Genomic DNA, 72,089 nt, shown 5'->3' with positions numbered 1-72,089 from the left:
TGTTCACAAGTTGTCTTACTCTTCAGTTCCACCTCAAAATTTGTGACTGCATTTTCTTCACCTCTGTAAAACTCCCAAATCCTTTCCTTGAGCTAAAACTGAATTCTAAAACATCTTGCCATTTTTCCTCAACCTGTTTAAAACACAGTCAATACAGTTACATATCAGTTATCAGCAATATTAGACATATTTTAATTTACAGGTATCTATGGCTCAATTAAAGTTAATTATTAAAAACTTTAACCTTTTAGCAAATCTCAAATGCAATGTCCATTTTTCATACTGTACGTGGAGCAGAAATTTAGTTTTTTAGTTTTGTATTTACATTTATTTGATCAGATTTTACATTCGTATCGGACAGTATTTTAATTAGCAATGCATTTCTAAAATTATAAAGTCTAAAACCTCTGGTGTATTTTTCAGAGATAGATAAACAAAAAATAAGCTTCGCCCTAATGATGTTTATAATATTCAGTTTAACTGGTTTAATTACAACAAAGCCCCCCATTCAGATGTTTAGCAACTCCAGGTGTTTCTGTATGAAATAATGCATTTTCTTTTTTTTTTCTTTTTTTTTATCAAATGAATGTCATTTAATCATTTTGAAACATTCTTTGCAGATGCAACTTCTGGCTCTTCACGTGATTTTGCAAGATTCATAGGGATCCCATACTCCTTTGGGTTAGAGTTACGAGATAAAGAGAAGTACCACTTCATTCTACCCGAGAATCAAATCCAGCCCTCATGTGAAGAAGCGTATCAGGGAGCGATGTCCATCATAAACTACATCCATGATAAGAATTTCAAAAGTGCAGCGGTTAGTCAGACTGTGGACAACTGTGACTGTCTTATGGATCTTGAGTGCAAATGTGATGATTTTAAACCACTATATTAAAATGGATCATGGGCTCAAATAAGTACTGTCTAACAAAAACCATCTGGTTTGGTATTTTACTGTCTAATGCAATAAAATTATAGAAATATCATGAAACATTATATTGGTGTTTTTCAGGATTTCCTGTGATGTCTAAGATTGATTGCAGAGCTCTATTTGGCCAGCTGATGGCAGTATATACACAGATATCATTGAAGATGTTTGCAAGCTTGTATAACTGCTGTCAGCATCAGCAACCACAGATTTGATTATATTATGGTATATTAAGTAATGAAAAAGGGACACTGCTTGTGGGAAAGAACAGTCAAAGTGTCCTCAAGCACAGAAGTTGATCATATAAGAGAAATGAGGGATAAGATCTCCTTTGTGGCAGGCTTCTCCTGTACACACTAAGACCTGAAACCCTCCTCTATTTATTACTGACTAATTGCATGACAAAGAAAACAGAGATATGCCCTGTTTGTCATATTAACAATTCCCAGAGTAATCAAGAGTGTATACCTCTCTTCATTTCAACCGAAGGTTAGGGGTCAACACTTATTTTGTTTGGTTTATATACGTATATATTAACAGGTGCTGGTCATATAATTAGAATATCATCAAAAATATTATTTATTTCACTCCCACTTATTCCATTTAAAAAGTGAAAAGTGTATATTATATTAATTCATTACACACAGACTGATATATATATATATATATATATATATATATATATATATATATATATATATATATATATATATATATATATATATATATATATATATATATATATATATATATATATATACTTTTTTTTTTTTTCATCCACCATGCACTTTGGCCAGCAAACAGGGATACCATGAACACGGATATTATGGTCCTTAAACCAGGTACTGGTGCCAAGTCCTGTTGGAAAATGAAATCTGCATCTCCATAAAATTGGTCAGCACCAGGAAGCATGAAGTGCTCTAAAACTTCCTGGTATATGGCTGCGTTGACCTTGGACCTCAGAAAACACAGTGGACCAATACCAGCATATATATATATATATATATATATATATATATATATATATATATATATATATATATATATATATATATACATACATACAATAATGCAGACTTATGCAATGGTATTAGATGGTTTCTTAATTACATTTTATGGCTTAAAACTTAAAAAAAAAAAACAAAAAAAAAAAAACATTTTAAATAGGTTTTAAATAGTTATAGGTGCATCTACACACTTTTGACCAACAGGTGTCACCAGTGTATGGTGTTTTGAGTTCTTCGAAAAATGAACAAATAATGAGTTAACAAGGGGGCAGGGTTGCCAGTTCCCAGAAAATGTCTACCCCAAAGATGACTCAAAACCTTTTGAAATGAAAATTAGTCTAATTTATACAAATTATTTACAGGCATTTTAAAGTAACCCGCGGCTCTGTAATTTTTCCAGTGACAGTTTTCCCAAATAGCCCAATTTTCTGGAAAACCACAACCCTGGAAACACTGCTAGGGGCGGGGCCAATGCAAGAGAATGACAGAAGAGCACATGGCACACAAACAAACAAAAAGCCATGTGCAAAAAGCACATGGCAAACAAACATGACAGAAGACATGTGCTCACACAAGACAAGACAGAAAAGCATGTGATTTTCATCCACCATGCTCTCAAACAGAAAATACAACACGCAATGCTGACAAATGTACAGAACAAGTATAGACTGAAGACACCAACAGTGTAGCTATGATAAGTCCAGTGATACTAAAACCACACACATAAAACAGTGGTTCTTAATCCTGGGGCTGGAGACCTCTGCTCTGCACACTATGCCTTCCTTATTTAACACACCTGATTCAGATCATCAGTTTGTTAGGAGGAGAGAGATTCACAAAATTAACTGTGTAAGTGAGAGATATAAAAAAGTTCAGAGCAGGGGTCCTGATGACCAGGATTAAGAACTACTGGCATAAAGCATGTCTAATAATGATGCCAGGATCCCATCATCGATGATCCAGATAAAAAGCACAGCTAACACCACACAATGTGGAAAAAGATGTGTACTGCTATTGGCTAGTGTCCATTAGTTTAGTTTCTGTGTAGTGTTGGTTAGTGTTATTAAGTCTCATAAATTCCTTCTCCCAAAGTACAAATAGTGCCTTTGGCTGATTTTGTCATTGTGTAGCACGTTTTAGGCCTCGTGCTGCAGTTTGAACATGGTGTTGTTGGGAAGGATGACTAATAGAAAACTGTTTATGCACAAAAATATAGACAGGAAACCAAAAACATTTTAGCACTACTTGTGTAGAGAAAAGATAAAGGCTGAATACACAGTTTTAGCACGTGTTTTGGTCGATGTCTTGTCATGCGTTGTCATTAGTTGTTTGTTAAATCCACTCTTTGGGAGCACGCAGGAAGTGCCTTGGTACAAGCCGTTATTGGCAGTTTATTTTCAGTAATAATAGTTATTATTAAAGTTGCATGTGTTTGGAGTCATCATTCATACATGACTGAATTTGGTTTTAATATTGTGTAATTATTTTGTTGCATCCTCTGAGTGACATCATAATAATACACACCAATCCAGTCCATCAGTTTACATCTTCTAAAGTGAAAAGCTGCATGAAACAAATAATCCATTAAGGCATTTCAACTTTAATCCATTGCTTCAATCCATTGAGTCAATAATCCATAACTCTTCCTCCAGTAAGAACTGTTTGGTTTCTGTGCATATTTCTCTCCATTTCATGAATATATATATATATATATATATATATATATATATATATATATATATATATATATATATATATATATATATATATATATATATATATATATATATATATATATATATATATATATATATATATATATATGGACTGGAGTCATGTGCATTTACTTGTGGATTAGTGTGATGTTTTTTATCAGCTGTTTGAACTCTGACGGCACCCATTCACTGCGATGATGAATAGTTCGAGAGTCATTTTCTTTGATGGATGTCTTGGCATGTGTTGTCTTAAAGCTGCAGTCGGTAACTTTTGACGCTCTAGCGGTTAATAAACAGAACTGCTTGCGTCTTGCGGAAGAACATCGTAGCCGGAACTACTTCTCTCTGTTTATGTCTATGAAGAATCACAAAGGTACTGGGTTACTCCGCCACGGTACCCCTGAGGCAATCTAAAATAGTCCGAATACCGCGGCAGAATAACCCAGTACCGTTGTGATTCTTCATAGACATAAACAGAGAGAAGAAGCTCCGGCTACAATGTTCTTCCGCAAGACGCAAGCAGTTCTGTTTATAAGTGAAAGTGACGTGATATTCAGCCAAGTATGGTGACCCATACTCAGAATTCATGCTCTGCATTTAACCCATCCAAAGTGCACACACACAGAGCAGTGAACACACACACACACACACAACACACAACACACAACACAGCACTGGGCAGCCATTTATGCTGCGGCGCCCGGGGAGCAGTTGGGGGTTGAATGCCTTGCTCAAGGGCACCTAAGTCGTGGTATTGAAGGTGGAGAGAAAACTGTACATGCACTCCCCCCACCCACAATTCCTGCCGGCCCGAGACTCGGACTCACAACCTTTTGATCGGGAGTCCAACTCTCTAACCATTAGGCCACGACTTCCCTGGAGCATCAAAAGCTTTAAATAGTTATTATTTTGCTAAATCCAGAGGACAAAATGATTGACTCTTTGGGATCTCAAATGTCTTGGTACAAATTCTCAATCTGGCATAAACCGTCGATAATACTATAGTTATTATTACAGTTTTATACAGTCTACATAACAGTACATTACTGAATTTAGTGCCATGAGGAAAGCATATATTAGCTGGTATAATGTGTATTGTGTCATATAATTGAAAATAAAATAAAATTAAATAAAACTATTGATTAGAAAACAAAAAATATGTATATTTAGCATTTCTGCCATCATATTTCATATCATATTTCAAAGTCATATTGTCACAGGAATATGTATAATTAAATGTCATTGTATGTGAAATATTAATACGATGTCAAATGACGTTTTTAAAACTGAGTATCTGGTCAGTCTGTCTTTTCAGTTACTTTTTTTTGTTGCAGCAATTGCTCTTACACAAGCTGTGCATGGAAGTTATATCATGCCTGGTCAGCGTAATGTGTCTGGTATGTTGGGCAAAAGATCCACATTGCATCTAGACAAGAAACAGAGTCACTCCTGCTGTTTTACTGTGTATGAGAGCAGTTAACAAGCTTTGTTAATGAGTATAGCTTGTTTGAATAGTTATGTGTATTATGTCGTTTCCTCATTTTGTTGTTTTTTTGAAAAATAAAGTCGAAAGTATGTATTACCATAAAAATGACCACGAAAGAACCATGGATGTCCTTATGAAGGTATTTTTAGTAGGCTACTTCAGTACTTAGTAAATGTCCACGCTAGACATATAGATTCACTAATATAGGTTTTTAATATAATACAGCACAATATAATTGTTCAATGAAACGCATCAGATTAGGCATATCGAAATGATTGAAATCATCCAATTTAAAATCTGTATTAATGTGGGAATTATATTAGCTGATTCATGTTTCCAAAGATAGCATAGAGGTTTACAATATGTCAAATAACAGTGGTAAGATATCACATATGTCTTAATTCAAGCAAGCTCTCTTGCCTATTAACGTCTTAATGCTGTGTTGCCCCTATGCATTCATATAAAAAAGGAAGAACATTTGTCTATTATTGTTCCATTTGATATCTTTTATTTCAAAATTATTATTATTATTATTTTTTTACATTAACATTTAAAGCACTTACTGAAACAAATAGGTTGCAAAACAAGAGTCAAGAGTCAAGAGGCATTTATTTGTCATTTGCATAGTTAACACTGGGGAAAACTGGAGTACATAAGAAGTCCTAAAGTAGTATTATGATTACTGAGGTAGAACGGTGTCTAAAATGTCTTTGTAGTGTGACATAGAGCTACATGTAGGAAAATTAAAGTGGCAGTGCAGATGCAATAAATAAACTTAAGAGCAGCGCACATTCAGATGTATTCCTGAGTAGAGCAATGTCCAAAAGTCATTGTAGAGTGTCACAGAGAAACATTAAGGAGTATTTTTTTTTTAAAGTTGCAGTGCAAGGCAAGTACAATGAAGTAAACATAAGAGCAGCATGTATTCCGGTTTTTAGATGGAGGAAAGCTGATTGTTAAGTAGTCTTATTGCTTGAAGATAGAAGCTGTTCTTCAGTCTGGTTGTCCGTGAACAGATGGATCGGAAACGTCTGCCAGATGGCAGTGTGGCAAACAGGTGATGAGCAGGATGAGTGCGATCCTTGATGATGCTGCGAGACTTTCTCAAGCAGCAAATCTGATAGATGTCCTGTAAGGCTGGGAGTTTATGTCCAAACAGACTGGGTTTTGAGAGAGAGAATAAATGACAAGAGCATTTTCTTCACTGAGAGCCATTTGTGTGAAGAGCCTTAACCCATCAAACATTATTTACAATATGGGTGCCATTAGCCATCTGTGATCTCTAACAAACACAACTATTAATATTTGTGCAAATAGTTTCCTCTGGATTCTGATTGTCTATAGTGGACTTAATTCTGGTAGTATCTTTTACTCTTTGCAAATATAAGAAATACAACAACAACATCAAACAACAAAAAATTGTTCACCCCAAAATTGAAATGTACCCACCCTCAGACTATCCAAGAACAAAACAGATTTGGAGAAATGTAGCATCACGTTAACTGCATGTTTCATGTTGTATTTCTGGATAGGCATATTAAGGCCTCTCAAATTATCTGCTGCTAGCAACAGAGAAACTCTTATCAGTCAGGTTGTTTTCAGACTGTTGAGACTATGAATATGTTTTTTCCCATCACCACTTCAAAAACAGTCTAACCACAGCCCAACTGTCTATGTCATTCTTGGAAGATAATAAAGGATATTTTGGAATTATGTTAGCTGTATTTCTCTCCTTGAAAAACTGCATGAATGGAAAAGTTGCAGGATTTGTGGATATGATCCTATCAGCTTTTAAAGTATTTCAAAATCTTCATGTTTGAAGAATAGATACAAGTTTCATTTCATTTCAAGTTTCAAAAGGTTTTTGTAAAATTCCTTGTACAGAAATGAGACAATTGTTGACATACAGTTAGAGTATCAAGCTCATTTTAAACCAGACCTTTTAGTAAAATAAGCAGAAGACCTCAGTGTTCCTGTAAAAATGTCTTTGTTTTCTTATCAACATCTTGAGTCATAAATCTCGACGGCGATCTCAAGCCCTGAGGAACAGGCGGTTCTCTGTGCAGATGCTTTCTTGAACATGGCTGGACTGGAACAACACAGCTGCTGATTGTCAGACATAACTGAGAAAGTTGGACACAGAGGAAACTTCAACAGCTCAGCCGTCTGTGAATGTTATCAATCATGGCTGATCTATCAGCTTTGTTTATAGATGTTTTTGTCTGACACAAAGTGCTCACATACAGAGTACATAGAAAATTGGATGGAAGAAAATATATCCAACTCCTTTTTGGATGAGTAATGTGAGTTTGGTTAGTTCATTTGGTGGAACCCTCCTAAAAATATGGAGAGCTTGGAGAAACGTTCTCTTAAAAAGACCTTATTTTTGCCCTTGTAAGTACTTAAGAAGTCAAAGCCCACCTCTGACATCCATGTACTGTGTTGTCATGGGTCATCTGTCTCTTTACAAATTGAGGCCTGTAACTTTCAACCATGATTAAAGGATGAAAAACTCTTGTGGCTGCACCGGGATTTTTCGTTTCTACACTCATTACATCATTGTGGTGTTCAAGGGTCTTCTTACAGACCTGAAGACAGTCATTTTAAAAGTTTACAGAAACAGCCTTCCAGATCTGTGGAGATTACATCATAGATTTAGTCATCAAATAATCTGTTATTTCATTTATAAAGAAAAGGACAGAATACACATATAACATCTATCTATCTAGTAGTGTAAAAAGTAGTGCTGCTAGCTTGTTAAACATTTGAGAAATATGGTTTAAGAAATATTACTGTTTACAGATTAGAAAGGTGGCAAGCTGTTTAATAAATGCAATATATGCAGACGGCTTCACATGACACTTGATGTTTAGTCTACAATCACTCTGTTGGTATCCAAACACTGTGATAATGTGCCATCATGCATTCCATAAACGTTCCCTTAAATATTCCTACACAAACGAGTGTGTGAATGAACAAGAAGAATTTAACACTGAATCGGTCTCGGATGTTTTTCCTAGAATTCTTTTGGAGGAGTAAAATAGTCACAAAGGAGACGTTCAATGGTTAAATGTTCTGCTGCATGGTAACTTTACTGCACAGATCTGCGATGAAGTCACACTTTCTGGAAATCTCGTGGCACTTCCCGTGTCCTGCCCTGAGTTTGGTCGGGGAAACAAACTGTACCTCACATAACCACATTAAAGAGCAGGCTTATTTGGTCTGCCTTGTCCTGCCAGCTTACAGTCTTAGCCAGTGTTGCCGCAGTCTGAGGTTTGACCATCGCTCACCGTACGCACACACACTGTATGCTTTAAAGAACCATGAAGAGACGGAAAGTATTTATTTCCTCCCTTGGCTCTCGTCTAACAAAACCAGACTTGTTTGCACTCAGTCTGCTTAGCTTATGTAAGACTCACTTCCTTTAGAAAGCAGGAGTGATACACAGAACACAGCACCTGTGGGCTCTATATTAAGGAGTGAACATAAACCAACACTTTTCATTATTACCGCATCCATTCCAGAATGAACTGGAGATGAATACTGATTAATGTATATTCAAGATAAAATATTGTTCATTGATTTGGGAATATTTGTTTCTCGAACTAAAACAAAGTCAGAAAACAGCGTAGGCGTTCCAGGATGAATCACTGTTTCTGAACAAAACAGTTCAAAGATTGATTCAGTGAGTTGCTCATAATGACTGTCACTTGTTTTTGTATGAATTACTGTTTTTGAACAAATTGGTTCAATGATTTCATGTCTCGCTAATAAAGACACTCACACTTGAAGACACTTGAATAATTCCTGGGACAATCAGTGTTTTTAATGGTTCGGTTACAGTAAATTAATTATTTAATGACTCATTCACAAATGATAGCCTGACAGTCGTCAGTTTTCATCCTAAACAAATCTGTATTTTTAAAAGAAGTTGATTCAGTGATTTATGACTCGATGTATAAACAGACACTTGATGTATATATAAAATGTTGGGTTGCACTTATTTTAAACAATAATTTTGACAAACAGAGCTGGGTAGATTACTTACCAATTGTTATCCATTACTGATTCCACATTACATGACAAAAATTGTAGTTAGTAACGTAATCAATTACATTACACATTTTAATCTAATCAGACTACTTGCTTTTAGATTACTTTTAGATGGATTTGTAGATTTTGGACTTACTCATTTATCACACTGATCATAGTGATATAAATATATAATTATTATTATTATTATTATTATTATTTTTCTGCTGTAATTACCAACGTGAATTGCATTACACATTACATATTATGTCAAGGTTTCCTAAATTGGGGTTATTAAGGAGCTGCGTTTGTGAGTTCAATAAAAAGCTAATAATTAATTAGATCATAAAAAGTATCTAAAATTAATCATTTTAGAATAACATTGTAACAATATAACCTTTGTAATCATCGGGAAGAAGGAGGCGGGAACCGGCGCACAATCAAAACATAATTTTAATATTCAAAATAAACACAATACAGCGCACCAGCCCCTCGCAGACGACTGGTGCGCGCAAATAAAAAGCAAACACATAAAATAATGTCCCAGGCCTGGTCCTCTCTCCTCCTTCACGGTCGTCGCTCCAGTTTTATATCCTTCCATCTCCTACGTGGGACTCGATACCGGCGGTGGGGCGCAGGTGCAGCTCATCTTCAATCACTACACCTGGCCTCACTCCTCGTTCCCACGCCTCTCGGCCCCGCCCCACTCGCCACAAACATTAATTAAAATACAAATTAGCATTATTTTATTTGTTCACCTTCATGTCAAGTGACCACGCAAGGTCAGACAACAACATGCAAATATAATACTATTACAATATTTATTTTAAAATCTCAGGCGTACTTCAAGTAAATATATTAGGTGAAAGAGGTTCAGATGGAAAAAAAATTAAAATAAAAAAACCTTTGATCGTACGAGCAAGCCGAGAACAAATCTGTCAGGTTACCTTTTTGTTTTTCCTTAACATTTATTACAAAAATACTACACAGAGTTTTTGAACAGTTTTATGAAGATATAAAATACCATTGAGCATCCAGCTATGGAAAAATTCTGGCAATATGCTCATGCAAAAAGCCAAACAAGTCCCCGCAGTTATTCCCTCCCAAAACAGGAGGTATGGTTGCTGGGAAATACCTTAATTAGCACCGAGTCTACGCCTCCAACAGGCAGACAAAGTCTGAGTCATGTGGAGGACAGCAGAAATGACTCGGATCCAAACGAGAGAAAGTTTCACCCCACAGTTAGAGTCCAACAGAAGCCAGTGTGCTGACCGTGTTTGCACTTCACCTTTTTAGTCCTTCTGGAGTTCCTGTGTTAAAAGGAGAGTCCAGGGTGCGGTTAATAACTGTCTTCAATTTTGAAGTGTGCGAATATACTGCATCTGAACAGCTTAGAGTCCTAAAATACTGTGATGAAGCTATGGTGAGATCTTGAACCCAGCTGAACCCAGCAGACAGGTCCATGTTAAATACTGTGTCCTGTGTAAAAAGCTTTGTTTTCAACATGCTGGTGACTCTCATGAGATGCAGTTATCACTCAGTGCAAATATACTCTGCAACAAAAGCCTACTATATTTGAAATTCCAAGGCATTCATACTCATAGAGTGACCTGTGAGAGAAAATGGAACTGGAATGTGCATTTGACATTCTCCAAAACTAGTCTGGCACCAGGGAGCAAACCAGTGCCAAGCAGAGTATTTGAGTCTAGGTTTTGTAAGAAAAAGTGCAACACTACTGAAATGCCATTTTTGGACATAAACCATGGTTTTTGGACATGCACAATGGAATACCTTGTAATGCACGGACATGGTTCTCATTCAGTACCATGTTAAATAATGTGACACTGTGGTAAAACCGTCTCATTCAATCTAGCCTACTGATGCAAGGTTTTATATGAGAATAACAACAGCTGCAAAAGTCTAAAATACATGATTCATCATCAGTGAATTAATGGCAATGTCTTGTTGCTATTGTTCCAGGTACTGTATAATGCAATGTCTGTGACATTTTGTTAAAAAGAAAAAAGAAAAAAAAAGTTTAAAAGTAGTTTAAAAAGAAATAAATAGTCTTGTTATGTAACGCAAGTAAACCTTGAAACAAAATTTCTCAAGCATGCAGATACAATAAAAAGTTTGGGGGTCAGTAAGATTTTTCAAATATGTTTTTGAAAGATTTATCATATCCTCACCAAGACTGCATTTATTTGATAACAGTAAAATGTTAAATGGAAAAATTGTATTCCTCTGAAGCAAAGCTGAATTTTCAGCAGCCATTATGACAGTATTCAGTGTCCTATCATCCTTTTGAAATCATTGATTTATTGTCAATGTTGAAAACAGTTGTGGTGCTTAATGTCTTTGTAGAAACAAATATATTTCTTTCAGGATCCTTTTAGAACATTTAAAAGAACAGCATTTATTTGAAACATAACTTTTGAAACATTATAAATATCTGTACTTTCACTTTTGTTCAACTCAATGTTTCCTCACTGAATAATTTCAATCAATCAATAGCTATTACTTTACCCCAATATTTTGAATGATAGACAAGAAAGAAACTATTTACAATGAGAAATATCCTCTCAGCAATGATGATAGTAAAACATATCTCTTGAATGCACTTGTTTAGGATCAAAAATCTAAATGCATTTTTTTTGTTGTTGTTGTTGTTGTTGTTAAATTAAAGACAAAGCAATATTCATAGCAAATAGCCACTTGAGTATTACAAAGAAGCATGCACCCAGTTCTCGATCGGGCCCAGATGTTTTCATGTTTGGGTGCTGGTTGCCCAAGAGTTAAAAGTTGTAAGCTGTTGTTAACACAAAGATTACAGCTGTGAGTGACCTGTGACTTTAAAGAGCTACAGAGAGAGCCACTGAACCCTTGAGAAAGCAACTCTATGGAGACTCTCCTTTAAGGTGGTGTGCTGTAAGTATCTGCTTTCACTATTAGATGAATCACAGCCGAACATGTGTCTGGTGCAGACTGATTCTTGTTTTTGGCTAGAAGAGATTCGGATGTCTAAACCTTACTTTCAAGCATTTTGTGTGGTCTGTAAGTTAATATTTGCTCATTTCAAATTATGCTTTTACGAAGACTGGCTGTTTATCAGAGAAAATTTTTGAAGGTTTACTTCAAGGAGCAAGTGTTTCATTTCCACCGGAGTCTTGGACTGTTTCGGTGCTCTTGCATTAGGTCTAAATAAAGGTTTACTATCCTTTGAATTTTGTTCTCTAGATAAACACACTGAAGTTTTTGTGAACAGGATGGAGCTGGTTATCTTTCAGACGGTCTGAAAGCTGAAATACCAGGGCATCAACAACACATACAGCTGTTGGCTTACGTCACCTTCAGATAATGCAGAAAGAAAATCTCTGGCTCATTTGTTTTGGCTGACCGGATCTTATAATTTCTTTATAATCATAATCTTACAGTATGTAGAGTATGGAAGGCCTAATATGTTTTAATTTATAGCATTTAACTTTAAAACAGGTTGAGATGAAAGCACTAATACAACTTCAACCAGATGACATGATAAAGCAAGAAAACAGCAGAACGACTGCATTTATTAACTAGGCTTTGGTTGAATGAAATGACTCAGAACATTTTTGCTCTCGGCTTGTAGAGAAAACACTTGCCCATTTTAGGCTTGTCTCTTTCAACCCAACTTTGTGTGTGTGTGTGTGTGTGTGTGTCTGTACATTTAGGGAACAGAGAGGCTATTACTTGGTCTGGTGATACTATCAACGGCCATTAAATCAACACACTCATTTGCCTGGTTTGGGCAAAAGGACCTGGATGTCTGGATGTTGCCAAATAGAGAGATAGTCATCAGAAAGGACATCAAGGATTCATAGTATTCACACAGGATATTCAGAAGATATAATGATGAAATTAATGTTGCACTGGATTAGTTTTCTATTGTAAATTAAAATGAGGGCGTATGAAATATTTGAAAAATGTGTGTGGGAGGTCTTGAATACATGAGTCAAAACGTGAAGGGACAAACATAGACATTTCTAAAATATATAATGGTTGCTACGCCCCTGAAATGAGTATATATAGATTTTGTTAATTGCTTAATAACACAGTGGCCCTCAAAAAAAAAAAAAAAAAAAAAAAGTGGATGCATGAACTGCACGTACATACCAAAGCCATTGCATCAGAAACAAAATGGAATTTGCAATTAGCATTTTTTTCTTCACTATCTTCACTTTTTTGAATCACTATTGCAATGATTTTTAACCAAGTGGTCTCAGGGACTGCATCTGAAATCTCTTTTAACCCTACCATATGAGGAAAGAGTACAATGCCCAAATTAAAAGTATTAGCAAAACAGTAGACAAAAAGTGTGCAAATTACTTACTACATCCAGCGAGATTCTGATGTTGACTCATAATTGTAAATCCTTGGCATAATTGGGCTGAAAGTTTTATTTATCCTTATTGTATTATTTGAAAAATGTTTTTTTTCAGCTGGTGGTTCTTATTTGGCAACCAAACACAATACCAAACCTGTTTATCATAAAAAAAGCAAACAAAAATGTCTCAAAAATGCATTACCATGAACAGTATAGACCAAACAACGTGTATAAAATTATTACCAAAAAGATGCAATAATAAAAATAAAAAAACATTTTATAACTGTCTCACGGATTTTGATAATTTGATAAATGTTGTCACCCAGTAATCTACTTCATAAACCATATGATTTGACACAAATCTTGTTTTGAAGGATGTAAAGCAAATCCACCTTCCCATATTGCATAAACCTATATTCTAAAGACAAATGAATCCACAAACAGATTCATTATGAACCTATATCTGGAATGACTAAATTTGACATCAAAAAGATTAGGGAAACATTCTCTCCACCTTTATAAATGATGATAATGATTAGTGGTGTTTCATTATCTGCATTTAGATTATTCCTTCTATTGTGGGTACATCTAAAGCAGCATTTTTGCTAAGATGTGTGGTTAAGATATTGCATTTGTGTGCAAATACAGTATAAAGAGCATTTCACTGGGTTCAGAAAAAAAAAAAAATCCTGCTGTAGAACCACAGTGTCATTCAGACATTTTAGTGGACTCGTGAGATGGAAAAAGAAACCAGTCAGACACCTTAGCAAACAGCACCTCTTGGGTCTCGTAGAGGCAGCTGTTTCACTAGTTCTCTCACCCTGCACCTGCAGAGTGTGTGTGTTTGTGTGTGTGTGTGTGTGTGTGTGTGTGTGATCAAATCCCACCCTGCACTGCAGTTTCCAGACACTCTTTAGACTTCACTAAGGTGTGCTGGCTGAAATCTGAAGTCTTGCAAGCACCTTACAATGCAAACGTGTCGGACCTGAGTTCAAGCTATATCAGTGTGCAATGGTTGATTACATGATTTGTGGCTTTATTATATATAAATCTTCTCTTTTTACTTTTGCATAAGCAGAATATCTATAAGAATATGAATCTGAAGTATTTTCTACTGTGTTTGTGGAGACTGCGTCATTTTCTTCAATTATTACATTTCTTACAATTTCAGATAAAACTTGAACTGACAAAGCATGAAAAAAAACATTTGGTCACTTTCACATGTCGGTTAAACATTCATGATGATGACAAATAAGCTACAAAAGTGAAGAGACTTCATGCCGATAATAATTGAAAGTCTGGCTCTGTGTGACTAGCAGACCACAGGCCCACAGTCTAGATAGGAACAACTAAGCAACCCATCTGGTTATTTGGGATATTGAATGGAAATAAACTACTTCTAATGAGTGGCCTCACATAATCATTTGTAAAACTGCCTCAAATTGTTACAATCTAATCTTTTCTGTTTGTGTTTTGTGTTTTTTTTTTCTTCTCTTCTTCTATAGGACACAAAACGATAACACGATGGTACAGCTTAAGTGTAAATGCAGCACAGTGGATTTCCACATTCATTCACCATAGTATACCAAGCTATTTTAAAGAATACCACAGTACCATAAGCAAAACCATGGTGGATCTTTGCTACTTTTTTGACAAATTAAAATTCATCTAAGGAATTTTGTCTAATTAAAAAAAAAAAAAAAAAAAAAACTCTATTGAAATAATCTAGTTTCTTTGTGCAGATCTTGAGTATAAGTCTAGTATGACCAATCAAACACTTATTTTTCTTTGCTTTAATGACACGTTTTGATAATGCAAACTGAATGCTATTTATTAGTGAATTACAGATGACCTGAGTGACCCCTGTGAAAGGCTTCATTATTTATCCCAGACATCATAGGAACACAGCAAACAAGACACATCAACGAACCAACAGTCCGCAGACACAAGCACGGTCTAAAGACACGTCACAGACACTGCAGAGCGACTGAAACAACCATAGCTATTCACACTGTCAACACACACACACATCTACCTGTGCATCAACGATGAGTCACTGAGTATCCCTGAGGATAAGGGAGTCTCGCCGCCACTGGCCATTCACTAGCGTCCCGGAAAACAGAATCTGGTTCAGTGGAGCATCGTGTTTATGTGTAATCCAGCACGTTGTCAAACTCCATCAGCCGAACATGAGCTGGATGAGCTGAAGTGACGTTTCTTTGAGATTAGTATGCAGAAACCAGAATTCTGTGTGTGAATGTGAAGCACTTTTCACAAGAAGGTGAGGAGTGAGGAAGAGAGAAAGAATAAGTGTCAGACAGGAAGGAGAAGGGAGTTCATCAAGCCATTTTCAGCAGCCATTCCATTACGACAATTAAGCATGGTTTCACTACAAATAAAACCAAAAACCATGCTTAATATAGTTAAACCATAGTAATAAAACCATGCTATATTTCTGTAAGGGTTACATCTTTAATGTCACATGATCCTTCATAAAGCAGTCTAATATGCTGATTCACTGCTCAAGAAACATTTCTTATTATTGCCAATGTTGAAAACAGTTGTGCTGCTTTGTATTTGTTGTGAAAAACATGATACTGTTTTCAGGATTTTTTTTTAGGAAACAACAGCATTTATTTGGTATATTTTTGAAATCATTAATATCTTTACTGTCAATTTAATTAACCAATTGAATATGTCCTCTCTGGTTGTAACTAGTCATTGATTTATTTTTGAATCTGACTGACCCCAAACATTGTAAAATTCTAATCAGCATTAAATACAGATGTTGTGTCTTTTATTTTGAAGTGTTGGAAGTCTCTTGTGTTTTCTGTTTCCTCCTTTGCTTTTGTTTTTATTAAACTGAATATTGAGTTTATATTTTCTCACTTGGCTCCCTTTTATCACTTTAACCAGAAAATCATTCATTCCTATTGCACAATGTCATAAAGTTTGACGAAATTCTTTGTTAATCATAAACAGCCCACTTGCATGCACTTGTATACATCTAGATATTCAAATAAAAAAAGACCATCTACTTTAATAGAGAAATGACCCAAATATTCATGACTGTTTTTCAAGCTTATATCTGAAAAAAGTGTTGCAATTTCCCTAATTTATTTTTAACGAAATGGACAGACAGAACAGGATAAGATATGATTAAAAAGTATAGAAAATAGATGGATTATTATAGAAGAATAGTGCTTTTTGGACACATGGAAGAAGTTTTGTGTTTTTTGTATGCACTAATTAGTAACATCTGGCAATTGAACCATCCAATTTGTGACTCAGCAGTTTCTGGCTAAAGATTGTGTTTGTCAAGAGACAATAATAATATCTTATGTCTCTCAGGCTTTATCTCACTGACCGTAAATGTACTCCCACCTGGTCCTGAAAGAGAATGAGCTGAAAACATCTCAACCGCAAGTTGCTACAAATGAAATGCACAGACAGAAGAGGTTGAAATCACTTTTACAGTATATAACTGTTTCATATTATTAAAATAAAGGTGAATTTACTGTCCAGTGATTTAATGGTGAACAAATGGGTGAATGCTCCTTTGTCTGCCCAGGTGAGTGGATCTCTGTTCCTTCCTGCAAAAACATGAAAATCCCTCCACCTCACAGACACATGGGTGCCGGACATGATTAAACCTCACAAATCCAGTTCTGGATCGAAGCTCAAGCTGACCTAACCCATCATGCCTTCACATTTAATGAAAAGCATGCCGTTTGCATTCATAGATGAATGAAATGGATGCAATTTGAAGGAAAATTATTTTCCATATATATTATATTTGTGATATGTTTTGCTTTTCTCTTGTCTTGCATAGCCCAGCCATCATCATAATATCTGGTCTACTTTGCAGCTTCTTCTGACCAAGAATCACCAGCCTAAACAAGAAGAGACCATCTGACCGACATGTACACATTCAAAAGTCTAGGGTTGGTTAGATTATTATTATTATGTTTTTATGTAATAAAAAAGTAAAATATTGTGAAATATTATTACAATTTAGAATAACTGTTTTCTATTGTAATACGTGTTAAAATGTAATTTATTCCTGTGACGCAAAGCTGAATTTTCAGCATCATTACTCCAGTGTCACGTGATCTTTCAGAAATCATTCTAATATGCTGAATTGCTCTATACAATTACTATCAACTCCATGATTCTTTGACTTTGACAATATGTTGAAGACAATGCTGCCAAAAGGGGGCGATGACGCAGACACTGGCACTTTAGGGATGAACTCTGGGTGTTTGGGAGGAAATATTTCATCGTGGAACACTTGAGTTCTTGGGTTTGTACACTGCATTGACTATTATACTTAAGCACTCAGCCAACAAAATATGAAAAATGTGGAGACCAAAGCTTTTATGAAATGTTATGAGAATTTTTCAGATGACTTAGCAAATCTAACTGCAAAATGCTAGTTGTTATCTGCAGTATGCCATCTGTTTATGCTTTAGCTGAGAAATTATTTAAACAATGAGTTAATAATGCTCAAAGCAGTGAATGTGGAATAATGGTCAGTGTGGGATGGTCAGTCTCATAAAGTAGATAAAGACTGATTTAGAAAACGGCAGAAAACGGCTTACTATCAGTTAAAATCATATTTGTGAATTTTATCTTAGGTCAGGTGAAAGAGTAATTTGAGGGCGAGTGAAGATTTTGCACCGTCTGGGAGCCTTAGAGAATGTCAGGTCATTTATCAGCAAAGTGGTCTGGGATATATCTGTGCCTGTGCACTAACAGCACTGGAAGAAAGAGAAAAGATGGTGTTACTGGAACATTTAAAGAACTCAAATGTTTTATAGGAGATACAAACAGTACTTAATATAACTTTAAATCTTTACTATCTGCTCCAAAAATCTGAAACCAATATATGCATATTTTAATAAATACTTTGACAGCTTTGGACCTCTATAAAAGTGGTCTACACAAGAGTGCCAGGGCCAACTAGGGGCTTCAGGATGACTTACAATTATATATTAATAATAATAATAATTCATAAATCTAATAAATATAATATTGTTATGTAACATTTATTGATAGTTAAAATTAACAATAAATTAATTATTGTAATATCAACAATTTAATATAATTAAACATACAATTGATATAGTTAATATTATTTAATTAATATAATATTGCAATAAATTATTTACATAATTAACATGCATAATATTCATAATATGTATTTACCATGAATTAATATTTTTAAGTAATATCGTTTTTAATTATCTAACCTAATTAAAATGCTTATACATAAATAAATAAATAGATAAATAAAAAATAAATAAATAAATGTAAACTGTGTGTAATTATGGTTAAATATTTTAATTACAATAATTTTAATTAATTTATTGACTGTTTTTGTTATTTTTTTATTTTTTTATTAATTAATATATCCATTCTGTTTCTCTTGTTTTTGCATGAACTATTTTTTGCATAACAATTAATTTTTTGCACCCACAACAATGGAAACCTCTGTCAGTTTGTTTTCTGATCTCAAATTTTGATTTAAGTAGATGCAAAGGATTTTTTAAACTGATTGAACTCAGCGTATTGAGCATAAAATCACAAAATCTCCAAAGATGTCTACTGCAACATCTACTAAAGTTTGCATGAAAGAGAAGGCAAATGACTTTTTGCACTAACAGAAGTAGGGCTTGTAAACCTTTGGAGAATGCTAGGCGGTGCTGTCAGTGAAGTCCTGTTTTGCATCAGTTTTGAGGGGAAAAGTTCAGCAAAAGTGCTTTGGAGTGAATCACACTGACTTTATATTACACTTATCCTATACAGATCCACTCTGTTATGCAACTATATGGCTCTCTCAGTGACATGATATTTAAACAGCTAATCCTCTGTTGATTCTTCAGTGTGTGCATTTTAAAAAAAGAAAAATAAAATGTGATGAGACTGCAGTTTTACACAGAATGTAGTGGAAAAAAACAGCTGGAGGCAAAAACGTGTAGAGGCCGCATCTCAGTCTTGATGTGCTCACCTGTCTGTCGCTGAGTCACGGCCTGTTATGTCAGTTCACTGAATCATTTTTGAACTTGTCAGATGGTCAGTGTACTTTTGACTGCGGTGTTTGTGTGAGTGCTTGTTTGCTTCTGATTCAGAACTTGGTCTGTTACAACACTGCTGTACTGTAACTGGATATGAGGTGTGAGACGCCTTCATACAGAGAAGTTCTTTTGAATATGTGCCATATGCAGAGTTCAGAAAAAGTATTAAGACAGCTAACAAGCACAGTATTGTACAAATTGTAATATTTTAACTATCAAACCTGATTTTAGTTTGTTCTTTAAAATAATTCACACACAAGCTCATGTCACCTCTTACAAACTTCTTAACTTCTTCCCTGTATTGCAGGGAATGCAATACGTGGAAGATTACTTTGCCCACAGGGATTTTAATTGATTAATTTTATTATGCTGCTTAGTTGAATGCTTGCTTCTGATTGCTCAGTTATAGTGTGAAGTCATAATATTTCATTACATTCTATATACAATAGGAGACCTATTAGGAGAGTATATTGAAATATATAATTACAAACCATATCTAAAATATTAATTAAGCAATATTCTGAAGTAGATACCTATTTATTAATACATATATTCAATAATGTATTTTAATACAAAAAATATTTACAATAAATAAACTTGTATAGAATAAATATTTAATAAAAACAAAAACTTAGTCTGCTATGTGGGATGCTTGGTTCTGATTGGTCAATCGCGGCATTAAGTCATATATATATATATATATATATATATATATATATATATATATATATATATATATATATATATATATATATATATATATATATATCATATATTCTTAGTGAAAAGTGAAAAGAACTGAAAAATATATGGGAATTTATGAATGTTTTGGTCTTGTACTACTTGGTTTGGACTCTTTTGCTTTACTGACAGCAAGCTTACATGATCCTCTCAAATGATGACTAAAAATCTTTCGATGTGTTCCACAGATGTGAAAAGGAAAGAGTTGGATGACAGAACTGAGCAAAATTGCAGCAGTAGACTGCTGACATTGTGTGCAATGAGGTTTTGTACTGAGTCACATGCCTAGACATGGACACCAGGTACTGGACATCAGTTCCTGTAAGTGTTTGTTTGTGTGCTTAAGAGAACTAAATCATTCTTTTTTCTTCTTTTTTCTACTCAGTGCCTTCCATAATCACTCAGGCTAGACATAAACATGCACCAGAGACACTGCATCTTTTCCACCCATGAAAAAGAACACAAGGCATGATGGGTAAGCAGCGTGCCCAGAATCGTTCTGCTCGCTTTCCACTTTATACAGCATGGAGGATACATCTAAAGTGAAGCAAATCAAAAACATAAAGACTTAGAGAAAAGATAGCACATTTGTTACATGTGAATTTTGAGAAATACATTTAAGACAAACCTTATACAAATGACCGTCCATGGAGCAATATTTCAGTTTTACTTTCTAAATTTACCACAATTTCATCATGTCATGAGTTATTCGGATCAAAGTCTTTTTGGTTCTAAAACTGTTAATTATTAAAATAAAGTACATGAATGTAAATAAATAAATAAATTAATAATATTATCATTTTTAAAATCCTTTTTTATTTATTTTTACATTTCTTTAATTAGTAACAATTAGTAAACATTTCATATATTTTCATATATACATACTTTAATCTAGTAATAATGTACTTTCCTGAAGTTTTAATTTTTTTTAGCATGTATAAAGAGTATGTTATTCTAACTGAACAAATATGAATTTAATAATATATTTGAGATAAATAATTTATTTACTGATGAATAAATATTTAAAGCATTATATTATATATTTTATGTCACATTCATATTTAATCTTATTAAATATTAATATGTTGCTAATATTTAATAATATGAATATTTCATTATTTCCATTATTGCATTAGTTAAACCTTATTTAGAGGCCTATTTTAAAATATGTAAGTATACTCTCTCTCTCTCTCTCTCTCTCTCTCTCTCTCTATATATATATATATATATATGGTTAGATCATTCCAAATATATCTAATGTTAACAGAACTTGTTTAACTCTGAACAGCTGTGAACTCTGACAGTTACCTGCGGGTTCATGACTGCGCAGGTGATGCTTGCATTGTGCCAGATTTCCCGACACTGACGCAGAGACTGGAGAGGGTGAGATCCCTCCCCTCAAGCCCCCAAACACACACACGCGCGCGCGCTCCCTCTCTCTCTACATAAAATCCCCCTTTAAAAGAGCAGTCGTCCCACATCAGCTGGACGGCGGAGGTTCATTACAGTCAGGGGAAGGCAGTTGAAATACAACCGTGTGCAAAGGCAATCAACCCCCGCGAACCTCTCCGCGCCTTCATCTTTAGTGCGCAACAGAAAACACTGCACATTGACACAGTTGTTCTCCGTAGCGGGTGAAAATGACCCGTATCTCAGTAAAGAGGCTTCTGCTCCTGCTGTGCATCGGGGGATCTGTCCACTGTATGCCAAAATCTGCAGGAAAAAGTAAAAGACAATCGCAGCAACAAATCAGTCTGGACAATGTCTACGAGGAAGCCAGGAGTTTAGCGATCCATCAAAGTAAGTTCAGTTTATTTATTTGGGGCGTAAAAATTGCATACATAATTTTAAGATCCAATTATCACTTTGAACTAACTAACTATTAACTTTTGCCTCAGTAAACCCATAATTTGCTGCTCATCAATAGTTAGTAAGCTAGTTGTTAAATTTATGTATGGGGTACGATTATGGGATGTAGAATAAGGCCATGCAGAATAAGGCATTAGTATGTGCTTTGTAAGTACTAATAAACGGATAAAATGCTAGTAATGCATGTTAGTTAATAGGGAAAAAAGATATTTAAAATAGAGTGTGACCAAAACTTTATATCTATATATTTAGATTATAAATAAGACCACTGTACACGGAAGAGATAGAAAGAAGGTGTGTTAAAAAGTGTATTGTTTTTAATTTAGCTGGCTGCAACGAAAACGGTAGATTTTATAAAATGAACGATCAATGGGAGCGTCAGTACATGGACAGCACTCTCATCTGCACTTGTGAGGGGGCTTCAGGGATCAAGTGTGAATCCAAACCTTCAGGTAAGCGTTTTTATCATTCAGATCTTTTTATTCTGAGCTTCTGAGATTATGTTTAAGTTAGCATTTATGATTTACTTTGAGGGCGCAATAATGGGCAATTACGCACGTAGCCTACTGTATGCGCGCCTAACGAGTTGTTTGGTCAATATCTGTAATTAATTTGAAGCTTCATTTAGGTGATGCATTTGCAGTATGACATAGGTGAAGATATATATGGTTAATCTGCATGTTTTGTAACCTGTAGCCGAGGAGACTTGTTATGACAAATTCAATGCGCGCTCCTACCGAGTCGGAGAGACGTACGAGCGACCGAAGGATGGCATGAAATGGGACTGTACCTGCATTGGCTCCGGCAGAGGCAAAATTAGCTGCACCATCGCAAGTAAGTAAACGAAAGGAGGAAAAGAAGCAAGAAAAGAAGAACTGTACATTAAAAAAAATACAAAATAATAATCCAATATTAAACTATCCGCTTTTTCTTGTTTCTAGATCGTTGCCATGAAGGAGGAAATTCATATAGAATCGGAGACACCTGGACCCGACCACACGACACTGGAGACTACATGCTTGAATGCGTGTGCCTTGGCAATGGAAAGGGAGAGTGGACTTGTAAACCAGTTGGTGAGTCAGTGTTTACTCGCACTGTACATTTGTCTTTGCAAACTAATGGCTATTCCTGTAAATCTGTATAAATAGGCTAGTCAAGTTTCGCAAGCAGTTACAGAGCAGATATTATTATTATTATTATTTTTTTTACAATTTAAAAATTGCATTAAATCTGAATTTCTTTGAAATGTTATCCACATTCTTTATGAATGTATGTATGTATTTATTTAAAAGCCCTGTCATTTGTTTGTTGTTTGGTTGGTTATGTGTATATGCACACTGAGATGAAACTACATGTGAAGCTTTTTGGAAATTTGACATGCCACACCCAAGTGGAAAGAACAAGATGCTAAGTTTACTGTATCTTCACAGCGGAGCGCTGCTATGATGAATCGCTGGGATCTTCGTACGTGGTTGGTCAGACATGGCAGAAACCCTACCAAACCTGGATGATAGTAGACTGCACTTGTTTGGGAGAGGGCAACGGACGCATCACCTGCACCTCGAGAAGTAAAAGTTCATTTTCAATATTGCATGGACTCAGCATCAGTAGAAGCACCTTTTTGTTGTGTTTGTTGCTCAGTAGACGCCTATTTATTTCTAAGGTCCTGCTTTTTTCTCCAAAGCACAGCAGTTTTCCATGTCTTCTTTCATGACTTCATAGTTATTTGTGTGGCACACCCTTATTACATAATTAACAATGAGCTCTGCAGAAATGCAAACTCAGTCCGTGTAGCTGGATGGGAGCACTCACAAGGAAAATTACAGTGCACACTTTCCAGGCCTATTGAAGTTAAAGTCTTGTAATGAAAGGAAGTGGTGGGGGTGAACAAACAGTATTACGATCTTGACTTCCTTCACCTTCTCTGCTTGGAAAGTGTCGGAAAACACTTCATCATGGTCATAAATAAAGACAACCTACTGAAGTGTGACGGTGTGGAGGTGTTTCCTAAACAAGCTTGTGCCAAGCAAAAGTGGGGAAAAAAGGGTTGAATGAATAAATGTGAATGTATCTTAGTAAATAGGATTTTCCATGTTTGCTATGTGCCATTTGTCACCTTAACTTATTTCATTGTCGTTTCCAGATCGCTGTAATGACCAGGATACTAGAACCTCATACCGTATTGGTGAGACCTGGACCAAAACTGACTCCAATGGAAACAATCTGCAGTGTCTTTGCACAGGCAATGGTCGTGGAGAATGGAAGTGTGAGAGACATGCCTCTTCCCATGCAACAACTGCCATTGGTACGTGTACAAAATATGCTGTCAGATAGATGGAAATGTGTTATTGCATTATTAAATTCCAATTCTCCATGCTTTTGTGAGTTAGTGCTCACATGATCACACTGAAACCAATGAAAGGTGCAACATTTGTTACATTTTAGGCCAAATTTGCCTAGATAATCTGTAGCATAAGTGTGTAGGAGCCCCGATGTTCATTACATAAACCAAAGGAGACCAATTGGAAGATCTATCTAAACAACAACAACAACAACATCAAAATCTAAAAGGATCCAAATGGAAATTCCAATGAATGAAAAATAATATAAAACAAAATCTAGATCCTAAAGCAAATATATCCCAAGTGACCAATAAGTTGCTTAATAATCTTTTGAACATATAGTCAAAATAAGTCATTTTTGTAGGGTCATGTATCTCATGATCCCAATGTGACTGGTCCTGAATTTGATAAAAAAAAAAATCCAAAAGGAAGTCTTTGGAATATTAATTCCTAAAGGGGATTTTTTGCTATAGCTTCAAAGCTTGTCTCTGTTGTCCTTGTGACTAGGTTCTGGCTCTTCTGCGACTCAAAGGGTTTCACAAGTGATAAACCAAGTCAATGTCCTGACTGAACTTCTTGAGGAGGGCAACTGTAAAACTGATTCTGGTGTGTACTATTCCAATGGCATGAGCTGGATCCGAAGTCAGGGCAGCAAGGAAATGCTTTGCACTTGTGTTGGAGGAGGAATCAGCTGCGAAGAGCAAGGTGACCTTTACCTATTTCAATTGCATTTAGGGCTTCAGGAAAATGTTGTACACTTGTTATGTAATCAGTTCTCGGAAACCTTGAAGGACATGCAACCAATGTAGGTTTAAGTAGTTTCTCACCCATTTGTTGTATTTTTTCCACTGCTTTTGTTCATAAAAAGGACTTTACTTTATGCATTTGGTAGATGCTTGATCCAAAGCAAATTACATTTTATGGAATAAAAATTTTACCAGTTAATGCATTTCCTGGGAATCAAATCAGTTTTGCCATGCTCTACTGTTTGAGCTACAGGAAAAAGTCCTAAAACAAACTGTTTTGGTGCAAAGTGGATATCTCCGAAATGAGTATACAAGTTTAAATGTTTTGATTATTCGAAACACCCCAGTGCCATTATTAAAGTTGTCCTCTCCTTGATTTATGCAGATGGACAGTCCTTTGTTTACGGTGGCAACTCCGGTGGGCAGCCATGTGTGTTCCCATTTGTTTTTAGTGGGAACACCCACTACTCTTGCATCTCTGAGGGCCGAACAGATGGGCAGTTATGGTGTAGTGCTACATCTGACTATGATAGTGACGGCTTGTACTCATTCTGTACCCGAAAGAACCGTAAGTGCATCTCAGAGCCTCTTTCTTTATAAATCCTGAAGACTTTGACTTAAATCAGCAAACTACATAGTTTTTGTTGGTTTCGACCAGCTTAGTCACACTATATGGTCTTCTTGGTAAAACTGGTTGACCAAGTGGGCAAAGCCTTGTTGAAACCAGCATACAATAGATTTTCAGTAGGGTGCAGATTAATGTGATGATTCAAGATTTCACTTTTGGTTTGTCTGGTTCCTTTTTTGGTCTTTCAGAGCTTGTGACGACTCGTGGAGGAAACTCTAATGGTGCTCTGTGCCAGTTTCCCTTCAAGTATAATGGACGCAACTACACAGACTGCACATCTGACGGCCGCCGTGACAGCATGAAGTGGTGTGGTACCACTACTGACTATGATTCAGATCGGAAATACGGATTCTGTCCCATGGCTGGTGAGCATGTTTAATCGTTTTCGGTAAATGTACGGACGCTGAAGTGCAGGCACATGTAGCAAATGTTGCACTGCCAGTTATCATTGGAGATTCTTGGTCCTCCTTTCCGTTCTTTCAATCGTTTTACGTATACGTTGACATTCCATGTTCATTATTGTGAAACCCGCGAGACACAACAAAAACACAGCTCCGATCACAGCATCCTCCATCCTCCTGTTGTTAACATTGTTCTTTTTTTGTTAACGTTGTTGATTAATGCCGTGCACAAATTACATTGCTGTCAATCGGCATATGTCACATCCTAGTACACACTGTCTGTGCGAATGCAACCCTTTAAATGGCACTAGGAAATAGTTTGCGCAAAATTGTCCCAGTACTTTAGTACTATACATTAAGTTCTGGAACTAAAGCGGTGCGAAAGGCCCTTATTTCCTCAAAGGATAGTAGAGGAAATGTTTCCTGTAATAATTGTGCTGTGAAGTGATTCATTGCGACCAATCACATCCAAAATTTAATTTTTAGTTTACATAATATATGTGTGTGTGTACTGTGTATATTTATTATGTATATATAAACACACACACATGCTTTTATATATTTAAGAAAATATAAAATATAAATATAAAAAATATATAAAAAATGTGTATGTATTTATATATACATAATAAATATATACTGTAAACATACATATATTATGTAAACAAAAACTGTTATATTGGATGTGATTAATCATAATCGTTTGACAGCACCAATTAATAGGTTAAAAAACATATTTTATACATTAAAACTTTATTTAAATTTGAGTACACTGTAAAAACTGAAAGATTTCAGCACATTTTTGCATAAAAGTCACTTTTATACAGTCACAATATAGTTTTCATGTACTCACTTTGTCACTATGCATTGTTATATGTTTCAATTATTGGTTCTTTTTAATACATTCAGCTGAAGTCACATTTTATAGACATTAATAGCTTTATTGGCCTTAACTGGTCATTTATGTGCCCAGACCATGACACTTAGTGGCCTGCAAATGAGTTCTCGAGATGTATTTAAAAGCTATTAAGGGAGCTGGAGTTTTTAAGGCCATGTAATGGGGTACTGATTTGTGGCTCCACTGACTGGATCTATGGGTTCCGCCCTGGTCAGGGTTTTAATCCTGGCTCTGGTCCAGACCAGACAAAGTTCCTGGCTGAGTACCAGGGAGAATGAGATCAGAATGAACATGAATCATTGTGTGCATTCAGAATAGATGTGCTTGTTGTAAGTTTTTGGATGGATTTTATGCAATCATAAATTCCCTTTCTTCATTTTAACCCAGCTCATGAGGAAGTCTGCACCGTTAATGATGTCATGTACCGTGTGGGTGATGAGTGGGACAAACGCCATGAAACTCTTGGTCACATGATGCGCTGCACTTGCCAGGGCAACGGACGCGGAGAGTGGAACTGCATTTCCCACACTCAACTCAGAGGTCATTAAACACAATTATCTTACAAATATACTACTGATATTTCAAAAAGTAGTTCTGGACAAGACATTAGATTATGCCATGACATTGTGTAATATAGTTAATAAAAAAATACATGGAATATATATTCTTATATATATTTTATCATTTTATTTACAATGATATTTATGCTCATCAAGACTGCATTTATTTGTCAAAAATGGTAAAAATATTATTACAGTTTAAAATAGTTGTTTTCTACCTAGATATATATATAAAAAAAGTAATTTATCTCTCTGGCAAAGCTGAATTCTCAATGTCATTACTCCAGTCTTCAGTGTGACATGATCCTTCAGAAATCATTCTAATATGCTGATTTTATACATTTCTGTTTGCTATCAATGTTGAAAAAGTGTGCTCAATTGTGCTGCTTAACACTAACAGATTGATATATATATATATATATATATATATATATATATATATATATATATATATATATATATATATATATATATATATATATATATATATATATATATATATATATATATGTACTTTTTTATTGTTTTATTAGAGTTAACAATATAAAGGTCTTTACCTTTCTTTAGATAGTGTCCAAAACTATGTTCAGGTTCTACCTACAGATTAAAATTGGAGTATAAAGGGTGCAGATCTCCCAAATTGCTTCCAGATTTCCCTTTTTGTCACTCACAGCCATCGTAAAGTTACTAAAAAAAATAAAAATAAATCTTCTCTATTTCAGACCAGTGCGTTGTGAATGGACAGACATATGATGTTAACGAGACCTTTGATAAGCGTCATGACCAGGGCTACATGATGAACTGCACATGCTTTGGCCAAGGCCGCGGTCGCTGGAAATGTGATGCCATCGGTAAGCTGACACTCTCTCATTTTGCTGCTATGTTCAGTGTTTTGTTCAGTTTTCTTTTTCTAACCTTTTCTTCAAAATGTCAGAACTTCCTTTTATATGTTGACAGTATTTTACTCCATGAATAGCCCATGTTTCCTTCAATTCAAATCGAACAGACCCGATTTAAACAATAGTTTTTGTTAACATAGAGTAAGAAAGGTTACTTTTGCTTTGTTTACAAAAAACATTTAATATTTTCCTTTAGACCAGTGCCAGGACCAAGAGACCAAGGTTTTTTATCAGATTGGTGAGACATGGAACAAGGTCATCCAGAGCATCTCTTATAGATGTTCCTGCTATGGTAACGGCATTGGAGAACTGTCCTGTGAGCCTCTGCAGTCTACCGGTAAGAGATCTCACTACAAAAAAAAAAAAAAAACACACAAAAATTTTTTTTTAAAAAAAGGACCAGGCTAACATAACTAAGAATGACTGTGAATTCAAAGGCAAGAAACAGGACATCTGTAGTTGCCAACAGTAACTTTCTCGCAATTACCCTCCTTTACAAACAGTTGATTATGCATTTTTCTTTTTCTTTTAAAAGTCTCAAATGGTCCCACTGAAGGATTTCTCGTCTGTCATTTACAATCAACAATCTCTATGAAATTCAGCAGATATAGCAGATGTCAACCTCCTTCTAATGTCTTTACAGGGGGAACATTAACCAGTTGAAGTTAGCCAGATGGGACAGGTGTTTATGTATGTTTTATTTTCATCCATGGAACATGGATTTAGCAGAACATCTAAGCTGGCCTTTTATTTATAATAAAAGTATATAAAGTAGGGTTGTCAAGCTTCAGAAAGTACCATTAAGTATAGCCGAATGATATCGTGGTGTGAGAAATAATTGTTTTCCATTGACAATCATGCCTTTGAGCACCATTGTGTTAGAGCTCTTACAAGGTTTTATTTTTGTCTGTAGTTATGGTACAATTGTGCAAAATATCAAATGTGATTCTCAAATACCATCTATAGCGTTTAATACCATGGTCTACTTTTAATTTGCAGTTCTGTGCAACCAAAAGGTCTGTAGTAATGTTAGACAGGTTGCCGTTTGTTAGCTTTTGGCCTTTTTTGAGGAAAGTGTGAGTTGTATTTTTACAACCTTCACAGAACCAAAAAAAAAAAAAAAAAAGAACAGCCGCATCTCAAACCTTTACATGATTGTCTTTAGCACTGTATATTGAAGGTTGTACTTTTGAAGGGCCACTGTGAATTTGTATCTTGGTGACCATCTTACTGTTTTGTGTAATTTTGGTTTGACACCACAAAGGAAGATATATTTTCTGCCGGAGGTGAAGAGGACAGAAGAATTGTTCAAAATGACCTCACTGCCTTGAATTGCATGCAGCTGTTAACCAAACTCTGTGAAGGCCTGGGGATAATAAAGGCTAAAGTGGGTGTGGAATGTTATGGCCGGGTGTGATTTTTAACACCGCACCCCTGCAATCATCCTCCAGACTATTTAACACCCCTCACTTGACAAACTGGGGTAATTTTGCTCCATTTTCAGATGTGGCCATAGATTCAACCAGCAGATTCAACTGTCTTATCCAATTTTTTTTTTTTTTTTTTTTTTTTTTTCAGTTTTCAAAGACTTTTCTCCTTTCTTTGATTTCCTTTCTGAGTTTATCATCCATTTTGTCTCATATTCTCTATTAAATACAGTTGCAGAGAACATGCCCTATACAATATGAAACTATCTAATCAGTTAACAATCATTAATGTTTATTCTCCTCCTCAAAAGCTCCTGTTCGGGTCATCATCACAGAAGCTGGAAATCAGCCAAATTCCCATCCCATCCAATGGAACGCTCCCTCGTCTGCCCACATTACACAATATATCCTCAAGTGGAGAGTTGTAAGTCTTTGTGTTTTGCAGTCTCACGTTATGAAGATTTTCAGAGCTGAATTTTTATGGAGATAGTTTTATGTCGATAAGGTAGAGTACAAAAGCATCGACTGTAACCCAGATTCCTGGAACGAGAGACATTTTGTCCCTTCATTGAATGTTTGTGTAACTCTGACTGCAAGGGATGATCGCCTATGCTAAAAGCACAGGATGAGATTTCATCATACACAAACAAGCTACTGTCCTTGAACTTAAAAACACACATTTACTCTTCAGTCTGAAACGATGAAACATTGACTTCAGTGGAAAGTTGCAAAATTGTGCATTTAACTAAAATAAAGAGGCTTTTCAGAATTGTATTTATTTTTTTTCTGCCAGGGCATTTTTAAGTGCAATTTGTCTGAAGCTCTGTTTGAACAATATTTAATTTTTGCAAGCCAATGTACATTCAAAAATATCTCTGGAATGTACTTTCAATTTACTTGATTCTGAATACCAAGAGACTTTTAAGAAACTGGCAAGTAAGTAAAGTAAACTGGCAAGTAAAATAGCCGCTCTTTGTTACTCTGCAAGCTATTTCAAAGGCGTAAATGAAGCAGAATTGTTTAACATGAAAAGGCAAAACAAAAATATTCATGCTAGTTTTACCACAGATTCACCTTTTTGAACAAGATTTTTTAGCTTCTATATTTTTCAGTGTGTAACCTTTTCATTTCCCAGAAAAACACACGGACACCCTGGAAAGAGGTAACCATTCCTGGGAACATCAACTCACACACTATTTCAGGGCTTAAACCAGGTTTGACCTATGAAGGTCAGCTGATCAGCATTCTACGCTACGGACCGAGAGAGGTCACTCGCTTTGACTTCACCACTACATATGGCTCTTGTACGTACATGTTTAATTATTTTCTGTTCTTTAGGAATTTCAAAAACTTTGCTTATGAAATAAAACATGAAAACTTCATCCAGCATATTCCCATTTCTGCAGTGGAAAAAACTGAGGGTGAGACCACCCAGCCTCAGCCAATAGTGGACACCTCAGAGTCCGTTACCGAAATAACCTCCAGTAGCTTCGTCATCTCCTGGGTATCTGCATCCGAGACAGTGTCTGGATTTAGAGTTCAATATGAACTCTCTGAGGAAGGAGCCCCACAAAAAGTGATTGGTAAGTATTGTAGGAGACCTGCAACTTGTTAAAAAATGAATAGGAGAAATAGTAATGCTCAAATGGACAGCAGTGAGAAGAAACGCTCCAACTTCAGAGCGAAAGAAGCTAAATTTATTATACCAATCTTGTCCAATTATAATTAATTGAAATTTGAATGTGGCTTCGTAACATTTTATTGACTTCATAATTACCCTTTGTTTTCCACAGACCTCCCGAGAACAGCTACATCAGTGAACATTCACGATCTTCTGCCTGGCCGTAGGTACCACGTCCAAGTTTTTGAAGTCAATCCAGAAGGAGATACAAATCTCATCCTGACAACAACTCAGACCACTGGTAAGATATCCACCACTGTGACAAAATCAACTTTTTGAGATCATTTAACAGCTATGAATATTTCCTACTAGGCATGAATTAGTTCCATAGCATTCTTTGTTGCTCAATTTTTGTTGTTGGTTTGATGCTAACATTGAGTTGCCACAAGAAGTGGTTGGTTACGACAACAAAAGAAACATTTATTTTGTTCAAAACATTTAACATCCATACATTAAAATGATCAGATTGCATTGCACATTCAAATTAATTGACTGTCTATTCACAGCACCTGACACTCCAACTAATTATGAGGTCTCAAATGTACAGGAGACAGCCATCACTATCAGATGGTCCAAACCCAAAGCACCTATAACTGGTGAGTAACATTTGTGTACCGATATCATGCAAATAAGATTGTCTTTAAAGTTGCATTTATACTACATCTGCAGATAATGTATGAATGTGGAATAGGTTTTAACAATTTTTTCATGTAATGTATTTTAACAGGCTATCGTGTTGTGTACACACCCTCGATCGAGGGCAGCAGTACTGAGCTCATCCTCCCTAATACTCAAACATTTGTGACACTGGGTGACCTTCTACCTGGCCTGTCATACAATGTCAGTATTTACTCAGTGGAAGACAACTTGGAGAGTAAACCTTTGGTCCTACAGGTCAGCACCGCTGGAGTGCAACAGCCTGGTAAGAGTTCAGATGATCTATCTTATTTTATGTCTGTACTGGAGTTCAAACTACTTTTTAAGAGGCTTTTTCTCACTCTTCTCTAAGCTTGTGAAAGTTTCTTATTCACTTTTCATGTCTGCCAGTTTTATGTCTCTTCTCGATGACACTAGCAAATGCCTGAGCTGGGAGATTTAGTGCTTTCTCTGAGCCAAAACAACCTTAAAAGGATGGACTGGGAAGCTTTGAGCATGTCTTTCTGTTCTTGTATTGCCAGTTGAGGTCTTTTAATCAGATAACTTTGTAAACTCTTTTCTGTTTTGCATGATTTTGCTTTCCTCTCTTGAAGCTAACAGAGTACTCGTTTTGAACTCCACAAAAGCATGCACTGATGATACAGACATTCCCAAATTAAATAAATATTTAGTAGTACTTGTTAAACCAAGCATCACTATTTCTCTTGCTTTTAATTATGGTTAGGGGCTCCTAATCCTAGCTTGCCCAAAGTGTTTACATGGTAATTCCTACCTCCCCTTGTAGTAGAGCGCCGAAATATTGTAATTTTGCTTTCAATCTCATTAACAGAGGAGGTCCAAGCTCCCACAGACCTGCAGTTTTATGAAGTTACCGATGTCAAGATCACCATCACCTGGACTGGTCCTCCTAATGAGGTCTCAGGATACCGCGTGACCTTTGCACCCGTAAGCACAGATGGCCGGGCCCAGAGACCACTTCAGCTTCCCTTGACCCAGAATGCTTATGCCGAGCTCACGCACCTGCAACCTGGCACACTGTACCGCTTCCATATCTATGCAGTCAACAGAGGAGTGGAGAGTAAACCTTTGGTTGGGGAGCGGTCTACAAGTGGGTGGCATTCAAATATTTATCTTTAAGCTAATCATTTTCTAAACTGCAACTCACAAAAGAAACTGAATCAGTTTATAGTTAAAAACATTTTGGTCAACTTTTCACCACATTTCCTTCTCAGAGCCTGATGTCCCTACTGACCTGCAGTTCACTGACATCACTGATGACAGCGCTCTGGTCATCTGGTCTGTCCCCAAAGCTCAGGTCACAGGTTATCGTCTCTTCATCAGCATGGGCAGCTCTAGTCCCAAACAGCTGAGGATCCCCGGCCACGTGTCTCAATACAAGCTCACCGACCTTCAGCCTGACACAGAGTACATAGTCACCCTGCACTCAGAGAAAGGGAACACACTCAGCGAGGGAGCCACTGGTTACTTCAGAACATGTGTGTAATGTGTGAAACAATAGAGTAATAGTGCTCTCCTGAGCCTAATGTGAAACCCTTTTATTTTGGCTTTTGTTCTTCAGCTCAGCCAACAGGTAATGCTCCTCGATTCAGCACAGATGTCACCGATACATCCATCATTGTTACCTGGACCCCAGTACCACGATTCAGCTATAGGGTATAAACACTGTATTTTTTATTTTTCTACCACATTATTAGTTTGCTGTGTAAAACAGTTGAAAAGAACTAAACGATATTGTAAAAAAAATTATAAATTGGATGGAACTTTAGAGATTTTGCATATTGTTCTCAGGAACTTTGGAAATGCATCATCTTTCATTGGCATATAAGAGGTCTTTGTACTATTAAACATCCTGCAAATTTCATAGCTTAAAATGTCCTCTTCATAGTAAACAAAACACTTATTTAATCAAGCTCCAAAAACTGCTCGTTTTGGTTCCATTGGGGCAAGGTGATGCCACATAGGTTCAGTCGTTTGCATAAACACTGCCTCCAGAGAAAGACATTGGCGAATAGTCATCTTCTCACCATAGGCCCCAACCATCGGCATTGAGTGCCTAACGGCTGACAAAATTGGTTCAAGTTGATAATTTATGGTCATATATGGAACACTAGATTGCCCTAGAGAACAGTTGTTGTTCAAGATGATAGACCAACTTGGATCAGCCATATTTCACCATAAGCTGTTATCACCAGGATTTTGCTTGTACATTTTCAAAAAACAACAACAAAAAAATGCGTATTTCTCTCAGATGTCTGTGAGGCCCAGCCAAGGTGGTGAGGCTCCCAGAGATGTGACCTCTGGAGAAGGCACTATTCACTTTTCTGGTCTGACTCCAGGATCGGAATATATCTACAGCTTGCAACCCTTGTTCAATGGCCGAAAGCATGGCAACCCTTTCACAAACAAAGCTGTGACATGTAAGTTACTGATAAGTCTAATTCAAGTAAATTTAATGATGCCCAAAAGGTTTTAGAACTCAAATGCCTAGGTGTTTTTTAAGAGTTCTATTAGATCTGATGAAAGACATTAAACAAATAAAGAGATTTCTAACCTCAGAGTACTATAAACATTTTCTAATGTTGGATTTCATTACTCTTTGCTGTCACATTAGCCCTATCCCCACCAACTGACCTAAATGTGGTGTCTAACCCTGTCACTGGCGACCTCAATGTCAGATGGAGCAGCACCAAAAGTCCAGGTAAATATTGACTGTACACCCACTTCTTATCCTTGTTCACCCTTTCTTTGAAGCATGCTGGTGGACCTTGGCTATTTGTGTAGGCGGTGTGTATGTGACCACTTCAAATAATCAGTTTAAATTCTTCCAAGAATTATCTGTTCTTGCAGTCATCATTTTCTCCCAGGGTTTGTAATGTTTATTGCATTTAGTGCATTTAATTCTAATCCTATATTCATTTGTCAACACTATGGTATTCTTTGAAGAGCCTTATATTCATAATGCTATGGTATATGAGTATGGTAATACAGATGGTAATACAATCTTTGGACCCTATTAAAGTCACTATACTAGTTTGCAAGTGTCAAGTGTTGTTAAAATATCTCTTCTATCCCCTTAGATATCACTGGCTATAGAGTGACATGCACACCAACCAATGGGCAGCATGGAAATACTATAGAGGAGAGTGTTCGAGGGCATGAAACCTCATGTACCCTTGAGAACCTCAGTCCTGGCGTTGAATACAATGTCAGTGTCTACACTGTTAAAAACCATCTGGAGAGTGAGCCTATCTCAACCACCATTACCCAAGGTAAGACCCCGTCTATAGTCAACAAATTAAGGTAAGTTCAAGCCATGCTATGCTGGATCAGAACCACCACGACTGATCCAGAGAATCACCTGATTATGGATCCATAGATTTAAAAATTTGCCCCCTCTCAAAACACAAATCCAACCAAAATGCCAATTGCTGCTTTTAAAGCATATATGAATAATAGACTGTTGATCACAAGTCTACTTCTGAAATATCAAAAGTGAAGTCAGGTCTATTAGTTAGCCACAATGGTGATAACTCATGACTCACAACTCATAGGGCTCCAACCTACTAGTCTCCAGCCCAAAGATCAGTCTCCATCCTTGAGCTATATCTACTTCACAACATAATCTTGCTTCTGCTCTAGTAAGATGCTACAGGTCCTTTTAGAGGCATCACACAAACCCTGCAAAGATCCATAAAAACAGTTGCATTTAATATATTAGAATAACTAAATTAAATCCGGGAATTTCTTCTTTCCAATAATTCCTTGGTGTTGATTAATCTGCTTGTGCATTATGAAAATAATTGTGTAATTCTCAACAAGCATGGCTGTTTCACTTTTGGTTTTAAATGTTTGAAAATATATACTGATTTTAATAGCTGATATTTAATTTATTTAATAGCTGATAAAATATAATGGCTTGGTTCTATCACTCTTTTTTGTAGTATGCCTAATTCAAATCAAAAGCCTATTTATTTTCCATTATTGTGTGCATGTCTCTTCTGATGATTAATCATTTGTTAGCACTGATGGCATGAAAACAGTAATTTGTTGCTTGTCTTAATTAGTCATTGTCATTGCCTTTGTGTTTCTCGTCTCATCTCTCCCTTTCCCACAAATGCAACTTTGTAAACCAATTAAAGATGTGCCCAAGGTGGGTGATCTCAGCTTTGTTGATTTCACGGATACCACAATTGGAATTAGATGGACCCCGCTAAATTACACTGCAGTTACCGGATACCATATTATGGTTGTTACGGCCGGCCAGAGTTTTCCTATTTTGGAGGACGTGGTGAATTCCACTGTAAGCTATTATACCATTCGTGGACTGGAGCCAGGCATCAATTATGACATCAGTGTGTCGACCATTGCAGATGAGGCAGAGAGTGTCCCCTCGGTGATCACACAGCAAACCCAAACCGGTGAATTATCCTACATAGGTTTCTTATTGCATTTCAGAGGGCGGGGGTAAAAGCAGAGGGAAAGGAATGGAGAATATGGACATAAATGAGAGGCTGAGACCCTCATCATTCACTCAAGCCACTTCATTTCATTACTTACAAGTCCGGCTAGCCAAGATTAACAATTTGCTATTTCCCAATCTCAATGCAGCTTTTTGAATAAATCGTATGCTTATATCTGAATATTGATGTATTTTGTGAATTTTTGCATTTTTGGGGAATGCATTATTATAAATTCCACTTGGTGTGGGGTATCATATTGTTTGTATTTACTGTATACCTTTTTCATGTTAATAAGAAAAGGTCAAATGGCACATTTCTGGCTACTTATTTTTATGCTGATAAAGTTTTGACTTCATTTATAACTTCACTGTCTCTCAATCCCCTCTTGTTTAGCTATTCCATCCCCCACAAACCTAAACTTTCCTGAGGTGGGATCAGACTCCATGCGTGTGTCTTGGACTCCCCCTTCTGTTCAGCCATCTGAAATTAGCCGCTTTGTCATCCGCTACCATCCCACAAAAAATGACGACACTCAGGAAGTCAATGTAGGAGGTGGCATCAATAACTTCCTCCTCCAGAGTAAGGGTTCACTGATGCTTTCATTTAAAGATCTTAATTTTAACCATGTGCATCTTGGAGTCTAAACACTGATTCTGATCTTTCTCCATTCAGACTTGCTGCCAAATACACAGTATCTGGTAAAAGTAGTGTGCGTCTATGATGACAGAGAGAGTGGACCTGTAACTGGTACTCAGAAAACAAGTACGTATTTGTATATAAGAAATGGTGTTCAGTTTTTAGTTTTCTTACCACCCTCTGTTTTAGTCCGTTAACTCATCCACTTGATTTTGTTCCCATCATCCACACAGAATTAGACTCCCCAACAAATCTGGACTTCTCTGATGTCTCTACCAACTCATTTACCGTGCATTGGATGGCTCCACGTTCCGTCATTTCAGGTTACCATCTACGCTATCAGCCAACCAGTGGTGGTCGTGCTAAAGATGAGAGGCTTCCCCCGACGAGAAATTTCTTCACACTGGTGAACCTGGCTCCTGAGACAGAATACACTGTCTATATTTATGCTGTCAGTGGCAATACAGAGAGTCTGCCACTTACTGGAACTCAAGCAACTGGTAAGAGGTTAAAAAATTAAGGATTTGTTTAATCATATTTGAGAGGTATAATGGTGCAACTCTTGTTTCTTCCTGTAGTCTCTGATGCTCCCACTGACTTGGCCGTGACATCCTCCACTCCCACTAGCATCACCATCTCCTGGGATGCCCCTGCAGTTACTGTACGCTACTACAAGATCACACATGGTGAAACAGGTATGACAAAGTGTCTTTGTGGTGTTGTGTTCCGTTTCTGCAAGTTCACTTGAACTTGTAAATGCAGCTGATTTCTTCTCATTGACTCCTAGGTGAAAGAGATGCACCCAGAGAGTTCACTGTTCCAGGAACACAATCCACTGCCACCATCCAGGGCCTGCGTCCAGACACAGATTACACCATCACGTTGTATGCTGTGACAGGCAGAGGGGACAGCCCAGCCTCCAGCACACCAGTCATCATCACACACAGGACTGCGGGTGGAAGTAAGTACTCATGCTCAACAAGACATCTGTATCTATTACAGTGTCTGATCATTAGCTTGCCACAAATTTCTTGTGACTGTATTGTTTTTTTCTCCATTCTCAGGTGTTTCATCCCCATCAGATTTAGATGTTACTGATATTCAAGACAATACCTTAACTGTCCGCTGGAGCCCAGCTAGAGGTCCCATCACAGGCTACAGAGTAACAGGAACGCCCAAGGGTGGGCAAGGTCCTACATTCTCTGAGCTGGTTGGCCCTGGTGAGACATCTCTTGCTCTTTAACTTTTTATCAACATTTATTACTATTCATAACCTTTAAGTTAATTTTGGAAGAACTGGTTCAGTTCTTGGACTTGATGTAATAACTATTCTATATCTGCCATTTCAGAACGTACAGAAATGACCATCCGTGGCTTGGTTCCCACATTGGAATATACAATTAATGTGATTGCTCTCAGCCAAGAAGGGGAAAGCACCCCCGTGGTCCAGAAAGCTACTACAAGTTAGTGTTTTTTTTTTTTTTTTTATCTTACATGACTTGTTAACCCTTGAAATCAACTTGTTAAATCACCTTTCAAACCAGCAACCTTCCAATTAACATTGCTGAGCTTTAGCCACTATGCAACGCCACCTTAAACATACTTCCTTAACTGTATCCTTCCAACTCTAGCAAATTCACAGCATCCAAGAGATCTGACCTTCTCTGATGTGGACTCCACCTCCATGCTTGTGTCATGGGATGTTCCACGCGTTCCAGGAGTGACCTCCTACAGGGTTCTGTACTCTAGTCCAGAAGAGGGACAAAGGGAGTACCAACCAGCTGTAAGTGGTCGTGATAAAAGCGTGGTTCTCCAAGGTCTGCGCCCAGGAACCATGTACAACATTAAAGTCATTCCCATGAAAGGACATACTGCAGTCCATGCTCTTGAGGGCATTCAGCAAACTACCCATGAGGAGACTCAGCCCACTGGTATGACCTGTCTGAATACAAATTAGCTTTCAAGCTAGTCAGTTAGATAATGGGGTTGAGTCGCTGTCCTGATCAATCCTGATTCTTGTCCCATTACCTTTCCCAGCTGTCCCTGCTCCTATTAATATACAGTTCTCCGACATTAGTCCATCTTCTTTTGTCGTGACATGGCAAGCACCCAATGCTAGGCTTTCTGGCTATCGTGTGGTGGTATCACCAAAGGATCATGATGTCCCAGCCAAAGAAATGAATGTTGCACCAGATTCCACACACGTCTTAATACCTGGGCTTATGGTAATAGGTTCTACCTTCTTGTAATTTACAAATACATTTAATCTTTGCAGGCACAAGTATAAGTAGAAACCTTGTTTACTGAATCATGACTTGGATATTTCTGGCCCAAATATCTGTTGTTTACTTCTAGGTGGCCACTACTTATGAAGTTCAGGTCTATGCACTGAGAGGTTCAGACAGAAGTTCTCCTCTCACTGGAGAATGCACCACCGCAGAGAGTAAGTGGGTTACCAATATATTGTATTACAGTATTGTGATTTTTATTTGTTTTCCTATATTAAATGGAAACTATAATCTCATTGACTCTGCAGATATAACCCCTCCTCGCCGAGTCCGTATCACTGATGTGAAAGACACTTCATTCACTCTCGCATGGCGTGTTGTCAATAATGAGCCAATGACAGGTTTCCTTATTGAAGCCATACCCAAAACTGGAGGTCACCCCACCTTCAGGCAGACTATTCCTGCTGACACCCGTACCTACACTGTCACTGGTAGGTTACCATACAATCCATAAATAGCCCCTTATAGGCCATCTGTTTCAACATTAATGGTTAAGCACTGTTTGCTCAAAAAGTAAACTGGCTCTGGTATTGTAAACTTCCATGGTATTTAAAAAATTACTTTTAAGATTACCGTTTTATTACCATCATAGTAGTTTCTAAAATCTATGGGGTTACCATGTTTAAAAAAAAAAAAAAAAAACATGTTGGGACTATTACTGTTTATTGAAAGAAATGTATTCCATGCCTCAGGTTTGCAGCCATCCGTCATGTATGTGGTCAACATGTACACACTAAATGGAAATACTCGAAGCCCTCCTTACACAATGACTGTAAACACAGGTACAACTAAGCAAATCTGCCAATGTGGAAAGAGTAATATATGCATATATATATATATATATATATATATATATATATATATATTAATGCTAATGTATTAAGTCTAAAAATTAACTAATAAAAATTTTCTAGTGGGACCTTAAACTTTATTTTTGTCCTATATTGTCACCCCTTGGCCAGCTGTTCCATCGCCGACTAACCTCCGGTTCACCTCGCTGACCCCCAATTCCATCTCCTTCACTTGGCAAGCCCCTCCAACACACATTACAGGATATTACATCACTTATGAAGAATCAGGTGGTTTGCCTCGTGAGCTTATACGCCGCTCTGATGATGGCCAGAACTATGCCACCATCACTGGTAAGACCCAGAATACCAGATGTGATGTACATAGATGTTGGTAAATTAGGATTGTAAAACAAAATTTATGATGCACTATGTGACCATATTGTGATATTTTAATAACAGATCTGAAACCAGGCACAGAATACATCATAAAGATCTTTGTCCTAATGAATAGCCATAGAAGCGCACCACTGGTTGGCACGGCCACAACTCGTAAGTATTTGCTCAAATAAAAACATACATTTTCTTAATTTGTAAGTCACTTTGGATAAAAGTGTCTGATTAATGGATAAATGTGAATACAGAATGTTAATGCACATATTGAGACATAAGGTGTACTCCCTTATGCTTTGTTTCTGAATGGTACAAGCTAGCGAAAAGTGTTTTGCGAGCATGATAGCTACTGCTGCTGTAGCAATTGAAACAGATACAGCACCTTTTGTTGAACTAGCCTACAAAGGATTTTATAAAACCTTGATCATGCTGGCTTGCATTTCACTAGTATCCTTGGCAAAGCCATACATTTTCCCAGTGCTTAGCTTTTTAATTATGAAATTCACTCAGAACTGAAATGCTAAAATGATGGTAAAATGCATTTAATGTTGCTCAACTGATGCACTATGCTGACTGGACTGCTAGCTCATCACAACACAGTTTAATTCATTCAAAATAAGTGTTCCCTCATTGGACTACTATTGGACTATTATGGACAAAACCCTTTGATAAGTGTTTAAAGGGCTGGTCCATACAACGGTTTCACTCTTAGGAGAAGTATATTCTTGGACTGAATCTAACACCATATCCAAACCAAACATGATGCAAAAAGTTCCTTTAACAATTAAAAAAATCACAGACAATGAGACCATATTGGATGTTTAATAAAGAGTTTTGAACAAATGGGCAGGAAACAAACAGACAAACTGAAAATAAACAAACATCCTGCAGCTGAAGACAGAAACTCGCAACTTGACTCTCAATCTGTTGGTTTATATATATATATATATATATATATATATATATATATATATAATTATTATTATGCATTATATATAACTAATGCACATCATCCTCAATGTTTAACTGAAAACCATTGGTAAATTTTGAAAATATTCTTGGACCAACTGCCCTTTAAAACGATATCAGCAAGTACTGCCATTACTTGACGGAATCTTTGGTGCCTTACTGGCTGGTAGATGCAACTGTGGCTGCCTCTTTACCTGCTGCTTTGCTTTTAACACCTTTTTCCCGCCCAGAGCTGACCTCTGATCTGCCCGGTTTACCCCACCACGGTGGCCCAGACAAGTTGGATGTGCCTGAGCCTGACAAGGTTAATACATTGGTTCCCACTGGGGATGCACACGGGCAGCATGTGGAGTACACAGAATTCAATAATCAGCCCAGTCAACCAAACAGAGGCTACCAGCCTCACCATCGTCAAACAATCCCTCAACCTAACCAACCCCGACCCCAGCCTTATGTGCCTCAAGTTGGGGAGACCCTAGTCTACATCCCCAAAGTGGGACCCGATGGGGTTCGTGTGCCTCAAATTATTCAGGTTAGTGAGAGGCCTGGCGATGGCCATCCTTTTGGTTTTCCAGAAGACAAGACTGGAAGACCACAGGAGGCCCAGACCCAGACTACCATCTCATGGAAGCCTTACCAGCAAAGTTCTGGTTACCTGGTGTCCTGTCACCCCTTTACCCATCCAGATGAGAAGATGTTTCAGGTGAGGACCTAGGAAGGATTTATTGAAAACTTTAGATGAATGCAAAAGAAAGAGGTCCCATATCTTCCTTTATCACCTTACCCTTCACCCTTTCTTGTTTTGCAGATGCGTGTTCCAGGAACAACAACAAGCGCCACCCTGATCGGTCTCACCTCTGGTGCCTCGTATAATGTCATTGTGGAGGCCTTGAAGGGAGACCTCAAACACAAAATTTTGGAGGAAATGGTCACTGCTGGAAACACAGGTCAAGGATCAACATTGATGAAGGCTTAAAAACACAAACGCTTAAAATGCTTGTCTGAATGTTTCTTGATTTTGTTCCCAATAACACCAACAGTTCCAGGAGATGGTTCATCTAGCAAGGACTCGTGTTATGACACCTTCACAGCCACTCACCATGATGTCGGACAGGAATGGGAGCGCATGTCTGACACCGGCTTCAAACTCTGGTGCACATGTCTCGGTCTGGGAAGTGGACATTTCAGATGTGACTCTTCCAGTGAGTAACTTGTGGATTTCTTTCCTGTATACAATCCTGTTTGAGTGCATCTACTCTAAATATCAACTTTAAACAGAATGGTGTCATGACAATGGAAACAACTACCGCATTGGTGAAAAGTGGGAGCGACAGGCAGAAAACGGTCAGTTGATGAGCTGCACTTGTTTGGGCAATGGCAAAGGAGAGTTCAAGTGTGAACCACGTAAGTGCTTCCTCTAAAGACACTATAGTCAAGTTTATCACAGTCAGTGGAATTAAAAATCTAGCATTTTCTTATAGATGAGTCTGTATGTTACGATGACGGAAAGATGTACCAGGTTGGAAACCAGTGGCAGAAAGAATACTTAGGGGCCATCTGCACTTGCACATGCTATGGCGGACAGCAGGTAAGACCAGAATGTATTTTATGCCAAAACATGAAGAAAATTTTAAAACATGTAATAAAATGCAAATCAGTGGGGGTGTTTCAAAGTCATATGCTTGAGTCTGGTGAAATGGATTGTACTGTATATGTGCTGCTCCTCAGGGCTGGCGATGTGAGAACTGCAGAAGGCCTGGTGCTGAGATTAGCTCTGACCTGCTCCAACCTGTCCGCTTAAACACTGGCCAGAGGATGGTGAGTAGCAGCTTTCAATCATGCAAGTATTTCAAAAGACAAAAAGTGTAATATTTATGGTAAATGTTCATTGACAATATACATCACATATATTTGAATGTAGGTAGATAAATACTTCTGCTTTTCATTACATAACATATTCCCTTTTGTTCTTCCAGAACATCCAATGTCCCATTGAATGTCTAAGACCTGAGCTTCTTGCAGATGCTGTGGCCAATGCCAAACCCAGACAGTAAAATTGTTTCTGACCAAACTGCACCATGACATTCTGCCCCCCCATGCATCATTTCATTGGGACATGCAATAAAGATGTGATTTTATGAGAACATGCTAATCACATACTGCATTAAAACAGTTTATGTCTCCACTGCCGCCCAGCTGCTGCTTTACAGCAGCTGTTGTGATGCCATAGTAACAGCTGCATTTATTCACAGCCTTTGATTGGTTGTGGTTTGGTTGAGGAATTTCAATGGCTTTTACACATTCTGTCTGCTAGTGTGTTTTATACAAATCAATAAAAAAAAAAAATGACTGCAATGTCAAAACGATATTTCTTATTGCAGTCAGTTAAACCCATTTGTCGAAACCGTAACTATAACAGGAAAGTGTACTTTCTCTGTTAATATGTTAAGAAATATTATAGATATGTGTGTGTGTGTGTGTGTGTGTGTGTGTGCACAGCTTTCTAATCAATTAAATTTACAAATCAACCTTACCATTATTGTCAGAGGTTTTCAGACTTTATTAATTGATACAGAGGCAATCATGAGACTAAGTAGTAAAAATAAGCACTGTTTTATAAGAATGTTAGCGCACCACTGGGGGTACACTGAGGTACCAAAAATTAAGTCTCAATGCATCTTTAATATACTTATTTTTTCAACATGGCTCATTGATTATTTTGGGTCAGCACTGTTTTCAGATTGATACAAATTTTAATTTTCTAAATTCTCTTGAGTTTTTATCCCCTTCATTCAGAAGTGTTTGGATTGTATAGAACGTTATTTTTGTCTCATTTGATTGTCATCGTTCTGCTGTCTACACCATTTCTCATTACTGTTAAATCCATTTTCTGATATATTGCAAGACTCATGACAAATTGTATTTATAAAATGTCACTAAAAATAAATTCTTTTGGATTATTTTGAATAAAAGTAAAGAAACCTTGCAAATCATGTCAACAAATGCAAATAAACCCTTGATGGAATCTATGACAATCTATTATATCTGATTTGTGTTTTTATTTTGTAATGCTCTTGGACACTAAAGGCAGCACATTGGAATGTCTCAGGAAGTGTTGTGGACAGTTTCACATTGCAAATGTTTCATTGCTCCCAACAAGGTCGGCATGGCAGAAATGATGCAAAGAAAAAAATATAAAAAGAACAGTAATGGATCATGTCATCCTGAGCACATCAGTATTAAAGAAGCCATGTATGAATGATATTCCTAACTACTTAGCAATAATTTCACTTTGCTCTTGGCTTTAGGATGTGAGGACAAAGAGAAACTTTGCAAAACTACTGAGTTACTGTCAAAGTGGACAGGCTATCTATTAGACTAAGTTATGAAATATGCATAACAACTTGTAATCACAGTAAATGTGCGTCTAAAAAGAAAACATACTTTCGTAACAGTGAAACTAGTTGGATATTTGTATTCAACTGGATGTTTTGTAGTGCTTTTCAGTGATGGAAAAGACGGATTTTGGTGTGCACCAGGGTTATACCCAGCTCATTGCAGGCATTCATGACCACTTCATCCGCAGTAGAGCCAGAGGGGGCGGCAATATACTCCACACCGCTCTAAAAATCATACACAAATATAAAACCACTTAAAGTCATGTATCTACAATTAATATGCCATCTTAAGAAACAATAAGGAATGTATAATACAGCAACAAGCAAATTTGATGAGGTGCACAAAACAATGACTTCAGCTTGGGAACACTAGCAGAGTGTGTTTACCCGTTTGGCACGGTCCACATTGTCCCGGAAGGGGAAGAAAGCATCTGAACTGAGGGCCACAGCCTGCAGAGAACTGATCCAGTTCTTCTTCTCAACCTCTGACAGAGTTTCGGGAACCTCATCAAACAGACCCTTCCAAACTTCCATATCTGGACCCTAATGTACAAAAATAAAAAAAAACTCAATAACTCAATATCATTTGAAAAACAAAAATGACAAACTAAATCAATGACACATTTGGTTCACAAATTATTTGAAAACAGAAAATGTGCATTATTCCCTAAAAGTACTGTAGATTTTGGAACTGGTCATGTATGGTTTTTGTCTGATGTAGATCTCAAAAATATTCTCCAAGCCAAATATTCAGCTAGTTGCATTTACATTTATGCATTTAGGAGAGACTTTTATCCAAAGAGACTTAATTAAGGCTATACAAATATTTATTTATTTTTTTGCCAGTGTGTTTGTTCCCTGGAAATTTAACCCACATCATTTTACACTGCAAACACAATGCTCTACACTGAGCCACAGGAACATAAGTTAACTAGGCTGGCCAATACATGCCTCTATGACCAGTAGAAAACCAATGTTTGAATACACTACCTCTCCAATTGTTCCACTGACATACTGATCAATGGCATTAGCCATCTCTGCTCGCTTCACTCCACTGCGAAACTTCATATTGAGCACTCGTGGATGATGCCTGAGCCACCAGTTATCAGCCTTGTCTCCTGCCAGCCGAGTGCAGTGGATACGAGACTGCTGCCCAGCACCGATACCAATCACCTAACAAACACACACACGTAATACATTTTGTACAACTCATTTACAACTATTTACATGTTTTGGCACTTAAATTAAAACTTTGTTTTTAAAGTTTTTGGTTACCTGACCATCCTTTGCATAACACACAGAGTTGGACTGAGTGTACTTCACTGCGATAGTGGCTACAATGAGGTCTCGCAGTGCACTCTCAGAGAGCTTTCGTGGGGTAAAAAAATAATCATCACTTAATTTGTTATTTATTTACATATTACCATTAATAATCACAGCCCTCTTTCCACAGTCCAATCAAATCACAAATCAAAATGTGATTTTTACAATACAATGTTGAATTTTTTTATTATATAATATGGCTTCAAATAGTATATTTCACAAGTTTAAAAAAATCAAATGCATGTTGAAAACATTTTGATCAATTTGCCTAACTGAAATCAGAACTTTGGACAAAAATAAGTGTTTCTCACCTTGCCCTTTGACACAATGTTGCTGAAGAGCTCTTTATCAATGACAGCCCCGTTCCTCTTCTGTTTGAGGTGCAAACCAAACAGCACTCTCACCTCTTCTTCATTAGGTTCATACTCGGGATCCATCTATAAAAAAAATAAAAAATACATTTCATTATGCAGCCTTAGAGTTGAAACAAATGGGCTTTGAGCATTCCTTGAAGTACCATTTATCAGCTTGGGGCCAGCAATTTTTTTTTCTGAAAAATTATTAATAACAGGACAGTAAAGACTTTTAAACTAACAAAATAATAGTATAAAAAATTTTTTTATAATAATAATTATTATTATTATCATTTATAAGAATAAGAAGCGTTTCTTGAGCAGCAAACCAACATATTAGAGAGATTTCTAAAGGATCATGTGACACTGGAGTAATGATGCTGAAAATTCAGGTTTGCCATAACAAAAGAATTAAGTTTTTAAAAATATCTTAAAATAGAAAACAGCCATTTTAAAATGTAACAATATTCATAATAGTACGGTTTTCATGGTCAAATAAATGAAGTCCTGGTGAGCACGAGAAACTTACTGAACCCAAACCTACTGTATGCACATTCACAAATGTGCATTAACCAAAAAGAAAATGCTATGGCAAATCGTGAACATTTATGGTTTACCTGAAGGACGCAATAGTTTCCATTCTTCTTTTTGGAGAGAATGCGCAGTGCTTCCTCCTCATAACCAGGAGCAACGATCCCATCTGAAACCTAAAGAAATTGGGAGAAGTTTTTTATAAAAATGTACAAATAAATCCATTTGTTAAATAAGAGGCTAATAAGAACTCTTAGATGCGATTCAGAAAGTTCTCAAACCTCTCTGGAGATGATCTTGGCAGTAGGGACGTCGCAGATGTCAGACAAAGCAATGAAGTCTCCAAAGGAGGACATCCTGTCAGAACCTACAAGATGTTTTTCAGATTTTTCCACACTTTAGGGTTAAACATGCCAAACTGCACACTTGATGATTTATTCTTCTATTCTTATTACTAAAGTTAAGATGCATGGACAGAATTTTCACCTCTGGCTCTGGCGTATGCAGTGGCGAGAGGGGTGAGATCCTGGAGCATGTCATTCACCATACACACCTTGGCTTCATCTTCGCTCAAAGCCACGCCAACTGCAGCTCCTGAAAGGTAAAAAAGCTTAAAAATTCTAAGCCCTTTCATGAAACTCTACAAGACATGAGCTTAACTTGAATGCATACCTGCAGGGCTGACATGTTTAAATGAAGTGGCAGCTGGCAACCCAAGAGCTTTCTTCAACTCTCTCACCAGCTGCCAGGCGTTCAGAGCATCGCACAGGTTAATGAAGCCTGGAGATCCATTCAGCACTGAGACCAAGTCAGAAATGTAGCGGAACATTAATATTAATTCTGTATTGTGGTTGAAAATTGATCTGGAAGCAGTATATGTGATCCTATATACCGGTGAGTGGAAGTGCAGGGCGTTGAGTGTAAAGCTGAGCAGGTGCCTGATGGGGGTTCATGCCGTACCGCAGGGGCAGCTGGGAAACTCCTCGACTGTATTCACGTCTGAAGTAATCAGAAATGGCCTCGTCGTACTGAGCGGTGTGTGTGAAGGCCTGAGACATCACAAATATAAATTCACACATACATTCCAAGTTACCTGAAGTCACACTTGAACTGAAATTGGGACCCTTGTTAATTGTTGATCAAAATAAACGGCTGATGGGTTTATCAAGGATTAATGCAGGCGTCTAAAAAGAAAGGGTGCTAATACGTTAGATGATAATTTGATGAGACGGTTACATGAAAATGCTGACATTAAAATGCTTAATTTTATACCGTTTTAAGTACATGCTACTGTTCAAACTTTATGTTTATACTTTAAGAAATCATTCAATTGATCAAATGTTACAAGACTTCTAAAATTTTACAGGTGTGTTACATTTTAAACAAATGCGGTTGTTTTGAACTTTCTATTAAATCAAAAAACCTGACAAATGTATCAGTTTGTACAAAAAAATGAAGCAGCCAAACTTTTTACAACTTTGACAATCATAAATGATTCTTGAGCAGCAAATCGTATATACTTTTATTTAACACAATGTTCAAACTGATAACCTCAGATGCTTGAACTTTGACTGTAATTTTCCTCATCTTTAACAATCATCTAAAACCCAATTAGATTAAAATGATCACAAAGCTGTATTGTTTATTTTAAAGGGTTATCAGCACAGCTAAACATGAAAAGTCGATGGGTCACAACATAAGCAGGGCAAAAATTCCCCAAAATGCCCCTGTTTAAACTGTGGGACCAAAAACTCTCTCTTCAATTTGGTTAAGTATGACTAATAGGCCAAGTCTACTGTTTGTTTCAGATAAAAGGCATGCAATCATGAACTGGATAGGAGTAAGCCTATTGCTCAATGCTAACAGCAGGTTTTTGTGCATGTCTCAACATGATTTACCATAAAATCTAGAACACTAGCTATTCATGTCTTGCATCTAAAAAGGGCCTAAACCATTATGAATTATGTAGTATTTTATATATTAAAGGCCGGTTTCACAACGGTGCTTAAGCCAAGACTAGGCCTTAGTTAAATTATGTTATTTAAGCAGTTTTCATAAAAATGCCTTTTACAGGTGTGCATCTTGAGAAAGAACAACAACACTGATGTATAGGCCTATGATATGGTTCAGTATTACATTAAAATGAATCTGTTCTGTTCATCAAAGAGTTAATCTGAACATTAAATGTATTAGTGGTGAAAATCCTCCTCTGGAGGTTCAGATCACGTCAGGTGATGTTCACATGAGTTTGGGATACGCAACGGTCAGTGGCCTGTCAAAGCTCAATCTAAACTTCTTTCAGAAGGGATTGTGAGGTTACCTTGAGTGCAAGAGTCTTGCGGGTTTCCACTGTGGTGTCATGGTTGTCGGAGGATTCCATTTCCTTGGCAACAACATCATAGTCAGACGGATCACAGACTACAGTGACTCTGGCGTGATTCTTAGCTGCTGCTCGAAGAAGAGTAACTCCACCTAAATGTGATTGTGGGATTCATTTTTTTGTTAACCGGGTGAATCTCTTAAAAGGCTATAAAATAAAATAAAAAAATTATATAAAAATTATTTATCAATAGAAAATTGTAAATAAGCAGTATAAATATGCATGTATTGGATGCAAGAGTAAATGTAATATGCAACTTTTTTTAAATAACAATAAAGATTAATTTTGGGAGGAAAAGTGCTGACTGGTTACGAAAAAAAAATTCCCCTCTTTCCAAAATATATTTTATTTTTTATTTGAAGGCATAATTTCCTAGTTTAGTTAACTCTTATTCTTATAATATTGCTTATCTTTCCTCTAAAGCGTATTCAATGGTTTTCTTCAATAGAAATGCATCACCACATTTCTTAAACGTACAAAAACCAAAGCAAATATTAAACAAGGAGTCAATTTTAAGCCATTTAAAGCAAAACCCTGTGAACCATTAACAGTGTACTATTAACAGTGTACTGACCGATGTCAATCTGCTCAACAGCGTCTTCCACAGTCACACTGGGGGATGCAACGGTCTTCACAAACGGGTAAAGGTTGCACACAGCCACTCTTGAAAAACAGAAGGGCACATAAATATTAAGCACTACTTTCTTTGCTCTGGATTTAATCATTTAAAAATCATTTACAGTTAACAAAAATATGTAGACTACAAGTTGCTAGACTAGTTTGCATCATTACTACTATACATTATTCACAGTGATCATATGACCCTGTCAGCCAATCAAACTTCTCTCTAAATAGCTGGGAGCCAGAAAATGTGATGAAGACTTTTGGCTACACCACAGCAGCACTATTTGAATTATCAGTGATTAGATTACCCATGCAGAGTCTCCACTTCTAACAAAAAAGCCAATGGAAAGCATGTTAGCACCACTAAAACTGATTATATCCAGACTGGGGTCACATGAGGATCATTCATGAAATAACATGACCTGAATTTTAAATCAATAATGCAGAACTTGCAAAACTTGCAAAACAAGTACCATGGTATTACCACCGTAACATAGATCGCATTGGAATGGTTTGCTTACTGAACAGTATTACCTGACAAGACTAAAGCCTAGTTTTTCCATATCAGCCTTATCAGAGGGAGTTTGTCTGGCCAAAATCCCACCGTGGACAGCAGGATGAAGGGTCTTGACTCTTCCTCCAAGCATTTCAGGGAATCCAGTGAGTTCAGATACATCCCTGTATGAACAAATTACATATACATACACACACACTAAACATTACAAAAATCACAGCAGCTATAAATACATTTAAATGACATGCAGAAAAAAAAAAAAAAAAAAAAAAGAGTGACCTGACAGTGAGTCCAGCATCTCTGAGAGTTTTAGAGGTGCCTCCTGATGCCACTAAGGACAGACCCACTGATACCAGACGCCTGGCAAACTCAACCAGTCCGGTTTTATCAGAAACACTCAGTAATGCTGAAACAGATCATCAATTAGTCATCAATTCAATGCACATATTACAAGAAACAAATGCATCTGGTATTTAGCAACTGCAGCAGGATGGTTTACTTTATTTTACTTCAACTGCATGTGATGCATGTGTTTGCACAAAGTTAGTTAATACCATGGTACTTCATTAAATACTGTCACAGTACCATTTCAGATAGTAAATCTGAAGGTACTTCCATATAATCAGTGTTACTACAATTAATGCAAAAAATTAAAATAAAAATCATCACTCGTCCATCACTGCATTATAGGTAGTATTTTAAAGAAAACCATGGTATTACCTTGATACCAGGGTTTAGAAAACAGCTATACTGTGCTGATACGGGACTGTATCCAGACCAGTTCAAATACATTAGCATATGTAGTACTTTTATCCCGGTAGTGTCAAAAACATAGTATTACCATCGTATCTTTGGTATTATTTCAGAATGAGAACCAAATACAAACTTTTCTAAATTTGAAATGGCCTATAAAGTTTCATTTTAATGTCAGTAAAGTAAGTTATGCGACAGCTCAAGCTACTACGACAATACAGCTCCAACAAAAACAAACACAACACAAAGTATTTGATTTGTAGGCACCAAGGTGCAGAAGGTAAAAAAGATAAAAGATTACCTAGTTCGGATGCCATGCTGCAAGTAAAATAGAGAAAATCTAAGATTTGTGCTGTAGCGTCTCGTGCACCGCGCGATGTTAATCAAAACACGTGGATGGAGTAGTTTTATCCGCGTGGATGCATGACGGGAAAAGTAGTTTTTACATCAAACGACACTCCCAACTTATTGTAGCACAAGGAAGTGTTCATTCAATTTTATTATTGACAGAAAAAATATATATAACAAATAATGCATATATAATACAAACCATAATGCATTAGTAATATTTAATCAAGAAACATCTAAAGACTCATCTTTTTCGCCAGCACGTAACCAGCTAATACTAGCACTTTTCCTTTTCTTGTATTTCATTAAAATAAATAAATAAATAAATAAATAAAAACCTGGCTATGCGTTCTGTACGTTACTAGACTAACTGAGACTTGTCATGACACTAGTATACTGTTGTTGTTCTCTTGTTGGCCTGACTGCTTCTGCTCTCATTTGTAAGTCGCTTTGGATAAAAGCGTCTGCTAAATGATTACATGTACATGTAAATGCAAACTTATAAATATAAAGTTAAGCAAAGAAAACACAAAAACATAAACGCTTAGACGAAGGAGACGTAAAATGTAGGATGCAAGGTATTTCAATTATATTATAGTTTATCTGAAATTGAATGAAGAAAAGACTTATAATTGAGTGATATAACAAAGTTGACATTTTCCTGAACACACCAATAGATGGCGCCTCGAACACACCTTGCGTTCGTACAACACGTCACATCATTTGTATGCATTCAGGCTCCTTGTTTTGTCCTCAGTATCCACTTTTGATCCAGTAGAGAATGAACAGTTCAGAGAGATTGACATGATGATTATCTAAAAACATGGAACTGAAAATCTCAGAGCATCAAGCTCTTTTACAGTACCTTAACGGAACCAATTATCTGAATGCAACATATCTGATAACAAAATGTAAAAAAGCCTTTTATATCAAGATTTTGTAAATAATAATAATAATACAATGAAAAACATAAAAAAAAATGTTTCTTATGAAGACAAGAGCTATTTTAGCCAAATGCAACAATGCAGTAACTTAATAAAAGAATAGTTGAACTGTAAAGTAAGCTAGCTCATTTTGGAGTATAGCAGATTAAATACTTAAAGTTTCAAGCAGGTAATGAAATGGCAAGATAACAATGTAGATGATGCAAACTTTAAAGGCAAACAACTAAACTATGTTTTTCTTTTTTTCAATTTTTTATCATATCTGGTTGATCCCTATGCATGTCATAAAAACAGACTAATCTAATCTAATCTAATCTAATCTAATCTCAGACTAATCTCATGGCAATTCACTATTTTACATTTAGCTGAATTGGTGGTTAATTTATAAATTCTATATTCAAATAATAATAAAAAATATATACTGACCATTTATGTCAATCCAATGTAGTGTTTTCTCTTCAATACACTGCTCCTTGTATATATATTTAATAGCCTAATTTGTATAGACTGGTTTTATATGTGCTGTAGTTGAAATCAAATCAGGATTTAGCAAGAACATGATTAATACCATGACACTATATGTAGTAACATTTTTTTTAAAGCATTTGGCCAAGAGTTGGTGAAGAAAACCAGTCAAATTCAGGATTATTATAGATTACTAAAGCTAAAACAATAATATGAAATTTTCATTGCATAAAAAATATAATACTTACTGAAATAAAAAAGGCATTTTTAAAACACAAAAAGTAAAAAATGACAATAAACCGCTACATTTATAAAATGTCACCTAAAATGGAAATTAAAATAGAAAAGATAATTCCTATTTTTTATTTATTTATGTTATTAATCACAGTGATACAAAAATAACACTGGCCCAGATTCAAAATCAAGTTGTCCACACAAGCACCACAGCATGTGTGCAAACAACTAGGCCACATCTCCAAGTACCACTTTATTTTCAAGGTGGAAAATAAAATCAAAAACCCACCCATCAGGAGCACTTAAATTATTTGCTTCTACAAAAGCCTCGAGTTTTTACAGTAAGCCGCATGTCTTCTGCCAGCTCAGTAACTGGTGTGTTTGGGTTAAAATACATAATGAGTTCATTAGGGCACATTCCAGTAATCAAAAAGGGTGTCGTTTTAATTACTGGGCTTGTGCCAATCCAAGCGCACTTACGACTTTTGGAAACCTGTCTTTGTAATTTAATTAAAGTGAACAAATGGCATGCGCAAACTTGGCCCTGGAGGGCAATTAAGACAGAATTGCGAGCGAGTGAACCCCAACTGGACGATTTGCGCCACCTATGTCAGTTAAGTTGATTGCATCGATTTCATTGATTTGCAACAGCTTCAGGCTAATTTCATCTCCCAAGGTGTGCACTCTATCTCCAGAGGCATTATTTATTTCTTTATTTAGCCTTCCACAGTCCACCTCGTTAGATTTTGCCAGTGATTAGATGGAAGTGTTTCATCAGGGGCAACAAAAAGTATCTTTTGCTAAGGGTGCCATGAGGTTGGGGGAATCAATAACTTTTTATTTGCCTCAGGGTCAGCACAGGTTGGATGTTATTGATGCTCTTAAATGCATCACGACTCTCTTTAGTCGAGGAGCGCAAATTGCTGAGGTAGGCGAGAAAGTGGCCTAGACCAGGGAAAACAACATATGTTTTGAAACCCACTTACATATGCAACATAACGGTCAAATATTCCGGATTGCTTGTGCTAACATTTGAGGAGGTTAAAACATGATATTATTTGTGGTATAACATGCTATTTCAAGTAATAGTTCACCCAAGAAATTAAAAGTGTGTTTCTTCATCCGAGTAGATTTGGATGAATGTATGTAGCATCACTTGCTCACCAATGGATGCTTTGCAGTGAATAGGTGCCATCAGAATGAGAGCCCAAAAACAGCTGATAATTCCCATAACTCCAATCCATCAATCAACATCTTGTGAAGTGAAAAGCTATGTGCAAGTTACAGTGGCCAAAACACCATCTTCTGTTGGCCTCCCACATCAAATTCCTACTAATTTGCTGGTAAACATCGCTTGATCTGTGCATATTTCTCTCTTGATTCAGAAGATTTTTTTTTTTTTTTTTTGCTGGAGAAAGCAATATAATGCATTCAGGACTCAACACCTTGATTAAATTGTTTCTTATAAACCTGCAGCTTTTCACTTCACAAGATATTAAATGATGGACTGGAGTGGTGTGGATTACTTGTGGATTATTGTGATGTTTTTATCAGCTGTTTGGACTCTCATTCTGACGGCACCTATTCACTGTAAACTGATGTAATGCTACATTTCTCCAAATCTGTTCTGATGTCTAATGGTTTTTCGGTGTAAACCTATGGGATTTTTTTCACCTGTTTTATCATCCATCAAATGAAAATGGCACGTTTCTTCTCAACAAACGGCACAATTTTAGGTGTTAGGGTTAAGGTTTGTTTGAAATCTCACACTCAGTTGGTTTCCAACATTTCATTTGGTGATTCATTGATTCATTGATAATAAAGTATACTCCTACAGTACAAATCTTGGAACCTCGTCCTTGAATTGTCCTTGCTAACCATATCTGTATATCTTTTACAGATTATTTTTATGTTATTTTTTTACCAGCTTGATGAGTGTGATCATTTATCTTCTGCTCTGCTGTGATTGTATCTAATTGGCAGATCAGGACTTCATTAAAGCAGATTAAGTGTGAGGGAAGATGGACAAAACACAGTGTTATATCGGTGAACGAGGTGACGTGAAGGAGAGAATTAGCTGATTAAAATGGACAAGCGCGTGGACATAAGGTGGGAGGGGCTGCGGGTGATTGATGGGTGGTTGCAGCAGGTTGAAGTGTTTGGGTAAGGCCTGTCAGTGAGCTGGTAGAGAATGAGTGAGGTGTCTTCATCAATTTAGAGCCATTATCATGTCAAAAGGAGAGATGCCATCTGCAGGAGACTGCTTTGCAGGCAATCAATCTCATGCGAGAAATGCGTGTGTGTGTGTTTGCATCTATTTCTTTGTATTTTAATGTCTTGCAAACATGCCCTTTCTGGGATTCTGGGGCTAGTTGTCACACAGGGAAGGACTGTTATATATATATGATTATTTAAAATAACTTAGTTAATTTACCTAGATCTACTAAAATAACTAGAACTAAAATTTGTTAAAATAAAAAATGTATTATATAGAATATTAAATAAATAAATAATAATGACATTAACATATCAGAATTTGTAAAATTTTTATATATAAAAAAAAGTAAAAATTCCAACTATAAAAGTATCTCAAGGATACTAAATAACATTGAACAATACAATTTTCAATCAAAGTTTTTGCATTTTAACTTTAAGAATATTTAATTTACAAATAGTATATAATTTACAAAAACATTGACAAAAACAAATAATAATAATAATTTTCTATTTCAATATAGGTTATACTGTTTTTAATGAAGGTACAATTATTATTATTATTATTATTATTACTTATTTAAAGTAATATTCAATATTTCGCTTATTGATTTACTATCAGTGTGTGTTCACTCAATCTTTTTGTTTTCTGTATCAAAAATTGAAATCCAATGACAAAAAGGTTTTTTTTCACTGCAGTAAAAGTGTGACAACTAGTCTTCCATTTGCTCAATTACGCAGCCTGTCAAACACACAAGGTATGTGTAGCACTTTTGCATTTGTATTAAGCAGAGGTTATAAAAACACACAGTAATAAATTCATGCACACCCCTCCCTCACAGAGCATCTTTACCGTAAGCCCGTTTAATTTTCCTGAAATAGGCAGCTGACAGCCGCTTCATATTGATGGAGTGTGAGGAGACAAATGCAAAGATGGAGTGACACTCGGTTATCTGTCCCCGGACGCTGTTCATCCTCTCATCTCATTGCATACACAAACACACACATTCATCCAGTTACATTTTAGTATCACTTATCATGATTACAGTGAGAAAGCGGTAACCATTTGCATTAAACAGCTTGCTGGAATGTTGACACAAAGAACGGTTGATACGAGTGATATTAGTTGATATGGATATTAATGGTCAAAATGAACCTATAAGAAAGTGTTTGTTATTTTTTTCACCTCTTTATAGCTATACCAAGTTTATAAATTACTGCATGAATGATGCATTTCATGCAATTGTTTAATTGTGCTGTAAAAAAGAAAATCCAATTTGCTATTTGGATATGCAAACATTACTGTTACGATTGCTTGAATAACCTTTATTGTCAGTTTTGGTATAACAATTTTACAGCGATGAGGGGAAATGTTGAATGAGGTGATGGAACTCAGGATGGCATCACCTTTAATGGCTGTAATTATACCAAGTGGATGGTTTCACTCTGGATTACAACCTTCTGCCACAAGCTGAAGTGCTCTGATAAATGAGGGGTGTAATCTTTCAAGACACAAAAATACACAGGTTCACACATATACACGCACATATATGCTCATACATTTATCTCCTTGAAGGTTTGCCTGTCCGGTGAGATATATTAAGCATTACAGAAATTTCCATGTCATTTATGTGTTTATGTTAAGTGTTTGTTTATTAATGAAGGGAGTATATGGGTAAAACAGAGTAATTTTCTGATACACCATCCATTGTATCGGTGCTGGAAAGTTTTCAGTGACTCATTCTGTAAGTTACATCCAAAAATTGTTAATACATTTTTTTTGGTTAAAATCAAGAATTTATTTGTTTTCCCGAATACTAGTAGTACCGTCGGGTTTGTGCCTATGCACTCAATTCAATGCCTTGTTGATTAACTGGAAATACAGCATTGATATACATTTTAAGCAATATCATGTGTGCATATCATATAATGCAATGTAAAAAAATAAAAATAATAATAATAATAAAATCATAAAACCTTTTTGAGAAAATGTCCCCATCTGTAGGCACATGTGTTCTTTAAATCCTAAAGAACCCTAATGTTATTTAAAGTATAAGGAAAGTGCAATGTTATATTTTATCATCTAAACGAAAAATGCAGATTAACCAATTTCATATCATCCAGTAAGCAATAACTCGAAGTAAAAATGCTTAGAAAACTAATAGCACACCTTTCATCAACAAGCTGCTGGATTTGAGGTACCATTCATGTCAAACTCAATAAACAAGGTTACTGCATTCTCAAACCTGAGAAGTCACATTTGCTGGGATTATTACAAATTAAACAACAACAACAAAAAAAAAAATATATATATAAGTACATTTTCACATCCTTAAGACTGATGGCTAGATTTCATGTTAAATCAACATGTAAAATGGCATTTGGGAAGCATTTATATTAGTGTGTGCAAATAGTAGTCCTTGGCAGTGTGCAGTGTCTTGATTTAACATGTTGAATGTGTTTTATAAGTGGGCGTGGCTGCTCATTTCAGTCAGTTAGCTGCCGGCTCCAGGGCCTCGAGGCCATCTGTGCAACAAGACATGAACTAATTGACCCGTCTTCCTCTGGACGAGTGTGTGAGAGCTGAGGAGAGGGAGATTCAGTGATGAGAGTGATGAACGGCAATGTGTCAGATCGGCACACAGATTAACCTCAGGTCCAATGGAGCACCAGTTAATTAACCCTACTGATGAAATGAACTGAGTATTATATCCCCAACCACATCTATCAATGACACCGCTGACTGCCTTCATCTTCAGTAGAGTTTCCAGGAGGATTTGGGAAGGACATCAAAATACTTCATGGGTCACTGTGAGAGAAAACATCCTGAAATGTATTAAATAAATATGTATTTACTTTTTTTTTTTTTATTTAAATAAAAGTAACAGCTGAACAAAGCCAAACATATTGAAATCTAGAAGATCGTATCTATTTGTTTAAATTGTTGTTATTATTGTAATTGTTGAGATTTTGTCTCTCATTTATTAATCAAGGATTTCAAAATAATTTCTTTCTTTCTTTAATAATTAATACATTTTTGCCATATGTCTAAACTTAATGTGATCTCGAAATTTCTTTTTTTGAATCATCATCAAACAATGATTTTATAATCACAATGATGTTATATATTAGTTATAATTCAATTTTAAAGTAAAAAAAATCAATTTAAAGTTTAAACTTAAAAGTAAAAATAAATGATGCACTTCAGAAATTTTATTGTTTAAGTTTTGTTGCATTACACATCTGTCATATCTATCAAATAATGTGACTACCTCCTGTATCTGTTACATCAGTAGTAAAATAGTAGTAAAAACATTATTTAAAAATACACCAAGTCACACAAAAATTAGGAATGCATAGCTGTCTTAACTTACAGTAGTGAAGTGTGGCAACATGTGCTCATAAATTATATGATTCAGGCAGAAGTCAATATTAGGTTCATTGCTTTCCATACTCTTATATTTTAATGCAGCCACTCACCAACACTGTGGCCTTTACCTAGCAACTGTTGATGAATGTCATCCAATAAGAGCTCAAGTGAGATGTTGGACTCCATTTGATCACAGCTAAGGTGACACAGACACTCAATTGAAATACTGCCACCAAAAAGCCATTTGTTGTCCAGACAATTTATGAGGAATTGAATAAAATTTGTCAGCTTGACTGAGTAATTGATTTTTTTCATCTTGCAGTCCAATAGTCATCAAAGCTCAACAGTCAGCAGTGAAGTGCAAAACTGGCACATGTTGCAGTTTCAACAGGGTTCCTATTGGCAAAACCGTTAAACTACTTAACTTTATAACCTCAATCTATCAGGTCAATATTTTGGGTATAAAGCTACTCAGACAGACTTCTACACAGACATTGTAAATCAGATTTTCATTGCACCCTCTTAGAAGTCCATATTTATGTATGACAAGATCCAGATAAGATTAAAATAGAAATTAAACAAACAGTTATAGTCCATATCTGAAGTATTTCATGCCATGGAAGCCATTTTTGGTTCCTCAAATAATATTTTTGTAAACAGTTCTTGAGCCCTTTTTTCTTGGTATAGAGAATATTGTAATATTCTAAGGAACCCTATAAGGGTTATATAAACCTTCAGTGCAATAGGTTCCATAGTGTATGTTAGAGGGTCATTATGGAACCAAAGATGTCGATAAAAAAACCTTTAAGATTTTTTTCTTTTCTTTTCTTTTCTTTAAATTTAATGTACATTTTGTAATTTTATTGTAGGATGAACAGTTGTAAACAGTTATCTTGACACACAGCCCACAGGATAACAACAACCATTTCTACCTGATCTGGCTGATAAAAATGACTTCCATTGATCTTAATTGTTTAAATCAATCATATTAAATTATATAAATAAGCCAGATAATATTTTATTTTATTTTATCACAGTGGGTAAATAAATGATGAGAAAATGAATTTGGATGAACAGAATTTCTACTTTTGCATAAACAAAAAATAAATAAAAACACACATTTCTGCTAAATTATGCTGCTTTCACATCACTTTCAAAGTTAAATCTGCAGGTAGTAAACTTTTATTGTGATGTTCATAATGCGGCAGTTCAGAAATGAAGTTCAGTGAGTCATGCTAAAAGGTTAATGATCTATTGAGTTTTTAATTAATTAACTAACTACACTAAATCCTACCCTAATTTTAACCAACAAGCAAATGTGAGATAAAAACTAATTTGCTGAAACAACCATGCCATTTTAACAAGTGCACTGTTGTACCAGGTAAGCTACCGAGCAAGTTTACGTCAGAATAGCCATATGGAGCTGATTATATGCTGCAAATGTCAAAATGTCATTATTATATTAGTCATGCATTACAATAAAAGTGTTTTGAGGTCATATTGTGCAAGGATCCACGCAAAAGTCTTCATTAATCAATAATCTGCCCCATGTGATCTGATCATATAACTTGTATAAAAGTTACTTTTTTCAATAAGCCTATGTTGCTTAGTTAAAACTTAATAATTCAAACTTTTACTGAACCTAGACAAAGATCTCTGATACAACCAACTGTGATCTTGTATGTTTCTTTTTAAAATAAAAGCACATGCCCACCAAAATGTCTATTTTGGTCCAACAGATGGCTCTTTCACTCTTTATCATAATCAGACAGTCTGATGTCTACTTTTCTGTATGTGGTTAAATTGGTGTCCTGTTTGTGCATATCCATGCAAATTTTTACCAAGGACAAATTGAAGTGGTTAATAGATGATGACAACATCTGCTGCCCCCACACACTCACATTTTAACATAACATGTCTATATCATTAATCAAGCCATTTAGGCGCTGTGTGAGCTGTCACAATTGTTGTCTGGGAAGTCTTCAATTCTCGCAGGTCATTAGAGGGAACGTGTGAGTGAGACAATGGAAGAATAGAGAGGGCTGGTGGTGCATTGTTCTCTGAGGGTTGTCCTCTCGTAGGATGTGGAGATAAAGCTTTCAGACCAGGGAGGCAACGAAAGGTCAATGTCTAAGTGTTGAGTCTTTCTCACCCTTCTCTGAGAATGACTTGAGCTGCATTATTCAGTCCAAATACTCCGAAAATCCATTGTGTCTAGGATTAAACTAATACAGAGAAACAAAAATGATCTTATTGGATAGTATCTGATTTATCCTGCTTATGATAAAGAATTAAAATATTTGAAAAGTATGAAATATATCCTCTGAAGGAAATGGCTAACTAAAACTATTGAAAATAATTTAGAAAATTGAAACAAAGCTGAAATAAAACATAATTGTACATGAAAATTATAAAGGTTGTATTTGCAACTAACTGAAAAATATACTATTATGTAAATTGTAAATAAAGGTTATTGGAGTATGTTTTAAAAATAAAATATTGTTTTAGTATTCTCTAATTGAAACTTTCACATTTAATTCAATGTGTTATTTACCATTTCTTTATTATTTATTGGCAGTTTCGGAGTGAAAATTGTTTCTCGTCATTTTTTGTTTCAGTGGAAGGTTTAAATATGAAAATTACTAAACCTAAGACTGAACTAAATTTAAGCTGAAATTAAATGTCATAAAAACGGCCAAATCCACATTAATAATAAAAATGTTAAACAATGAAAACTGGTATTTTACAGACAAAAGCTATAATACAAATGTTTTAATACTATACTGATTAAAATAACTCAAAATAAGAATAAAATTTACTTAGAACTATTAAAAAACGAATGCAATTTACAAATGCACATACAATAGCTAAAACTTAAACTAAAATTAAAGTGAAAACTGAAATATTCAAACTATCAAAAAAAAAACTATAATAGTTTATAAATCATGCTAAAATAACTATTAGTGTGTTGTATGTATTTATTATTCATGTATTATTCACAAATGGTGGGACCAATTATGCACCAAATTAATATGCATTTTATTATTTACGGATAAGGGTTGATTATTTATGCTCATGCACCACTTAGTACACAAAAAATTTGGATGATATAACTGAGCATGACACTGATCAAGATGTCATGATGACTGGGAATCAAAAGACCAAAGGCCATGTCATTCAGCGATTATGAAGCGATTATCAGGTTATCCACTGAATTCAATAATCAACTTTAATGTAATGCTTTTAATATTCTGCACTAAAGTCATTTATAATGCAAGCTAACCAAAGGCAACGGTTGCCAGTGAATCTGTGCTCTCTTGCACTAACATTTAAAATTATAAGACAAATGTCTCAATTACTTCCCTGTAACAAGTTGAAAGCGTTCCGACTCCATCCCAACCAAAGGTTGCCATTCTCAGACAAATTAGCCAATAAAGGCCACACTTACTGTGTGCTAATGACTTTAACTTCCTCATTGACTTTATATGACTCTTTGCCGCCCAGCTTCAAAGCCGATTTATTGTAATCCATCGCAAAACCAACATCAATTAGCACATATGCTGTAGGTAAGTGCCTAGGCAGGGAGATAATGAAAGATTAGTGAGAGCGGGAAACAGACAGCAGGATACACCGGGAGAAAGGAAACTTCAAAGCCCTCCGTTTTCTCTCTTAAGGAAAGAGATAATAGTGCGTTGAGATAGCAGGGATATCAGAGTGAAAGTAATTATGTCTTCTTGTGTGTGATTGGTACAATATGGGATGTTTATCTACAAGCACACAATGAGGCCCTTGTGTGGGGCCATAAAAAACCTGGTTGTTAAAGGCGGCCCATTAAACCACCATAAACCTCACACCATCTCTGGATGCATAAGGTGTGTTTGTTACCTGCGTGGAAAAGACAAGCAGGTGGCTCATTCCTGTTCTGCAGAACCGTTTGAACTTTTGACTGCACCTGCAGTCATTCACTCAAACCAAGAGTTAAATGATTCGAAACATAAATGTTTCATTCTTAAAAAAAATTAAATACAAAATAACGTTAATATGAAACATTATTTATGTAATTAATGTGTAATTTAACAATAATTAATGTTAATAAACATTCACACTTTATTTTACAGTCCTCTTCCTCATGTACATACTATGTACTTATTATAGTAATTACAATAACTATGTAATAACTAGGTACTAACCCTGAACCTACCCCTAAACCTGTACCTAAACATGTAGTTACTGTACCCTGTATTACCAGAACTTTCTTAGATAAGTACACTGTAAGTACACAATAAGTACATGTTAGTACACGTACTGTAAAATAAAGTGCAACCAAATGTTCATTCATATGATATACTGCAGAAATTACCATGATTAGAAAAGTTAGAGTGTAAAAATAATCTGCAAAAATGACCATGTTTTCAGATGGAGAGGACAGGAGGTGTGATGATTATCTGAAGTCATCTTATCTGAATGAATGACTACTTCCTGAGCCATCACAGAGTCATCGTAGCCATGGAAAAACTGATCAACATAATAAAGCCACATCATTTAATCCCAGCCTAGATGAATTTATGAGTTTCGACGAGCCACACCAGATAAAAGCATATTAAGTTTAGCTGCACAAATTACACTCAAGGTAGGACAAAAACATTGATAAATAACGAATTTAAGTTGCTTTCTGGCATTTGGGTAAAAGCTGGACATTTATCAGCATTCAGAAGCAATGCCAGGGAAGGAGCTGTCCTCAGAGATGTATTCAGAGCAGGAATAATTAGTATAATGCATTAGATGAAACCTCATGCTAATTTTTCAAAAGTTAGTACACTAAAAGGGTTTGTGAATGGCACACGTTTAATAAAATATCTAATAATAAACTAGATTTGACTTTTTATGAAATAAGTGGTTGTGCTTGTCCAAGCAAATATTACTATTCCAGGATATTATCATTGCTGCAAACAAACTTGACAACACATTTTTGCAGTGTAATTTTTTATTACATGCATATGTTAAAAATTAAAATGGTGAACAGGTCAGTTTGTATCGGATTGGAATTTGGGTCATGCTAATCAAACGTCTGTTTAATTTCCAATGAAATAAAAGAAAGCGCTGACTCAGAGCGAAGATCAAAGAGAGGTCATGAGATACTATGACTTCCACCGGTCACGGCTGTGTGATCAGTGCTGAGCTGAGATAATGACTGCAAAATATGCCTGTAATCGGTGATAAGGCCTTTAATGTTCTGTAAACGCGACAGGTACTAAAGTTTACAGGCCTAAAATTAAATGATAAACTTTGACTTTGAAGGGCATATCGAGACTTGATGAACTGTGATAAGTTCATGTAAATTTGCTGTAAATTTACTCACCCTCAGGCCATCACAGAAGTAGATGTAAATCATTAAGAAATGTCTAACTTTTGCTTCCTTCTAAAATAGTCCTCTAAAAAGTAAAACGGTCTAAAGATGGATTTGTTTCTTGTAAACATGCAGCTTTTTGTTTTACAAGATGTTAACTGATGGACTGGAGTTAGATTACTAGTGAATTATTGTGATATTTTTTATCTGTTTGCACTGTCATTCTGATGGCACCCATTCACTGCAGAGGATCCATTGGTGAACAGCAGTGCTAAATAAAAAATATTTTAAAAAGTCTGTTCAGATGAAGATATTCATCTACATCTTCACATTTTCAGCATCATGCCCTCATTAATAATAATAATAATAATAATAATAATAATAATAATAATAATATATTTTTTTAGGGGAACTATTCCTTTAAGTCATCGTGTCCATGCTAGTTTACATAAACATTCAAATAAGCATTGGTCTGTATAAAACTTATATATAAAAAAATAGCTTCCTATATAATCTCAAAAATGTCTTGAGCTCAAACATTCCATCTATAGCCAGTTTGAAAATTAAAACAGAATATTGATAAAGAAAAACTCAAATATTTTTCATCAAAAAATAATTTGGACTATATTTATTGGGCTACATTCATTTTAAAGCTCTATAATGTACATCAGCAATTAAGGAACTTAAAAATCGGAGACTTTATTCTTAATTTAAACATAAAGGGTAGATGATGCCCATTAATTCACCAATGATACAGCGAGGCCATTTGAACATAAAGTAGCCTACAGTAAAATTAGCCTATTTACCTTTGCAAAATACTGTGAATCAGTTAAAAAAAATAAATAAAAAAAATCATCTCATTCAGCCGCCTTGTTTTAGCATTGGCTGTCACTGCACGGAATCACTGGTATAAGCATGCGAAAGACCTGAGCTTCTAAAGAGAGAACGTGCCACCGCGTGTATTGATTCAATTTAATTTGCGCACCTCTGTCACCGGGTGCCAATGACGGATTTACCAGGGCCCGGCCTGCTTAAATTACTTTTAAATCATAAAAGCAGAGCAACGACCGAGATGGAGGGAGAGCTTATGCAGGGAGCACTTGATTTCGCTTGAGAAAATTAGCTCTGGATTTGTCTCAAACCTTGTGAGCTGCCTATCTTCACGGCATTATTATTAGGCTATTATTAATATTATTATTATTCAATTTAATAAAAATTACATTTCGATTTTGTAAAAAAAAAAAAGAGAGCGAGAGAGAGAGAGAGAGAGAGAGAAAGAGAGCGAGAGAGAGAGAGAGAGAGAGAGAGGTATTGAAAAAAAGATCATTTAAAACCATATTTGTGCATTTTGCTGTCATATGAAATGTACAATATAAACCATATACTGTGAAATGTCAAAGAGATGACCAACGTAGACTGTTGTTTATGTCAGTAATTATCTAATGCTTCCTCAAACGTGCTGTCTAGTTAGGGAACACACTAGGTTTGGAGACACAGCCTGCATCAGGACCGCATTTGCGGGATAGAGGGGAGGGCCGCTCCAATCTTCTCGGGTCAAAGCGAAAATATGAGTTTGTGCCTCACGACTGTTTTCCATGTTATTAGTCCACCGTCCACTGCTGTTTCGTCTAGGCAATATCTAAAATAACAATTGCGAATTTCAATCCATTTGGTTTCGATTTATTGCGTGTTTACGACAAGCAATCCATGTATGCAATGAATGTTTTGAATGGATTGCCTGTGTTTCATTTATTTATTTTATATAGATCTACAACTCTTTTTATTATTTGGATTTTTTCCCCATATAGCCTAATGCATACGGATTGTTGGCGCTTGTATAAAGAAGATCGCAGGCTATTCAGCCTTGCTTATATTGTTTTATTTGTAATCTACAACGATGATTATTTATTTCACGATGTTTATGCATTTTCCTATATAACCGACTGTTCTGTCTTACATTTACTAAAAGGCATCTTAACCCTTCATATATATCCTACTATATAAGTGCTCAAGTCCATGTAAATGCTTAAAAAAAATTGTATATATATATATATTTCATTTGTCTAAAACAAAACAGTCTGGGAAATTTAGTCATTCTAAATAATTCAATGTTTTAATGAAATCAATTACTTTGTTTCCATAGGACGTTTTTAGGCTATAGAACCTAAACACGGACACTTTTATCAAATCCTTTAAGGCTGCAAATATTTGACGTGACATGAAGAGTAAATCCTAAATATATAAGCTAATGCACAATTTTATGGACTACGATGTCGTAAAATGCAATTATCTTGATATTATAGCCGAGATTCTTTAAATAAGTCGTAAAAAATATTACATCACTTATTAGTTTTACTGTGTAGGATACATCTTGGACAACTGCTCTTTGAGATTATCCTTTTTTTCAATTTATTTTATCTGATATTGAATAATAATAATAATAATAATACATCATATTTTATATTATACATTTACTTTATAATTATGAATTAAATGTTTCAGGTCTATAAGAAAATAATCACAGCTACAATAAATTATTATTTGCTTATTTGATCGATTCTTGATGATTTAGTGATACCTTTAAACTTGCAACAAGTGCATTTAATTGAATTACTGGCGAGCCACAGAGAGGATGAGAAACGCCTGATGACAGGCACTTTGGAAACTTCGCATATGGCTCCGCTCTGATGTTGGTTGAGGACCACCTCTCAGTCCAAGGACTTGCTCGAAGTGTCTATACTACAGCATGATTAGTTAATTAGAAAAATGTCAAGTGATCGACTCCCGAAGGACATCCTCTGCAGCCAATCAGCGCTCACACAGCCGTTATGAGTGAGTTGTGAACGCGCGGGGAGGTTCAGAGAGCAGAGCATATGACAGAGATACAGTTCTAAACAGGAGAGAGCGCCGAAATATATAGTACGATTAAGCGAATCGTATCCTTTCTTAGCGATTTTCTTTTTTTTTTGAGCGTAAAGTTTCAGAGATAGGCTGCTTTAAATATTCTGTGAGTCTCCTGGTTCCAAATGGGTAAATATCAGTTAGACTAAACTCAAAATATCCAAGTTATAATATAACAGAAATCAGTAATCGCGATTAAAACGCATGTATAAGCGCGTAAAACGCAGCTATCCAAGTGTCTTCCTGCAAAACACCCTCAAAGCGTTGTAATGGAAAAATCAAAGAACTTCAGGATCGACGCCCTTCTGGCTGAAGAACCACGTCGAGGGACTCGAGAAGTATCACCTGGACTGAGCAGCGACAGCCCGACGGGCAGCCCGGTGTCCTGCAGGCGCGCCGACACCCCATCCCCGCGCGCGACCCCCGGTGCCATACACCTCCAAACCGGAATCATACCTAAACCAGGGCTGCTCAATCTCCCACACCCAGGACTCACTTCGCTTCCAGGCATGTACACGACACCCATGTACCCCTTTTCAGCTCTGGGAGGTCAGCACCCTGCCATGGCGTACTCGGGTTTTACGCAGCTGACGCAGCCGTACCATGAGCAGCTGAAGGCGGCGGCGATGGCCGGATCTTTACCGCTGGAGCACTGGATACGAGCTAGCATCATGGTACCACGACTGCCCGAATACACCTGTGAGTGGAGTAGCATTCAGATGAGTGGGTAACAACCTGTTAAGTCACTAATAAACATTACACATTTCTTTTGGAAATCGAATATGCACAAAAAAATTTGTATGCAGCAATTTCCACTCAGAAACGCTAGTAAATGCCAGGAACATTTTGAAAGACCAAAGAAACGGCATATAACACATTAAGTATTTTCTTGTAAAACGTACTGCAATAATAAAAAAAAATAAAAGAAAGAAAAACATATTTTTACAGTGCATAAGAATAATGTTTTTTTTTTTTTTGAATGCATAAATTAAAATTCTGTTCAGCATTATATATATATATATATATATATATATATATATATATATATATATATATATATATATATATATATATATATATATATATATGATCGAAAAAGGCTTGTTCATGAAATCTGAGTGTCACTTTTTAACTTTTCATTAATAATTCAACAATAATCTGTTCAAAAAGTTGATGTGCATTTAGGACAAACCCATTAATTATAGAATTTTAAATATAAATTAGTTTATTGACATTTACTTGTCAACTTGACATTTACTTGTATATCACTGACTGAGCTGTAAATAATTAGGCTACACAATATTCACATTTTATTTAAAAGTTACTTAAGTTCATTTAAAAAGTGTTCTAACTATGTTCAAAAGAAATAATGCTTTATTCCAGTTTTGAAATTCCCAATTCACATAAGCAAATTAAAATGTTTATGTAATTAAAAACGACAAAAGCCTTTGAAATAAATGAGGGAAAACAGAATAAGGTCTACCCTTATTATTTGTACACCTCCATCATTATAGCATCATTACTGTCATAGACCAAATTGTGTTGCATTACCGCCATTGTCAGTTTGAAAGCAAATATTGTAAAAGCTCATGAAATCCTTTTCAACGTAATCAAAGGTGAGGAAAAGCAAACACAGGCAGAGATGTGCTTACACACCTGTGACTCTCGAAAGACCTGGAGTTAATTTGTCACTAAGCAATTATAATGTTTATAACTCCTGTTTGATGGATTATTGAACTGAAATCATGGTGGTCACATGGTGAAATTAGTTTGCTGACTTACAATGATAAGGCAGTATCAGGAAATTATGACCAAATATTAGTTATTTCTAAATGTATTTGTATTTAAAAATAGCTAATAACCAAAATAGAGGGAAACATATTTTTACAAACTGAAAGCAGACATTTAAATACATAATATAATAATAATAATAAACAATATGTTGTGAAAATAGTCCATATATTTACCAGACATTGCAATCTTCATACACATGATTGAAAGATTATATTATCCTTGGATAGTTAAAGAAACAACAACTCAACAATAAAGTCATTCTGACACTCTAACTGAACAATGGTCCACATTGTGTTACCAGGATTTACACCAAACTGTAATAATATAATTTTATTTTTGGCTTCTTTATAAAGCCATAAATGTCAGCTGGATGGAATTGTCTTTGTGCGAGAGGGAAACTATAAACAAACACCTTAAACATACTGTAGTTCATCAATAAAATCCCAAAAGCGTTCATTGAATTTTCATTAAGTTAATGGCTTGCTCTTGCGTTTTATGGCCGCCCGGCCCTGCTTCCTCTTAACAATAAGCTGCAGTAAAGCTATTATGGTAAATGATAGCAGCAAATTCTGGGCTTTCTTTTGTGTGTGTGTGTGTGTGTGTGTGTGCGTGTCTGACCCTACAAGTCCTTGACATTATATAAAAGAGACAAAAATCTCATAAAAATAATCTAAACGTGGATTACAGTTCCTTGCTTGCATCCCTTTTGGCTGGTGCTTAATTTTTATATACAAGCACAAGAGGCCTGTTATTAATTTGGAACAGATTTACAGGTTTAGCTATGATGTTAGTGTTAAACATTTATGCTCTTATTTTAAAGTTTTATATTAGATCAGCATAAAGTAGTGTTAAACTGCAGCAGAATAATTGCACTTGTTAGCAGTGCCCAGGCTTGAACAAACCGCTTAGATGATTACAGAATCATTCTAGCATCAAAACCACACATTAGAAACATTCATTTAAATGTCTTTTGTGTATAATCTGGTCATAATTTCTGTTACGATGTATTCATGTCCACATTCTTTCTATTTGTCTTACAGCCGCCCCCCAGTCCGGTTTGATGGGGAAATGTCGTAGACCGCGGACGGCATTCACCAGTCAACAACTACTGGAGCTGGAAAACCAGTTTAAACTCAACAAGTACCTTTCAAGACCCAAACGCTTCGAAGTGGCCACATCACTCATGCTGACGGAGACACAGGTAAAGGAGTGGGAAAGTGAGAGGATGAGAGAGTGGAACAAATGATAAACAGACGTTTTAGATTATGAAAAAAAAAAAAATCTCAACACCATGTTGCTTTGATACACGTCCGTTCAAAGATTGGGGATTTGTATGATTCTTAAGTGTTTTTAAAAGTAGTTACTTATGCTCACCAATGCTGCATTTATTAAATAATAAAATTAATAACAAACACTTTATTGTGAAATACTATTACAATTATAAATAGCTGTTTTCTATTTTAATATATTTGAAAATGTAATTCATTCTGATGATCAGAACAGAATTTTCAGCATCATAACTCCAGTTTTCAGTGTTACATGATCTTTCAGAAAGGATATCCTGATTCGATACTCAAACAGTTCTAGTTATTATCAACATAAAAAAATTATATGTAATTATTATTATTATTATTATTATTATAATTTTTATTTTATTTAAAAAAAAAAATTGCGAAAATTTGAATCATTTTCAGGAATATCCGATACATTGAAATATTGTGTTACTTAAAAGTCTTAACTGTCACTCTTGATTAATTCTAATTTATCTTTCATGAAAAAAAAAACGTATTCATTTACAAAAATAAATAAATAAATAAATAAATAATATATATATATATATATATATATATATATATATATATATATATATATATATATTCAATTCTACTCTATTAGGATGGACAAACAAAATAAACATAAAACAATGATTAAACACACACCATATCACCATCACTGGTGTCTGGAATCCATCAATTCTTTTGTATACTTCTCTATTGGTTTATTGGTAGAATATGGTTATTTTGTTGCTAAACTTATGGGATTGTTTCTAAAACAGGTCAAGATCTGGTTCCAGAACCGCAGAATGAAGTGGAAACGCAGTCGTAAGGCTAAAGAACAGGCCGCGCAGGTCGAGGTGGATCGTCAACGCGGGGGAACCAAATCGACCAATGAGAGAGCAGGAAGGGACAGTCGCAGGGCCATCGCTCAGAGTGTGGAGGAGCATGAGGAGGAGGACGATATTGAGGAGGAGGATGAGGAAGACGAGGAGGAAGGGCAACACAAATTCATAAATGACAACCTTGATGTACCAGACTTTCTGCATCACGCGTCTGCGTTAAGATACCACCCCGACAGCCCGTTCTCAGAGGACGACATGGAGGAGGTGGGAGGAGGCGACAGGAAGATTGGGGCAGGGTTATGAAAACATATTTATATGGAAACTGAACATAAATTCCCAGCAGCATTACAGCCCTGTTCTGTGGTCTGACTGTGGCAACAGTAAAATTAAAGAACAGAGACTATAAATGCCAAAATATTTAGCCACTGAAAGACACACGAAAAGCCAATCACCAGAACTAATTTCATC

At 36.0% G+C, this 72,089-nt stretch overlaps 3 protein-coding genes and 1 pseudogene across 6 annotated transcripts in view; 3 read left to right on the top strand and 1 right to left on the bottom strand.

The window, feature by feature from the left end:
• LOC127949683 (carboxypeptidase O-like) overlaps window positions 1–932 on the top strand; it is a 3,820-nt pseudogene extending 2,888 nt beyond the window's left edge.
• A 20,889-nt stretch (window positions 933–21,821) lies between these two features.
• Window positions 21,822–45,048, top strand: fn1b (fibronectin 1b). 3 transcript variants are annotated; one of them, XM_052547141.1, is made up of 46 exons: window positions 21,822–22,146; window positions 22,542–22,667; window positions 22,912–23,049; window positions 23,157–23,288; window positions 23,646–23,783; window positions 24,359–24,520; window positions 25,065–25,262; window positions 25,689–25,871; window positions 26,120–26,296; window positions 27,618–27,770; window positions 28,513–28,641; window positions 28,886–29,026; window positions 30,428–30,540; window positions 31,252–31,420; window positions 31,523–31,699; window positions 31,910–32,038; window positions 32,304–32,393; window positions 32,525–32,719; window positions 33,284–33,562; window positions 33,687–33,950; window positions 34,034–34,128; window positions 34,724–34,892; window positions 35,087–35,173; window positions 35,553–35,744; window positions 36,615–36,893; window positions 37,329–37,514; window positions 37,608–37,697; window positions 37,805–38,071; window positions 38,150–38,266; window positions 38,359–38,532; window positions 38,636–38,791; window positions 38,921–39,034; window positions 39,203–39,502; window positions 39,609–39,796; window positions 39,927–40,014; window positions 40,108–40,290; window positions 40,552–40,641; window positions 40,822–41,001; window positions 41,110–41,199; window positions 42,240–42,712; window positions 42,818–42,956; window positions 43,050–43,211; window positions 43,288–43,413; window positions 43,491–43,597; window positions 43,738–43,827; window positions 43,986–45,048. In XM_052547141.1, exons 1-46 carry the CDS (start codon window positions 21,987–21,989, stop codon window positions 44,061–44,063), a joined length of 7,473 nt encoding a protein of 2,490 aa, XP_052403101.1. In that variant the 5' UTR covers window positions 21,822–21,986; the 3' UTR covers window positions 44,064–45,048. The 3 variants fall into 3 exon arrangements, with proteins under 3 accessions (XP_052403101.1, XP_052403100.1, XP_052403099.1); XM_052547140.1 differs by lacking the exon at window positions 36,615–36,893 and having other exon boundaries at window positions 42,585–42,712; XM_052547139.1 differs by lacking the exon at window positions 36,615–36,893.
• On the bottom strand, window positions 45,049–52,318 carry atic (5-aminoimidazole-4-carboxamide ribonucleotide formyltransferase/IMP cyclohydrolase). Its single transcript, XM_052547143.1, has 15 exons — window positions 52,187–52,318; window positions 51,412–51,538; window positions 51,153–51,296; window positions 50,569–50,657; window positions 49,935–50,086; window positions 48,507–48,663; window positions 48,287–48,412; window positions 48,101–48,208; window positions 47,896–47,981; window positions 47,701–47,790; window positions 47,042–47,167; window positions 46,683–46,775; window positions 46,398–46,580; window positions 45,795–45,950; window positions 45,049–45,632 (listed from the first exon to the last, which is right to left on the bottom strand). Exons 1-15 carry the CDS (start codon window positions 52,200–52,202, stop codon window positions 45,513–45,515), a joined length of 1,773 nt encoding a protein of 590 aa, XP_052403103.1. The 5' UTR covers window positions 52,203–52,318; the 3' UTR covers window positions 45,049–45,512.
• Window positions 52,319–67,435: 15,117 nt separating this feature from the next.
• Window positions 67,436–72,089, top strand: part of mnx2b (motor neuron and pancreas homeobox 2b) — a 6,595-nt gene continuing 1,941 nt past the window's right edge. Inside the window, exons 1-3 of one of the 2 annotated variants that reach the window (XM_052545004.1) lie at window positions 67,436–68,431; window positions 70,543–70,703; window positions 71,559–72,089. The exon at window positions 71,559–72,089 is cut by the window's right edge and continues 1,941 nt beyond it. In XM_052545004.1, the coding sequence (XP_052400964.1) occupies window positions 67,978–68,431; window positions 70,543–70,703; window positions 71,559–71,924 (981 nt within the window). In that variant the 5' untranslated portion in view covers window positions 67,436–67,977 and the 3' untranslated portion in view covers window positions 71,925–72,089. The remainder of the gene's footprint in view (window positions 68,432–70,542; window positions 70,704–71,558) is intronic. The other variant, XM_052545005.1, reaches the window with a different exon arrangement.

Source organism: Carassius gibelio, chromosome B1, assembly GCF_023724105.1.
Source record: "Carassius gibelio isolate Cgi1373 ecotype wild population from Czech Republic chromosome B1, carGib1.2-hapl.c, whole genome shotgun sequence".
In the NCBI taxonomy this organism is placed as follows: Eukaryota; Metazoa; Chordata; class Actinopteri; order Cypriniformes; family Cyprinidae; genus Carassius; species Carassius gibelio.
The sequence above is the reverse complement of the archived record's forward strand: the minus strand, read 5'-3'. Positions and strand labels throughout refer to the sequence as shown.

Bases quoted from the DNA above. Each gene is read 5' to 3' on its own strand.
- fn1b (XM_052547141.1), top strand. From the start codon at position 21,987: ATGACCCGTATCTCAGTAAAGAGGCTTCTGCTCCTGCTGTGCATCGGG. The intron at 35,745-36,614 runs GTAAGACCCCGT...AACCAATTAAAG, and splicing joins CTCAACCACCATTACCCAAG to ATGTGCCCAAGGTGGGTGAT. The intron at 39,503-39,608 runs GTATGACCTGTC...TACCTTTCCCAG, and splicing joins TGAGGAGACTCAGCCCACTG to CTGTCCCTGCTCCTATTAAT.
- atic (XM_052547143.1), bottom strand. The intron at 50,087-50,568 runs GTCAGTACACTG...AATCACATTTAG, and splicing joins TGTTGAGCAGATTGACATCG to GTGGAGTTACTCTTCTTCGA. The intron at 45,633-45,794 runs GTAAACACACTC...TATGATTTTTAG, and splicing joins ATGTGGACCGTGCCAAACGG to AGCGGTGTGGAGTATATTGC.